Below are 71,523 nucleotides of genomic sequence, written 5' to 3' on the forward strand. Positions count from 1 at the left end.
CATCAGCATGTCTGTCAACTAGCTCACGTGATGCGTGTGCTTTAGCCATGAACTGCAGTCTTGTCTGAAGGAAGCACAGACTGTTTATGAAAACCCGCGTACACATGCACCCTTTCTTGCTACTAAACTCACCTCACCCATAGCGGTTATGTTTTCACATGCATAAAGGGGTGCGCATGCTGGTGTTCAACTACTAGTTAATCATAAATTTCACAATGTGAGCTCAAACGGCAAGATTGTTCATATTTTGTTTCATTTTCATTCTGCCTGATAGAACAAAACAATTAACCTACATGAATGGTAAAGCGCTGAAAGATGAGTTGATATTTTTTTTTTTTTCACCATATTCATCGTGCTGTTTTGTCTTTTGTTTATAGCCAATGCTCTACCTCTGTGTCATATGCAATGTGGCCATTGCTGGTCTCTTCTTGCTCATAGATTCCCTCATGCAAACCCCATCATGGTGGCCGAATTGTTGTGATAAGGAATAATGGTGGTGAATTATGTTGGTGATGACTAGTGTAATTTGGCCAAATATTTTCTCACCCTGAGGTACCCTTTTCTAGCTTCATATTTTTCTTCCGTGCTTCCTCTTTGTGATTAGCATATTGCCATAAAGTTCGGGTCGGAACTTATCGCACGTTATGTTTGGGTGGTTTTTCTTGTCATTTTTCTTCAAAGATTTTACTAACTTATGGAACAACACATGATTTCCGAACATTGGTAGCATCAAAAGACTAGTAGAAGTTTTTTAGAAGTTGTCTTAGTGCTAATAGTGCGACTTTACGAGTAGTATAGTTACTACTAGTTGTAAGTAGTAGTAGTAGTAGGAGTAGTAGTAGCAGCAGCAATAGCGTTAGTACTGGTATAATGGTAGTAGAAGTGATCTAGCACTCATAGTGCTATCCAGCCTAAAACATATGTTCAAAAACTGGCTGGCCTTCAGTTGGAAAGCACTAAAGGTTGAGTTTGTGCGTGAACGGAGGAGTGTTGTGCAAAACCGAACCCGCCAATAAACGCTGCCTGCCCTGGTCGTCCCCAGCAGCAAAGCCTGGTGAAGCAGAGCAGCATGGATGACTTCCAAGACCTGGAGGGGGAATCTGGAGCCGACGAAGAGCTCAGGGACATGGAGGAGCGCCAGAGCATGTCCATGGTGAGCATGGCACTCCTGGAGTCCCTCTTTTTTTTTGTGTTCAGCACCCCTGTTTGGACCCCAATGTGAGCTCGAAATGCAGTAGCTGGTTTTTAGCCTCCCCCACGCCACACACATACACACGCTTTTTCCCTCCCCAAGCCTGAAAAAATAAAACCCGAAAACAAAGGGTCGTAACTTGCCATGTTATACCACACCATGCCTTAAGCTGTCTCTCCAAGGTCCATTTTATGAAACTGCTTTTAGGAAAATGGAAGTCACGCCGGCACCAAGAACAGTTTGTGGAGTTGATTTTGTGCTGTTTTCGCATTGGACGTACACACATTATGTACAGTCTTTGTCAAAAGTAACCAGGCTGCATAGTTTCCTTCTAGCTTGTATAGTGGAGCCCTTGTGGTTTTCCTAAAGATAAAAAGGGGTTGGAAGGTAAGAAGGCCCCCAGTCCTTACCTTTAACGACCATTTCAGCTTCAGGGAATCTGTAAGGGCTCCACTGTGCGAGCTGGAAGCAAACCATGCAGCCTGGTTACTTTTGACAAAGACTGTACATCTTCATGCTTTCGAAACAGGACGAACTCCTCTGCGAAGCATGTGGAAGAATGCTTATAGTAACCACAGTCTCTTTGCATGTGCAAAAACTAATAAACGAAGAAAAAGACCACTTCACATTATTTTACGTCCAACACAATACCTTTCATCCTAGCTTACTTTTAGTAAATAAATGCAATTGTAGACCATTAATATGTCTTCAGGTCTTAAGAGGAGGGAAAGGTTCCAAAGAATTTGTAATTTTTTCTAAAGCTGTCGGCCATTTCCAGCCCAGTGTTTTACACATGATAGCCGTAGCCGCTTATGTGCCACAAAACCCAACAAACTCAAGCTCATTTCTCTCCCCAAGGCCGCCGCGATGGCTCAGTAGTTACAGTGCTCGGCTACTGACCCAAAGGACACGGGTTCGATCCCGGCCGCGGCGGTTGAATTTCGATGGAGGCGGAATTCTAGAGGCCCGTGTACTGTGCAATATCAGTCCACGTTAAAGAACCCCAGGTGGTCGAAATTTCCAGAGCCCTTCACTACGGCGTCTCTTGTCTCTTGTAGCCTGAGTCGCTTTGGGATGTTAAACCCCCATAACCCTTTCAGGCGCTTTGTACACAATTTTGTAAGCGGCAAACTTACAGCTTTTTCTGAGATACTGGAGCACTGAACAGTGATTTCATTATTTCAGCCAAATTGAGTGCCCTTCTTGTTGCAAATAAGTTGCTTTTTTGTACCTTGCAGCAAATGCAGTAAATAATATTTCACATAATGGTGAGCTAGGTAGCACTTTGTCCGCCATTTTTGTGCAGACTAATTTTGCCGCGAGTGAAAACATCAATTGCTTTTTGCTCAATTTCGAGCGTAATGTGAATCTTCGAAACAAAAAGTTATTCCATGATCTCTAGGTTGTTTACCTGACACACGAGAACATTTCGATGTTATTATTTCTGACAAATCTGACACTTTGTACGGGATCCTGATCCGTACATAACACTACTTACGGCACGCCGAACACGACATCGACACGATGACTCTCTAACGCCATACAGCACCAGAACTGTTTTTAAATATTCTTTTTTTCCTCGCACAATAAGAGATTGGAACAACTTACCTCTCCCTCTTCTAACCAGCATTGATCCAATTGAAACCTTGAATTGCTCTTAAATGTTTTTAATGTCTGCTTTTTGGTTGCCCAAACTGATCGTGTTTTTGCCTTGCTGCAAGTTTGACATTTCATTTTTAGATATTTCATTAATTGGCTTACTTCTGTTTGTTTATTTTTGACTTTCCCAAATGAAGAGCTCGGTTTGCATTTCGTGTAGTCCTTGTTTTCCTCATATTCTATTGCCCAAAGAACAAGTGTTTTGAAATTATTATTTGCTATCTTCGTTCTGTACACTGATGCCATTTGTATGTCCCTCCTGCTTGGGCCGTAAAGGCCTGCAGTATTGAATAAATAAATAAAATTCTTCACATCGTTGTAAAAGCTTACCTGCTGGTCTTTCATGTTCGAAAACTAACTTATTCCCTTTCTTGAGGCCTGAATATACTACTTAGGTGAAAAAATAATTGATTTCAGTCAAACCGAAAAATGGTGTCTGATAGGGATAAACTAACCCAAGCTCGTTTCTCTCCCCAAGGACACCTCGGCACCTGGCTTGCCCGAGGACCCTGAAGCCGCCGCAGCCGCTCTCCGGCCGTCCACCCCTGCGCCGGGACCCACGGAAGGCAGAGGCGGGGAGCCACAGCCATCCGATTTGACTGACGCTCCCCGGGAACCGCCTTTGTCGCGGGACGAGACCGGTGGCTTCAGTTTGGTGCTCTCTGAGGCCAATGCGGCCCTGGGGCTGCCCTGGGTGCCCAAAGTGCGCCCCAAGGACATCAAGGAGTTCCTGGACGCGACGCGCCTCAAGTTTGTCGGCTACCAGCTGCCCAATGACCAGACCTCCTTGGCTGGCCTGCCAGAACCCATCCATGAGGGGTTGCGTGTGCTGAAGCAGGTACGACACTGCCAAGTGCATAACATGTGCGTGCGTGTTTTTACAGCCAGAAGTTCACCTGCGGCTTTCCCGGAATTAGTCTCATGGAAGATGTCTGTGCTAAAAATAGAAATAGTCCGTGCTTCTGCGCAGCACAGGGGCCGGCAGCACAGAATGCATCCACTAGTGCATTCTTTTCATTCAAAGAAGTAAGCACAAACGCAGGTTAATGACATCCTAGTCGAAATCAAGAGGAAGAAGTGGGCTTGGGCAGGGCATGTAATGCGAAGGCAGGATAACCGCTGGTCCTTAAGGGTAACGGAGTGGATTCCAAGAGAAGGCAAGCGTAGCAGGGGGCGGAAGAAAGTTAGGTGGGTGGATGAGATTAAGAAGTTTGCGGGGGTACGGTGGCCGCAACTGGCGAAGGAGAGGGTTAATTGGAGAGACATGGGAGAGGCCTTTGCCCTGCAGTGGGCGTGATCAGGCTGATGATGATGATGATGACTTTTCAGGAGGCACTAATGAAACTTTCGTTTCTGTACTGCCTGCAGGATACTCCTCCAGGTGTATAGATATGCTAGCTGGCGGCCCTCCTGTCTTTGACATATATATAATTTGTATGTGTTTACTTATAAATGTGACTTATCAACTTGCCGGTGCTATATCAAAGTGGATTAGGTAGCGAAGACCATATGTATTTCTGTTTCTCTGTTTTGTTTCTAACAGCACATGTACACATCACTGGCTGAGGTGCAGATGAAAAAGGAAGAAGACATTGCAAAGCACCCACTGTCAATGGTGAGCTGAGAATCTAGCTGTTGCACCATCCAAGAGACACGAAGATGCGGTCATCTTTTTCTAGCGGATTTCTTTCCGTTTTTCAGAAGGAGCACGAGATTCCAGCCACGCCAACCGAAATTCTGTACCAGGCCATGCTGCCCAGCATGCCACAATACATGGTGAGTTTGAAGACTGATGTGGAGTTCCAAATTGTGATCATACAGTTGTAAAATGGTAGATTCTAATCCACACATATTTAAATGTGGTTAACAATTTGATTGTGTTTAAAAAGAAGCCGATGCGGTTATGGCGCTTGGCTGCTGACCCGAATGACGCGGGTTCGATCCCGGCTGCGGCGGTTGAATTTCTTTGGAGGAGAAATTCTAGAGGTCCGTGTACTGTGCGATGTCAGTGCACATTAACCCTTTGAGGATCGAATTATTTTGAAGAAAACTTTCCCAGGTGGTCAAATTACTTTATTGCGGATCTTTAATCTACAAAATGTATATAATCGAGAATAAATAGTAAAAAAAAATTAGGAACAGTACTTTGGTGACAGCATCACTCACAACTGGAAAATGTTCAATAGAATAGAATAGCAACGGTGATAAGCAAGCTAAGAGCAGCACCAATAAAGATAGAAATCAACTTTCGCCGCCTCTGCAAAACAGCACCCACAAAGATAAAACACGTTTCGCGCGACTCCGTTGCGATCCCGCGGCAGAATCGAAACCGCGTAGGCGCGTTGCCGCAGAGGGCGAGAATACCTCGCGAGCAACGGTGATAAGCAAGCTAAGAGCAGCGCCAATAAAGAGAGAAATCAACTTCGGCAGCCCCTGCAAGATGGTGCTGACAAAAAGAAAACTCAAATTTCGCGCGACTCTGTTGCGATCATGCGGCGAAACCAAAACTACAAAAGGGGTGTTGCCGCAGTCTGTGCCGCCACGCTAAAGCTAGACATACGTTCTGCTTATCTCCGTAAGAAGGCAGCACAAAATTCAAACACTTCTTGTAAGTCCTAAGACGTGGCAGCACCCCCCAGTGAGCACGCATTGTTCTTTTGGCGCAAAATTTCAAACGGAAGATCAAAAGTGTACCCGTACGGCAAAGACCTTGCGGGACAGAAAACCGCCGCCATACATATACGGCAAAAACCTTCAAAGGGTTAAAGAACACCAGGTGGTTGAAATTTCCGGAGCCCTTCACTACAGCGTCCCTCATAGCCTGAGTCACTTTGGTTAAGCCCCCATAAACCTAAATACTGTTTATTTCTGAGTTCTCTTCTTGTCCCAGTGAGAGTATAATGAAGGTTTATGGTACTGGGATAGTGGATTGTAGTTAATGCAAATTTCAGTGCTCATTCTGTATTTCACTGCAATGCTTTTGCAGGCGGGGCATTTTTTTATTCCCAGTTTCTTGTGACACGCTTAAAAAGAGAGAAGTGCAGAGGTCGCCCAGCATTGATGTGCCATTGTTGCTTGTCCAGATTGCGCTGCTGAAGATTCTGCTGGCCGCTGCACCCACTTCCAAGGCCAAGACTGAATCCGTGAACATCATGGCTGACGTACTACCCGAGGAAATGCCGTGAGGATTGTCCTGTTCTCTTGGCACCCTGAGTGCTTTGGGGGCATTTGCTCGGTCATCTGCCCGGGATAAAGATGTTTGCAAGCTGCTTGGCACCCTTAACCCCTTTCGGGCACTATTTGTCATTTCGGTTCAAAGCAAATATTTTTCCTCCTAAATATAGTATATCCAGGCCTTAAGGAAGTCCATTCGTTGTCTTTCCAGTTAAATACACCAGTGGTCATTTATTTCTTACACCCATGTACAAAATTATTTAGAAACTGTCGGGGTAGTTAGAAACCGTAATAATTAAAGGTCATGATTTGCGAAAGTGAAAACCCAGGAATCGGAGAAATCATTTCCTTTTTGGACACTAGAAATTAAAAAAGAAAAAAAAAGGAATTGACATTAGTAGCCATGGCAAAGATCCTTCTACTAGAAAATGGCAAAGAACATACTGCCAGGTATGCTGTTTTGAAAAAGCAGGATTATTTGCTGTGTTCGCTAGTTTGCATTAAAAAAAAGCACCCTGTATGCCATATCAAAGATGCTAAATTCACTTGAAACAAAGGAATCGGTGCTAGGTAGATCATATTCTCAGAAAAAGCTGAGAGTTCGCAGTGTGCACTATCGTGTACAAAGCTCCTTAAAGGGCTGAGGGTTGAACCCATACCAGGAGCTTGAAACAAGTTCACCGATGTCTACTAAGTGGTAAGGCAGTTACAGAACAGCCCCGTGATGACTGATTAGGTTCATTGCTGAACTAAAGATAAGGTAAAGATAGCTTACTCTGGTCTCGTTGAGCTGGAATGTGCAGGTATTAATGAGGAAATATGTATAATTTGGCCAGAATGAAGAAGATGATGTCTACTGCTCAATGCTTTGTCATAGGCCATTTGATTCATAACGACACAGAAGACAAAGTGGGCAAAAGGAACACGGATAGACAGAAGATAATAGAAGCAAGCAAAGCTTATCGGATCAAAAATGTTGCCAAAATTTTTAATGATGCATCCGGCATCATCACCAGCCAATTGTGGTCAGGGACATTTTCAACAATTTCTTGGCAAGAAAGCCTTTCATACCTTAAGCCTATCTGCTGTCTGTAATAGTAAAGTCGAGCGCTCATTTTTAAAGGGATGCTGAAAGGTTTCCCAAAAAAATTGAGTGAAGAGATGCACTCTACAGTTTTCCACCCTCGGAATTCGAATTTCTCATCGAAATTAGGCAAAGGAAAGCGCAAACCCATTTTATTTTGGCGAAAAGTGCCGCAGCAGCCTCGGGCCAGCTCGCGCGCCTCGTTGCCGCCTGTGATTGGCTGGGCGCCTCGTGACGTGAACACTGGCGTTGGCTCGGTGAGCCCGGCTCGGTCGCCGCCGATGTAGTACATGAAGCGCGGCGCGCGGTGTTCCGGTTGTTGGTTTGATGCTTATATCACGATGGAACACATCGAAGATTACCAGGAGGATCTTGGCGTCATCCCCTACATGTACGAACCAATCGCAAAGAGCAAACCGCTCCAAGGAAGCAACGATGCTGGCGCAAGCGGTGCTTTTGGCTTGAACGAAAGCGAAGTGTCAGCATCTCCACGTGTCGGAAATGTCCATTGGCAAGCACACTTTTCTAGCCAAACTTCATTCAGAGATACAATAAATTAATTTTGAAGCGAGCAAATGTAGTATAGCACTGCTCCACGAAATTTTCCTAATGCAATGTAAGCGGGATGCGATCGTCGGCATTGTTGTCTTGCCGCTTGTCGGTGCTGCCGCAAATCTGCTTGTAATCCACACAGACCATTGACAAGCGCAAGAAGTTATCAGTCTCTTTTTGCACGCAAATTTTATGCTGGCATCGCTTCATGGTCGCTGCGTGCCGGCTCGGTTCATAACACACGCGAAAGACAGAAGTTCGCGGCGCTTTGCGGCAGAACTCGTCGAGGTGAGAAACGTGCGCCTTCCGTTCTGCGGGCCAAGATGGGATCTGGCAGTAAATTGAAATCCTTGTTTAGGCGAGTTGCTTCATACTGCAAGCCCTTGTAGGAATATCTCCATCCGTTTGCGGCCGCCTTTATCGTGCTGTTCTCAGTGATTTTTTTCACTAACTCGATGGCCTCGTGCTGCAACCGAGCAGGCCGAATCGCAAGGCTGGCTGTAGCACACGTGGCGCACAATTATATAATATTATTATTAAAGTATGAAGTCATGCTGCACTCGGCAATTTTTTACGACTACATGTGTTGTTATAAACGTATTCCTGGCAAAACACTTTACTGGTATTGGCTGCATTAGAACTTGAACAGACTTGTCAGCCTTGTCATCACTTTTAGAAAAGTTCGATGCAGGGTCCTCAGCAGCGTCTGCCAGTGGCATTCGACTTGTTGCACAGTCCTGACTTGTATTGCTGTTTGGTGTGCATTCTTCACTGCCTGGTGGTGTGCAGCCTCCAGGTGTGATGTCATTTTCCATGCACTCTTCATTTGCACTATCGTCTGGTGCGCAGTCTTGATCTTGCAGCAGTTCGGCAAGAAACTGAAAGGCATAAGCCACATGATGTTATTGTTCCAAACAGAACAAAAGTGTGCTTCAGTATGAGTAAAATCTGCTGGTTTATTTCATAAACCATTTTGTTGATTGGCGAGCTCCGTGCGAAGTGAGATCATTTATTATATACCAGGTGTTCCTTTAGAAGGTCCAAAATTTATTTTAAAAAATGGGTAACTAACCTTGTATTAATTTTATCCCTGGGGCTATATTGGGGGATATGGCAGACACCAGTAATAGGCAGAAGGCTTCCATTAGCTCACTAAACTGCATGTCTTCATTAAATTTTTATTTTCATATTATGTTGTATTTGCAGATTTGGAGCACCTCCTGCAAATACTATAGCCAAGCAAAAAAGATCTCTTTAAAAACCCTGACAGGCAACTTCAAGCGCTAACACAGAACCAGCGGCCGCGTCCGACGTAGATCGCTCAAAAAAAAAGTGTACGCTTTGGGGCCGGACTGCAAGTGCCATGACTGCGCACATTGGGCGCTGACGAGGCTGCTATCAGCCAGGCCCCAGGCGAAACCAAATTGAAAACGAAACGCCGCGCGCCCGTATACCAGAAACATCTGCAAACAGTTTTCTCGGCGCTCCGACCACGAAGAAAAATGTGCCGCGTACTACTCCCTATGTTCTCGCCACTGAGGGCTACGCATGAATCCTAGAATATCTGAGCTCCAACATAATTGAGTAAAGAGTCTGCATATAACGTCTTTTCACGTGCTCGCTTACCGAACGAAGTTCTCTGCTCACGCGCGACGCGCAGTCTCCGGTTGTGAGGCGCACTTCGCGTCGCTCCACCTCTTGCAGTATTAGTAGCAGTTTAACGATTTTTATTCAGCCAAAAAATTTAGGGCCGAGCTCTGATATGAGTAATGCTGTACGAGATGCATGATGCATGCCTGCAAGCATAACAGCTAAGCACTTATTTTGTAAGCTGCAGTTTGCTGCCGTCCTGACATTCTCATTCCAGCGCCGTCCATCTCACTACTACCGAAAGTCTTGCATCCACGAAATTATGCGCCATACACTACACAGAACACCGGATCGCGCAGTCAAATTCTCATAGAGTTAATACACAAATTCTTACCTCGAGCTTCCTCCTTTTCGCGAAAGCTGGCCTCGGTGGCGGTGACGAGCTCCTGTGCGCGAAGACAGACCGTATTGCGCCGGGTTTCAGTCGAGCTGACTTTGTCGACAGGCCCAATGAACGTATTATCGACACGCTATGGTTATAGTCTTCATCACGAAAGTGGTCAGAGCATAGCACTGTAGTTTTTGAGGGCTTGAAATCCCTTCGCTTCACAGCAGCGACCCACCTCGCGGAAAGTTTCTTATTTTGCGGGAAATTATGAAAGACCACATCGTCGCGGCCGCTGGTGTTAGTGCAGCCGAAGGCTGCGCAGAACGCCGGCATGATGGTCCACCGCTTCACTCGATGCTGCCCACGTTTCTGTACGTCACCACAAACATAAAAAAGCACAAATACAGGAACACACGGCAGATCAAAGCAGCTTACGATGGCACGCACGCAGAAACAAGCACGGTCGCGGAGGCTGCGAGGCGACGGAACACCAATGTTTACGTCACCACCCCACGGTTTCCGGTTTCGGCTCGCATCGTCAGGGTCATCAGCAGAGCTCGGCGGACAGCGGGGGGCGGAGCTACCGCGCAATTTTAAACGGCGATTACGTCGCTCCTAAGTGATTAATCTGCAAAAAAATTTCACCCGCATGATTTTTAAGGTTCCCACATCCATACGTGAGCATCTTAATGAATTCGAAAATCTCTTCAGCTTCCCTTTAAGAGCGTTAGCTCTTACTCATCACATTTTGAGATTTCATGGGGTCTGCTACCACCCTGAGATCACAGCGCCATCTGTGGCAGCAACCAGAAAACAGCACATCTCGCACTGAGACTTGTAGCGCCATCTACAATAGCATTGTAGAAACAACCACCTGCCGCGTGCGAATGATGACGTCATGGTCCAATATGGTGGATAGAGGTGGAACTATGTGAGTATAACCAAACAGCTAACGCTCGTTACTTCGTCTTCCAGATATTGGTGACCTTCTTTTTGTTTTGTTTTTTTTTAACTAAGTTTTGGTCATTTGATGTTTGCCGTCAGCGTGACTGTGCTACAGTCGATGAAGCTGGGCATCGACGTGAACCGTCACAAGGAGATCATCATCAAGGCCATCTCAGCCGTGCTGCTACTCCTGCTCAAGCACTTCAAGATCAACCACGTGCTCCAGTTTGAGTACATGGGCCAGCAGCTCATGTTCGCCAACTGCATTCCCCTGGTGCTGAAATTCTTCAACCAGAACATCAACTCCTACATTGCGGCAAAGAACACGTGAGTGAGAGCCCGTTCTCGCTAACTTCTGAGCTGCTTAGCTTATTCTTAGGCATTGTGAAGTGCTGGCCGCAAACACACAGATCATCTGGGCACTTTTCCAGTTGCAGCCAGCCAGTTATTGCCAGGAATTTAACTAGCTGCCTGTGTGTTTTTAAGGCGGAAGCCTTTAATGTCTCATCGTTGTAAGCTGCAGTTGTCGACATAAAATGTTACGCTTTTCAATGGGTGGAAACGGTCGTGACGTCACAGTGCGCGAATTTCAAACGGGGCCAATTGCACTTTGGCTAGTAACCATACAACCAATTGAAGGGATCGTATAGCGATGCTCCAAGTAAGTGGGACTGGGCTTAGTTAATTGCTTAATTACCAAATTATCCTAATTAGCTTGACTAGTCAGGCCATATAAATAAATAAAAGCGATTAAGAAATTGGTCGAGCTCAGGAATCGAACCCCGGTCTTCGGCGTGAGAGACGAGCATGCTATCCACTCCGCCATGCCAGCTCGATGGTTTGGAATGAACAAAGGCGCGTCTAGTGAATATGGTGTCTTCACTCACTCTGATCCTCCTCCATTCCCTTCCAGAGAGGTTTAGGTGTCCAATTGAAAGACAGATACATCTCCTTTCCTCAAAAACCAATTTACCGATGAGCGAGGGGTAGAACCAAATGGGCGATGGTGTTCTATGGACTCCTTGGCAGCGTTGCAGTTGCAAGAAGCAACTGCAACAAGCTGTCGCATTCCACTCTTAGGGGGAAGCTTAACATCTTAACCACACATCAGTGACCACACTTTAGGTCAAAAAAGTGCCCCCTGAATTTTGACGGGTGTCCACCGAGATATGTGAGACAGTTACTGCGTAATTTCCTTTCCTCAAATACAATTTTCATTTTCTTCATTACCGCTCCTCTTTATCTATCTTCTTTCACTCCCACCTCCCTTCCTCTATGGTGGGGTTCAGGTGTCCAGAATTACTGCGCCATTTCCTTTCCTCAAAAAGCGAACAGCGCTACAACGCGCTGTCGCGTTCCACTCCTAAAGGCGAAGCTTAAGCGTCATTAATTAGCAGTTATTTAGTATTCAGGCATTAATCAGTAATTAACAATTAATTAGTGATTTGCCATCACTTAGTAATTAGTACTCAATTATATGTGACGCCACCAGCGCCACAGAAACAGCGAAGGTGGTGCGGAAAACGCTTCTGCCTCTACCCACTTTAGACAGTCAAAGTGCCCCCTGAATTTTTGCATACATTCATGTGTGTTGCAATTGCAGAGCTTCAGAGAAATTAGCAGGAGCCTTTATGTGTAGGTGCAGCTTAGTTTGATACAGCAGGGAGGACCTAACTATTATTTAACCACTGATTGTGCCCTGGTTATGAGGTCTGTTCATGGACATTAACCGCAGTAATCAAAGAAAAGTTCTATTTGGGGCAGAGCAAAAGCGGTTCCTGTTTACCTGTGTGTTCTCAAGTTTGGAAGCAGAGACGGTTCAGCACCGGTTGATCTCTGCTTCCCGACTGCTCTTCCTTTAAACAGGATATCCGTGATCGACTTTGCGGCATGTGTAATCGGGGAGCAGCCAGAGCTGACAGCAGAGACTCTGGTTCGTATGCACCCTTTGCTATCTCGCCTGGTACAAACCTAATAGTATCACAAGTTACATATGAGAGAAAGTGATATCATGCTGTGACATCACATTTCTTACACATCATAGCACTGCTAACCATGAGGAGCATGGTATACGGGTGTCCCGGGTTGGAGTAGCCAACATTTTACAAAAGACGGATCATTTGACGCTAGTGGAATCAATTGAGAGCTGTTTCTGAAGCAGAAAGGTCAGAAGGTAGCTAGGTAATTAGTTTTAACTAGTGAACCAAGGAGATTTTAAAAAATACTACAGACTAGGCCTAGTGTCTCCCAGCAACACTCAGTTGGTTTCACTGCTGCAGGACGCTCTATCTGTTGGAAAACCTTGGTTACCTTAGGCTCGGACACCCTGTATATGCGACGTGCTTTTCAGATGTTGTAAAGCAACGTTTTTTCATATGATACTGGCAGAATCACAAAGGCATGGCTCCTGTTGAGCACTTATTCAGATGTTTGTAGACATTGTGTAGACATTGCGAAGGACCCTCTGTTTTGAGCTGTATTCAGTGGCAGAAGCTACATTTGCAGTTAGTTTTGGTGGTGTGGTAACCTTGAAGACGTACTTTATTATCGCGAAGAGTGGAAATCTCCACTCGACCCGAGCAAGCATTCTAGAATTGATGAATTTACGGCATGAGCTGCGATTTCAAGTGCGAGCCGGAGCACTCAACTCGAGGCTTATTTTGCAAGACGCACAAAGATGGTTGTGTGAAAGATTTTTAAAGCCCGTGCCTCATTTATCAGCGCTTACCTGCTTGGCCGGTTTTCTGCAGGAGATTGGCGAGCAGCAGCCGTATTGTTGGCGTAATGTCTTCTCCTGCATCAACCTGCTGCGAGTGCTCAACAAGCTGACCAAGTGGAAGCACTCGCGGATCATGGTCAGTCACCAGACGCATCTCTTGGGCATCGCTTACTTTCATTGCCTTGCACATTGAATTTCATCGCATAGGTGGCCCCAAGCTTTAAGTTAGAGGGACACCAAATAAAACTACAACTAATTTTTGTTCTTAGAAAAAAATCAATTGTAAGGCTGTGTTTGTCTCTATGCTGTTGTTTGTTTATCATCAAGAGACACATTTATTGCTAGAAAATCTAATTTTAAAATATTCTCTGGACGATTACGATACTCAGTGATGCGAAATTTGAGCGCGGCAGTTCAAGTGTTGGGACCGTGGGCGATCGGAGACGCAACACACAGTGCCGAATGGCGGCGGTGCTTGTCTTCGGCTTTAGCCAAGCCCACATGAATCCACAATTTGCCGCCACCGCCGCTAAGCGTGTGCTCGGGTGGCACTTTTCGCAGTAGCCACTGCAGAAGGAGCAGTGTGACACTGCTCTCACCCGCTGGTCTCCCCTCCTCCGCTTTCCTCCTTGCTCTACCGCTGTACCCTCCTCTTTCGCTTTCTTCCTCGTGCTCTCTCTATCTCTTACTTTCAACCTTCACTTTGCTCTTTGTTCTCTCTGCTATATGTTACATTGTTTCATGTGTTACATAATGTAACACATGCAAGCACAGAGCGAACCTTACTTCTTTGTCGGTGCTTCATTCTGTCTCGTGTCACTTCTCGTGTCACTGTCTCGTGTCACTTCTTATCATTTTGCATTGCACAAACCACCAACGCATATTTCAGCAACACTGCTGAAGTAGGCGCTGCAGTCAGTTTCCACTCTGTTCAAACGCGACCCCCCGAATCCTGTTGGTTGCCACTGCTGCTGCGCAGATGCTGGTGGTGTTCAAGTCGGCGCCCATCCTGAAGCGGGCGCTGAAGGTGCGCCACGCCACGCTGCAGCTGTACGTGCTCAAGCTGCTCAAGATGCAGACCAAGTACCTGGGCCGCCAGTGGCGCAAGTCCAACATGAAGACCATGTCGGCCATCTACCAGAAGGTCAGGCACCGCCTCAACGACGACTGGGCTTATGGAAATGACCTCGACGCGCGCCCATGGGACTTCCAGGCCGAGGAGTTCTCGCTGCAGGCGAGCATCAACAGCTTCCACAGCCGCCGATACGACAAGCCTTCCGCCTCCTCCGCTTCCCAGCAGCAGCAGCAGCAGGACCTCATCGCCGACTTCCAGCCGGTGGACAACAGCTTCCTCTCGGTGCTGGGGCGAGAGGTGGAGCTCAGCCCGGAGTTCAAGCTCCACTACCAGCAGTGGCTGCAGGGCGACGTGTTCCGCACCAACGTCGACTGGGACCTGCTGCTCTGCCCGGGATACCTCTGATCCCCCCCCCCCCCTCTCCTTGGATGCCGCCTCATTAGTCATTCCCCCCCGTTGAGAGCCAAAGCATGCCCGCTGGCACCGTCCGTTGCTGTACTACTAATGCGAACTTAAGTGTCCCCCGCAATTCGGAATATGTCGTCATATTTTATAGAGAACCGCATTTTTGGGGCAAACCGAAATGTAGGTTAAGTGTAGGTGGTGAAACGAAAACTTGGATGTTTTTCGATGTATATGTGCGTGCCCCGTGGTTCAGTAGTCCGCAGTCCGAAAAATGACAGAAACAGAGGGGTGCTTAAGCTTGCATTAAGGCAGCGGTTTTTAAAGGAGCGCCGTTTTGTTTGATCGCTGCTTCGATACGTCAGTGTGATTCACGACTGCATCTGACAATGCAGCCTGATCTAAAACAAATGCACGATGTGAACATTGTCTGAAATATTATTACTGTTTCTGAAATATCACTGCTGCAAGCACAGCAGTCCTTCACAGATTTGTTTAGTGATGCTTTGCCTCGACTATTGTGAAAGATCTCAGCTTTTTTGTGTTACCGTACCAGTGCTGGTTGCGACTGCCTGTAGTGTATGGTTGTAGCAAAAGCTAGGGGTTATTAATTTGGACACGGAGCTAACGAGGGAGTGGTTGTAGGCTGTAGTGTCTCTCAAAGTGCAGGCACTAGAGGGAAAAGTGGTGCCGTGGCTGTTCTTTCATCATGGAGAGATGCAGGAATGCTGGGAAATGGACACGTTGCATCTGGCTTGTCTAGTGTGTTGCAGAAAATGTGGGTTCAGTGGTAACAACAAGACTTTTCTCTAGGCAAACCTCCAGGAAATGCTTTTATAATTGCCACACCCGCCTAGTACCAAAAATTCGCTGGCACTGAATTGGTTAACAAAGTGGTAAATGCTCTATTAGAAACAATCCAATCTGTGCATAGTGGAGAACATTGCAGGTACTTAGAGTGAAAGGGAGGAATTTTCAGCAGAACCCGCATTTTTAGCCGAACACCAGCCAAGCTAAATCTTTAAGCAACTAGCATAGACCGCGGCACCGCTCTTCCCTCGAGGCAACAATGATTGGCTGTACTGGCAGTAATGCAGTGGATGATAAAGTGACCAGGATAGAGGTTAGTAGTCAAGAGTGCTTCCCGGTTCATTCAGCCTCCCGACGGACAGAAGAATGCAGCCCGCACTGGTGCATGTTTATTATGTGTGACCTTTTATTTTTTTTTATTCAGTGACAAAGGGTAGCCCTGCATATGTTTGCACAAGTTCAAAACTGTCCAACAGAGGTGTACTGTGAGCCTTGTCAGTGCTTGGAGACAAAGATGAGACGGAAGAAATGACATCACCACTGTGCAGTGCTGGTGTCCTTCCTTCCGTCTCGTCTTCGTTCCTAAGCGCTGTTAACACCATATTGTCTAATACCCCTGTCAAGCGGGCAAGTTAAGTGCACTTACGGAGAGTGTACTTCGCTGTAAGTACACTTTGCCACATCTAAACGACGCAAGTGGAGTGTCACTCGCGGAAGAGTGCACTCCGCTAGGAGTGCGTTCACGGACCACACTTTGCCGGCTGAGTGTGTAGCCTCGACGCCAGCGGTTCCAATGGTCCAAAATTTATAATGCATAAAAAGTACTTACTTTATTTTACGTGTTATAACTGTTTTCAGAAAAAAGTTTGTTGGTTATAGCTACAAGCGAAACAACAAAACAAGTAAACGTGATCAGATGCAACATCGCTGCCCGCCAGCATCTTGTTTGTTGTCGAAATTCTGGATGGTCTTGGCTTTTCTGCTATTTTCATTTTTTTTTTTCATCGTTAAAAACTGTTGAGCCTCGTTTTATTTGCGCTATCACGTTAAGCAATCAAATATTATGAGTCTTTTTCCTTTTCCATCGGCCTGTTCAGAAATTCCGCTCATTTTCTGTCGCAACTATTTTTTTATTATGAGTGCACTTTGCTTTCCCATTTAGCACCGCATAGCCCAAAGTGTCACTTGGGATGCCAAAGCGCACTCCCAGTAAGTGCACTTAACTTGCCTGCTTGACAGGGGTATAACTCGGGCAATTTTTGTGTTCCTACTAGGGCCTGATTAATAGAGATCTGTGCCAAAGTTGATCCAGCCTGTTCTAAAATTGACAACCCTCGAGTCAAACTTGCCCGCAGCAGAGTTTGCAGTAAGCATTGTTAGTGCACTTATCTGGCGATACTGGCTCATCACTTTGTTAGAAAAGTTGTCCGAAAACTGTTTTTGCGAGCACGGAGTGCACGTGCGAAATGTTCGCTTTTTCATTTGTCACGAAATAGATGCTGTGCATGCGTTGTCACTGGGTCAGCGTTTGTCTACTGCACTGTGCGCTTTGCTCTCCTAGAAAATCTGGCAAGCAACTCATGCGAGCGCCTGTTTGCACCGCAAAATCAGAAACCACAGCCGTTCCGCATATTTAGGCTTAGAGCACAGCCTTTGAGAGGCAGTAGACATAACTGTGCCAGACCATTGCTGTTTGGGTGCTGAATCTGAATCCGCTTTAACGGTGGCAAATTGGTCTTGCTGGACGAAGTTCCTCCGTGTAAAGACACTGCTGGTGGCTGCTTGTGTTGTTTGCAGCTAGTACTTGGGTTGCTTACGTGTCTGGCAGAAACCCATGCCTGCCGTAGACGGTCCCCAAAGCCCTATACACACACACATCGCCCGACAACGCAAGCCTCTCCCCTTCAGCCAGGTGGAGACGAGTACCACAGAGAAAAAAGAAAAGATACCATGGGATGTCGAGAACAACTTCCATAAGCACACGGTGCGGGGGTCGTGCTTTCAACGCACTTTTTTTTTTAGCTCGGAGCAAGATATTATGGGTGGGAGTGAAGAACTCCCCTTTAGCACAGCTGCAAGCAGGCAGCCAGTTGTCACACAACCGAAGCCCCAATTGTGGGTGCATGAACTACTGGCGACACCTGTTGGTGGAGAGTACAAGCTTTTACGGGCAAAATGTGCCCTCATCAGTGCACCTTCATGTGATCCGAAATGCAAATTACTTTTGCAGTGAAAAAATCAACCGTTTTTGGCAAGTGCATGGTTCTCTTTGCATCCTGCAGATGTCGCCAGTATGCAAATTGCTTGTTCAAGGCAGTTGTTCGCACTAAAAGAATACTAGAGGACAATCGTTCAACCAAGAACTGATGGGAAGTACATGGAACTGCTAGTCTGGTAAGTACACCGATCATGGATGTGAGTGCCCTTGGATCTGCATACTATCAGCTTTTTAGGGCCAGTTTATTTCAACATCTATGTAATTGCTGATAATTAAGAAATTTGCCTTCTGCGTGCACTTTTTCATGTTTGCAAAGGTAGAAAGAGGAATTTTGACATGAATCTGCATGGGCGGGGATATATGTTGACTGATGGATTGCTGCCACTGCTGATGAAACATTTGCCTCGACTAAGCAAGGCATCAGTACAATTCATTTGGGAGATGTTTCACTCATCAGCAGTGGCAGCAATCCATCAGTCAACATATATCACCGCCCATGCAGATTCATGTCAAAATTCCTCTTTCTACCTTTGCAAACATGAAAAAGTGCACGCAGAAGGCAAATTTCTTAATTATCAGCAATTACATAGATGTTGAAATAAACTGGCCCTAAAAAGCTGATAGTATGCAGATCCAAGGGCACTCACATCCATGATCTGTGTACTTCCCAGACTAGCAGTTCCTGCAATTTGCAGTGCCAGATTCCGTCTAATGTTCTTTGTGTGTGAAACTAGATTGAGGCACTCATGACAGTTCTGTGCCAGGGTGGAATTTCCATTTTCAACATTTCAATGCATGCTTCAAAGCCAGTGACATTTAAACTTGCAGTAGGGGAGATGAGGAATGCAGTAGTTCGCTACCACAGATATCTTGAGTAATTTATTCGGTCATTTCCACATTTGCCTGTGCTCCGCACCGATTTTTTCTGTACATAGATTTGTCGTGTGTGAACTGAATGTAAAGAATGCAACAAGTACTGTTGTCTCAAGAGTCAATAAACGGTGCTGACACGATCAAAATGGCTTTGTACATTTGTATGTCTTTTTCCCAAGAAACGAAAGCGAGGCAGTCTTCACCAAAAAGTATGCTTTAATAATAATAGTTACAGGAGGCCTACCATACACACACATGACCGAGAGAACAATGCACTATAAGCTGTCTTGCTTCCCCGTATAAAAAACGCGCCGCGATCACAAAATGCTCGGCACTGGTATACAGAAAAAGGGAGAGGTGAGAAGAACAGCAACAAACGATGTCAAAAAAACAAAAACACGGACGTAGCATTTTTCATTTTTTAATATGTACAAGGGTGGAAAAGATCGCGACGAGACATCTCGTAGTTATAAAGATGGGCTCATCGTCGTCGCACCTTGCCACCTACTGTTCCAGTTAGAAATGCCTAGGAAAAAAAAAAAATCTGGAGGAGGAGGATTAACTCGCGAGCAGCAGCCTTTAAGAAGAAAAAAACTTTAAGGCCGCACGCCAGGTAGTGCTATATGGTAGTAACCAACCCAGACCTGCGATCAGCTCTCGACATAAGCCTGCGAAAGAATCCGCAACGACACACGGTACACCGACAACGTTTGCAAAGCTCTTCACGATTTTTTTCCGCTCATCATTCCGGAAACGCTTTACGCAAGCATGAACAACACACACACACCACAGATTGAAAAGAACAAAAAGAAATTACAACAGAAAGTAGAAGAAAAAAACTCAGTACAACAGACACAATCACTTCGCTCACAAGTGCATGTCAAAAATGTGCCCGGCGTTTTTTGTGTTTGTGTATATGCCCGTGCACCATAGAGTTTCTTACTATTACCTAGAGGGAAAGCTGGCAGCCCGTCTATGGGAGTTTGCATGGCGACCCCTCGAGACCACTTCAGCCACCATGGGCGCTCAAAGCATCATGGGGCGGTGAGCTACTTGTTGCGGAACTGCAACTTTTGGCCAAAAAATAATAGAAAAATAAAGCTCTTTGATAACTACAAACGTCCTAACATTCAATATCTTGTCCAATGATTGCAACAAACGATCAGAAAAGCATTTAAGTGCAAAGTTTGCCCAAAATAAGACGACTCGCTCTCCTATTGGCCAAGCATTGAACACTATAAAAGCTGATATTTCGTAATTAACAGGCACATTTTTAAAAGTAAATATGTTTTAAAAAAAATGTTGTTGCTTGGATACTTCAAGAAGTTTTTTAATGGCATTTCGGAAAAGTGAAACCTTTTGTTGGCGTCGTGTGTCTATGCGTTTTCACTACTATGGTTTTTGCACACTGCGTTCGCGTGAAAGTCGTCTCCGCACACACGAACAGCGTTTTCGGAATGAAACATCTCAGTAGTGCCACTCCGTATTCCCGATAAACTACGACTGTGCCGCAACAAGTAGCTCACCGCCCCATGATGCTTTGGGCGTCCATGGTGGCTAAAGGGCAGCGCCACCAGCTTTCCCTCTAGGTAACAGTAAGAAACTCTGTGCCGTGCACAGAGAAAAAGTGAGAAGTTCGGTGATGCCAAGAAGCCAGAGCACATCCGCGCAGCTTTCACATCACTAGTGACAAACCTGCACCTTTGCGAGAAACTCAACAAATTACTTTTAAATTTCCAATTGCTGCTCAGCTGTCATCCATCGGATCAGCAAAAGATTAAGTAGACGCATCCTTGATAAAAGTTATAGTACAGAAATTCAGAAGCACTATATTGACGTTGAGCCTGCAAAACAAACCATTTTTCACTACAAGCGCGTACAGCCAGAAAGTTGGCAAAGGAGCACCTTTTCCTCCGACACACAATGCACGTCATTTTCAGGGACACTTTTTCAAATTGCCTCTATTGACTTGTTACACAACACACTCATCACAGAAGCGAAACAAGAAGCGAAGAAAAATCTGGTCCTGTTTTTGTGTCAGGCAAAGCTCGCTCTGCAAGCAACGTACAGGGTGACTAAGGGACGCACGAGGAGACAGATGACGGGAGGTCAAAACTACCGAAAAACACAAGCATCCGCAAGTTTGTGTTGCATTTCAAAAGGCCCGAAACAAACAAGTACTTCGCATGTGAAACAACTCTAAAGGACACAGCAAATAGTTCAGCACTGCCTTTGTTCTTTTGTTTAGAAACTGGCTGGACTTGGGGTCAGGCAGACTTTTCTGCTTTTAGCTCAGACTGCTCTTTCAGAAAGGGGACATACATTTTGAGGCACATTAGAGAACAACAGCCAGTAAAACACAATGTGTACACAGCTTCAGTTATCAGCAATGGTCGGTGTCTCAGCTCAGTTTAGTGGAAGAACAACCATGAAACAAATTTCATACTTAACCACAATGTCTGTTTTCAGCTCCTGATGACTTAAAAAAAAAAAAGTACGAACAAAATACGTACACACACACGATATGCCAGACTCTAAGGTCCCCTCCTCAAAGACTTTTCACCAATCAAGAGAATTTGACAACAAGAAAGAGCGTTGCCTACGACAAAGGCAGTTAAGGAGGTCACAGAGACATTACCAAAGACAAAAGAAAACAAAGGTAATTCAAAGGACCTTATCTCCAGGCACTTAGTCTAGAGGCTGCATGCATCGACAAACACGGCAAAGTTCAGTCTCGTGACTCTTGGCTAAAACTTTACATTTACAAACGAGTCCACGCAGTGACAAAAAAAAACGGGCTTCTAACTTGCAAAGCACAATTGTCAGTCGGTGTCAGTGTTCGCATGCCCGAAACAGCAACAATTCACACACAAAGTTACCGGCCGGGCATGAGGTTCAAATCCTTTCCATCGCGCAAACATTGAACTGCGACACCCCACATTTACTTCAGACTGAGCACCCCTCTGTTTTCACACCCATGATTATCAGAAAAGTAGAGGGGGGGGGCTTCGGCTTGAAGCAAATTTATAACATTGCCAACTTTTGTTCGGAAAAAAAAAAAAACAGGCCTTGTTGATCTGGCATAAGAAGGCGCTTAATTAGGGGGAAAAAACACCAGTCCATTTGAATTCCAAAACCATCTCTCTTGGCACCCCACACACATATTTTAACGTCCCAATGTCAAACCGACCATCCTCGTGCAGTTCTGTCTCCCACTTGATAGTAAGACACCCGTGGCATGGACGAGAGACATCGCACTTATCTCAAACCAAAAGTGAAGAACAACTTAACACTGCACTTGCAGCCATCCAGACAGAAATCGGGTGGTCACCCACTGAACTCACGCGTGCCACCCTCGTCAACACAGCCCCACACAAACACCAAACCCGCTGGTCTCTTGTTATACACGGCAGTGCCATTCATCGGGGTGCAGTTACGTCCCGGCGTGCCATCTTTTTACCTCTTACCTGCAGGTGCGATGCAGTCACGAAATGCCCTCGTACAAAAGCGACACAAACTTGGAAGTGTTTTTTTTCCACAAAGCAACGAAGCGGTAGCAGCGGCAGCACACAGGTGGCAGCACTTTCCATCGACATTAGGAGCTCGAAACGATTCGAGGAAACCACAGCCCTGGCGAGGAGTGGTAGGCTGCGCGTCCGTCGTCATTGCAGGTGGGGAGGTGCTTCTTGCCGCCATGCTTGGTCCACGTCTTCACGACATGCATGCTCATAGTAGAGTGCGGTGTATGCCCACCAGGTGGCGATGGGGGCGGGGAGTGAGGGGGGCGGATGATGTGGCAGGGAGAAGAGGAAAGGGAACGAGAGAGAGAGAGACAGGCAGCACGCACAAAGCGGCGGCAGCGGTGAAGACACTGCAGCGAGAGAAGCTCCTCCAGCCCCCTTTCTGGCTTCTCACCGGGAACGGGGAAAAAAAAAATTAAACAGGTTACGACTCTAAAGCAGAATGCACTTTGGCTTCTTCGGCCTTTTGACCTGCAAGAAAGAGAGAGAAGAGGCGAAAACAAATGGTCAGGCGCTGAAGTGCACTACACAGCACAGTCTTAACAGAGCTTACAGTAGTTCCATCTTGATCTACTCTATAAACGCGTGTAAGGGCCGCACCCGTGTATGGGCCGCACCCTGCTTTGCCAAAGGAAATGTTTTAAAAAATACATCTGTGTAAGGGCCGCACCCGAACTTTCCATGACCCAGGCGAGAACAGCCTTCCGCAATCAGCTTGGGCAGCGAGCAACAGTGTGCTTGATCGCAGAGCGCTTTATCGCGGAGTGCTTTATCGCGGAGGGCACGCACGCGCACAGGAGTTTCCATGTGTCGTTCATGGATGGCGCCCGAGGCCGCAGTCATCACCATCGTCAACTTTTTTCTCCGCCGCGACCTCCCGCTATCCACATCGACATCAGTATCGCCAGCTCCTGCCTTTTCTGCCGTTCCTTGGTTGCGCCACGTGTTCACCGTAGTAGTTGTGGCAGTTGTGGCTTTCACATGCTGCCGCCGAGCGTTGCAGTTTAGCACAATGGGCAAGCACCATAAAAGCTACACAGCTGGGAGTTAGCTCTCGCACACGGCAAGCGTGCAGCGGGCAGGAAATTCGATGTGGCCGAGGAGTGTGCCCGATGATGGTGTAACCAAAAGGATGATTGAGAAACACAAGCTACAAAAAACGCGCTGTCCGAGGCAAGCTGTGTGCGAGTTTCGCGAACTGGAAAAAGAGCTGCTCTGCTACGTGATGGAAGTGCGGAACAACGGCTACACGTTGACAGCGGACATGCTGCGCGGCTTCTTTTGGCATGAGCGTGCACCAGAGCACAGCACCAGCTCAGAGTCAAAGTACGAGTGACGACTAAACGTAGCATAAATGATTCCTTAAAACAGCGCAAAAGACGAGGACACAGAAAGAAAAGACACACACAGCGCTGACTTACAACTAAATTTATTCGTAAAATATACACGTATATATGTCTTTTCTTTCTGTGTCCTTGTCTTTTGCGCTGTTTTAAAGAATCATGGTTCACCCACTAGCCTGCACGTCTGCCCTTGCAGAATAAATGTCGCTCATTCTCCGATTGGTGTGTTTTTACTTAAAAAATTTTTTTTTTTCATACATCACGTGTATGGGCCACACCCTGAAAATTGGCCCTCGAATCTGGAAAAACAAGTGCGGCCCCTACATGCGTTTATACGGTAGGAGCCAAATATATGATTTATTAATGCACCTGCAGGGCAGCCCTCGTTGCAGTCTCGAACACCTCCCGCACGCCGTCCTTGGTCTTGGCGGAGCACTCCAGGTAGCCGTAGGCATTGATCTTCTCCGCCATGGTGCGCCCTTCCTCGGGGGCCACGGGCTTCTGCTTCATCTTGGCCAGCTCCCGCAGGGTGTGCGGGTCATTGCGCAGGTCCTGCACCACAGCAGGCGTACAGACAGGAAGGCGCACAGACATCAAACTTCTGCTTATCTGTCTATGCATGGACCATCCCGTGGTATTCCACTGAGACAGCTTAATACTTTGTAACCGAACTTCTTCGTGATGCTGTTTCAGTTTCAACAGATCAACAATGGCTGTGACATGCAAGAAGCACTTATTCTAACTACAATATAAACACTGACAGGTAGTTTTAATTACAGGTAGTTTTAATTGACTACAGCGCTCAAGCCAACCTGCTTCAAGAGCTGGATTGACAATAACCGATGCATTAGCAATTAATTTTTTTTTCACGCCTCGTACGACCTAAATACTTCTCACATATCTCAGCCATTGTTTGGTTATAAAAGCGGAAAAGGATCAAGAAGAAATTAAATTATAAATTATTCAACAGCCATGAGCATATACCACCAAGTGATTCATGTATTCTAATGTCTTATGAATCATTACACTGAAAAAAAGACATGCTACTAAAATTAGGTGCATGCTGTGTAGCAGGCTGCTGAGGAGGTCCTGCTGCACATCCCCCCAGCATGCACACAAATGTTAAGGGACTAAGAGGGATGGAGTCACGCACAGTAAGCCGAGCTTGTAAATGAGCCCTTGCACTCAGCTTCAAATGCACATTTGAATGCCAGTGAGCCGTAAACAAGTCTGAGCAAACCATGACATCACACAGCCATCCTGCACTCGAAAGAGCAGGTTCAGCACGGCCCCTAGGCACAAGGTGGTGTACCTCGTATGTGCTGCCCTCGGTGCATTTGAAAACGCAGCCCAACTGTCCATCCACTGGTAACGCAATTCCCAACTGCGGCGAACTTCTCAGATGCCTGCCCCCGACACGTGGCGTGCAAAGAGCAGCCCCTCACCTTTTTGTTCCCCACCAGGATGATGGGCACATTGGGGCAGAAGTGGCGCACCTCGGGCGTCCACTTCTCGGGGATGTTCTCCAGCGAGTCGGGCGAGTCGATGCTGAAGCACATCAGGATCACGTCCGTGTCCGGGTAGGACAGCGGCCGCAACCGGTCGTAGTCCTCCTGCCCTGCTGTGTCCCACAGTGCCAGTTCCACCTAGAAACCAAAGCGGCCGGCCGGTCAGATACTGTAGTGCAAAATGTGCTGCCGCATTTTAAAGGGACGAGGAAAACTCCATCCAATGGTTGTTCTCGGTAAATACTGATTCTCTAGCTTTTTTGTTGGGAATGTTCGGCGTTTTTCCCAGCAGCAAAGAAGCCATTTATGGCCGAGTAAATCTAATCTTGAAATTTCCCCGCCACTCGATTCAAACTCGTCACATTCACACCAATACGGTGTCGGCGCGTACGCAGCTTACTTGCAAAATCAGCCGGTGACGATGAATGGTTTCTTCACTGTTAAAATAAAATGCCATAATCTGTTGATGCAGGCCAACTTCAACTTGCCCTCAGTGTCTAAATCTTGCCGCCTGTGCTCAATGCTGCCCCATCACTTGTTTTGACACAATTACCAGACCACACATGTGATCAGTTTGTTTTGGTTTATAGGGGTTTTAACGTCACAAAGCAACTCAGGCTACGAGGGGCGCCGTAGTGGAGGGCTCCGGAAATTTCGGCCACCTGGGGTTCTTTAACGTGCACTGACATCGCACAGTACACGGGCCTCTAGAATTTCGCCTCCATAGAAATTCGACCGCCACGGCCAGGATCGAACCCGCATCTTTCAGGGCAGTAGCCGAGTGCTATAACCCCCGAGCCACTGCAGCAGCCCACAAATGTAACCATAAAGGAACATCAAGAGGGAAACAATACGGGGATCAATAGGTTGATTACCCTCCTGGGACCCTACCAGTGTTCTTTATATGCAAAATAAGATGACTACATTGCTGCAAGAACTGATTCCTCAAGAAAATACCCTTAATTTTGTACCACAAGCAACAAAAAAATCGTTTTTCTAACAGAGGCTTTCACTGAATCAGAGAAAGATTCACTGCGCCGAGTAAAAATTACACCGCTCACAATGGCGACCAGTTGAGCTTCATGTAGCAATATACTGACAGATGGTGGCAACACAACGTTCAAGCTGAGGCATCAAACCTTTCATGTCCCCCCCCCCCAACAAGCATTCTACGGCCTCTCAAGAAATGGTGGTACATGGTGACCGAAAGAATGTTGCAGAAAGAAATGATGAGTCAGCTGTGAAAGGCACGAGCCCATCTAACTGGCCACAGGTACCCGAATTCACCCACAGCATCGTTGCACCTCTTTCACAGTAACTTTCAGGCTTATCTAAACTCTTTTTGATGATATAGAACAAAAGAATGTAAAATGTGGATTTAACGTTCGAAAGCAATATATCGATATCGAAGCCATACTGCAAGGCTCCGGGACAATTTTTACAATCTGGTGCTCTTTCAATCTGGTGCTCTTTAGCAAGCACTGACATCCCACAGCACACTGATGCCTTTTGACTTTCGCCTCCGTCGAAACGCAGCCACCGCGGTCATGTTTGAAACCGGGTACTCAGGCCCAGTAGATGAGCGCCCTAGCCACTGAGCCACCACGGCGGACTGTTCTTGATAAAAATGACATGTATTTTTGCTATCACAGGACACTCAATCTCACCTGCCTTAGTATTCCCCTTTGGTACTCGTGAAATGTGCCATATATCTCAAAAGAACAGCAAGGCATGAAAACTGCTGCGAGTTGGGCTGGTTGGCACACCGCCCAATAAGTGGTAAACAGCTTGCAAAGTATGTTGAAAACGCACATTCTTGTCGAAAATAACGGCACCCCCAATGCAACAACCAGCTTTCATTTCATACCACAACAAACAGTCCGCTGTGGTCAACAAGACTTCAGCCCTTGATGATCAAGGTGGGCAAACAACCATGTGTCATTGTCGTTAAAATTGCTTTCTTCAGCGTTCACACGTGCTCTATATCTGTACACATTCCAGGAGGCATGTGTGCTAAATTTCTGTGATCAGCCAGGCCTCACGTGAGTTATTCCCTAGGACACACCTTAACATGCCCTCTCCAAACAAAACTTGACTTGGTTTACGCTTGGTTCACATAACAGCACTGGCAAAGACTTGATCACCACTGAGCTGGTAGTGAATGACTTTGCGATACTACTAAAGCCACTCTTGGCTGCGAAACAGGCCCAACACAAACAGTCAGACCAGGAAAAGTGGAACAGAATTGGACATGTGCTAAACAGTGAACTTCTTCCCAAGCAGCAGCCAACTACATATGTATTACAACTTTTGCACAACTAACTACATTTCTCTCTATGAAAATTCAGTTAGAAACAATCTTAGATGCACTAATAGTTTGAGTTTACTTGACACATTTTTTTTCCATCCTGTAACCATTCCCCTCCAAAATGTACGCAATGGACAAAGGGTAAAATAAATTATGCAGCACAAAGCAAGGAAAGTGAAAGCAGCAGGTTTAGAATTCCAGCAGCCTGCCTGTGAATTGAATACAGTGAAATATGAATTTCACGAAAAGATTAATATTGTTTCAAATTATTTCTGGGTTTCTAATACCTAAGCTATGCTGCACGCTAATAATGGCAGGCACTAGTGGACGGTTCCGGGTTAATTTCGACCAGACATAGTCCTCTTCATCGCAAATTTAAATGCCATAATGCGAGTGGGTTTGCAAACCCTCAACACCATTACACAGCCATTGTGGGTATAATTGAAGAATAAACTAAGACACTGGCTACTTATCAAATTCAGCAAAAAAATATGCAATCAAATGACAGATCAAATTTCCACCACACACCTATCCATTGAAATTCCAACTTACAGGAAATGTCTAGACCCCACGCCCCGACAAGCCCCACAATCAACACAGTCTCAACTGATGACCTGAGTTGTGCCTCAGAGACCAGACTACAAGGTTGGATGTTAATGGGTCACACAGAGGCTGCTTGACAATGCCTATAAATGTGTATGTACAATTTGCTTCAGTTTTGTACCAGTACTGCCTTGTTGTACTAAACTGTTCAGTCATGTTCAAGTGAGCATTTCTTCAGCCACCATGACAATCGCAATACAAACACACAGCTAACAGACCAATACTGCGCAATGCCTAAGAAGTACTCAATCTATGACCAGCAGGCTGACAAAGAACGAATCTTCCATGCCACAGTCTCTGAGGTATCCACTTGTGGTGGAAATGCTCTTCTTTCCAACAATACAGCTGATTCCTTTTGGATTTTCGGCAACTAAAAAACACTTTATCAGTGCTTAAAGGTCCGGTCTTTAGCCACCAGTATAACAAATAGCAGTCTTTTAAATAAACTAGGAAAAACTACTAACAAATGTTATTTCTGAACTAAACAAGTGAAAATAAGTAGCACACCAAATGGTTGGGCACATTCCTGGAAATGACTCTTTTTCTAGTTCACTAAATAATCAAAAGCTAACCACTGGAAGATGTAACTGTAACCCACAATATCACGTCCAGCACTTCAGGGCTTCATTCACTCTGACTTTTCAATAGTTGCCAAACAAAAATCAAATCTTTTTAAAAATGACCACCTGAAGAGACTTTCTGTCAACAACAATGCTATCTTTGTGACAACGCTGAGAAATTGATCCGGCAAACAATTCTTGCAAACTTCAGGTGAACATCAAATCTTGAATGTCTTGTAAAGAACTCCTATGTCAGGCATAACTTAGCAGTACGAATAGAATTAAATTTCATAAGGAGCTCACAAATGTGGACAAAAGCGCAAACGCAAAAGAAAAACGTTAAGACAAGGAATACATGGAACATGCAAGTCTTACAGTTTGACACCTGCAAAATTGGCATCACTTCAAAGAATGCAAATGAATGGAACGGACGCGCGATACACAACAGAATGAAAGCTTGAATTCGGTATCGTAGCTTCTTGTGTCAAAGTAAACAGCACAGAGAGCGGTTGGTGAGGGTTGCATAACTATCAGCCAAGTGCACAGTAGACCAGTCTTAGCACCCAGAAAAATACATGACACAAAAAAAAAAATAAAGAAAAACTCGGAATCCTCGCAGTGAATTGTCACTCACCTGTTTGCCGTCGACCTCGATGTCGGCGACATAGTTTTCAAAGACAGTAGGCACGTAGACCTCAGGAAACTGATCTTTGCTGAAAACTATAAGCAGGCACGTCTTCCCGCAAGCACCGTCCCCGACTATTACTAGTTTTTTCCGGATTGCAGCCATCTGTGGTCGCTCTGCGAAATCAAACAGATAAAAAGAACAGAACAAAATGAGGCGCCTCAAATCACAAGCGGCGCCTGACGAAGCAACAACAGGACACAGCGGTCAACTTCCGACAACGGAGCGGAATTCGCCATGACTAACATGCCACGGCGCTCGCCAGTTCCTTCTCCCATTTCTACTCGACAAAGTCTTTTTTTGCTCACTAACTACTGAAATCGAGAGAAAATTCGCCAAAATACGGATCCCATCTAACGAAAACCCGCGCAGGGCATCCGAGACCTTCCGCCACGAAGCTACCGCAATCGTTTACCTAACCGTTCCTCGGAAATCGAGACGTTCCGTCGGCATACCCCGCTTCACTGACAAGGTCAGCAAAACGTGCAGCGATGACTGCCTGCTCACGCCAAACACAAGTACACGCCTATAAACGCGTACGGTTGCTGCAGCGGTATGCAACGAGGATGTGTATGGTGATATACAGCAACAGGGCAATCGGAGCGCTCGAGTGCGAGAAACGAGCAGAAAACGGCAAAAGCTTGCCGAGCGCTACATTTTGTTTACTTTCGGCTACGTCCGCGGAGGAACGACAGCACAGCTACCAGTTGCTGCAAACTGACTAAGTACTCACCGACAAAGATCCCCGCAGATTCGGCTTTAGAAACGGACAACGCAGGTTTAGTTACGAGAACGCAAAGAACGCCGGTACTCAAGAGCGCTAGGCCTAAGCCCACAATCGGCCATGCAATGCACCCGGGGACAGGATTCCTGCCGCGTTAAGGAGATAGCGACGCTATGCCAAGCACTCCCAGCGGATTAACCAGCCTATCTAATGTGACAACAATACCTACACAAGCGTGACAGAAACACTACTTACATTACTATAAAACGGAGGAGTTTTGACGGCTGTCGCACAGCACAACGGACCACACCTCGCTAGGTAGAGCGGCACCTCTTGGGAAAGGGGAAAAGGCGGGGGAAGGGGAAAGTGAGGGCATTCGTGTGGAATGTGGCGCTTGACGTAATGGGCCGATCAACAAGTGAGCGCCTATCTTCGCTGTTAAAATAAAATAATAGCTTCCTTGGAAGCATAAATATGGTTCGGGTCACTGAATTAACTTCCGGCCGAAGTGAACCTATCGGGATTCTAGCTCAAGCGAGGCTGTCAGTTGAGCGGATCAGTGAAGGAGGCGTTGGCGAGCCGTGGTTCACACAGGAACTGGAAATTAAATGCTCAAGCGCGCGAAAGGAAAATACTAAACTATGACCGGAGAGGTTATTGTCTGCAGACCAAACAGAGATTATGCCCGGCAATGAAAATTCAACTTGAAATCGCGAAACAACGAAATTAACGTGCAGGAAAAATAAGGATTGGGATATGCTATCCAGACAGAGCTCTGGTTCCAGCTAACATGGGCAAAGAGTTAAAAAAAAAGAAAGCGTTATTCGGAACTGGCAGCATGTTAATGTTTTTGGGGTCCGTTTATGTAAAGTAGTGAGCAGTGGCCAGTACATTTTTCTTTCTGCCGACTCAATTAATTGACATTAATTAAATTTTTAAATACGGCATTTAAAGGCTCAGGTGCGAACTGGAGAGTTGTCGAGCGCTAAGTGAATCGGTCCGACATAGGTGCTTCCCATGAGATAGCCTTAGCGCAGCCCCCCCCCCCCCCCCTTTCCCCCCTTTTTTTTTTCGGGAAAAACTGAAGCCCGCGAGATTCAAAAATGCCACGGCACAGCGTGTTCCGCGAGTCCGAATTGGTCAGAATCCATGGTCCGATTACAGCGCTCTCTCAACCACGATCTGATAGAGACATCTGACTCTGCACTGTCCACGACAGGGCTTCGCGTTGGCGTTGGTTTCGAGATAACCTCCGCCAAGACCTGTTGTGGGCATCAAGGAGCGAAACAGGGCGCCCCTTTCAGGTCGTGGATGAGAGCGCAGTAATCGTAGCGCATTTAAAGCCATATTTAAAAAAGTTCGTTAATGTCTAACAACAATTAACTTAGCGCTTAAGCTATATGTAAAAACATTGTCTTAAGAACTAAATAGTCAGAAAGAAAAGGTACTGACCGGTATTTTACGTAACTCCTAGATTACCTTCATTCCAATTTCGGAAGAACGTTTTCTTTTTGTCCATCTTAACTGGGGCAGCATATATACCGCAAATACCGAAGAGCTCATTCTAAAGACAAACCATAGACAAACACTCGGAACATTCCGAGCACCGTCCAATGTTCCGCATGACTAAGTGCGTGCCCCTCACTTAAAGCTACAAACGTACAGGAGGTGATCTTTAAGCAAGAGAGGGAAATAACCGTACAACTGGCAGCCAAACTGAAAATAACGCAACACTTTGATCAAGCTCCTATAGTTGGTTTGTACATAGTTTCGGAAAATCATAAAGTTGAGGAGTTCAAGAATTGTATGTCCCGCACAGTTTCAACTTCGATTTTTCTTTTTTTTTTCGCATGGATAATTGACCTTTTACACTTTTAGTGAACCTCGTGGCTGTCACAGCTGATGTCATTTCGACGCAACCGATCCTCCGAATGTTGCAGTCTGTCTGGAATCTGTTCCGGACACACCCCCTTCTCCTCAGCACGTCCGAATCTTCGCAATGCTTTGGTGGCTGATGCTATTAGCATATTACCCGAAACGATTACATGCAAACGCACAGGACGAAACCTGAGGATCATAATTCAGGTTCAAGTGCTAAAAAACAAGAGTAAAAGAAGGTACAGTTGAGCCTCGTTATAACGAAGTTGAAGGAGCCCGGCGACAACTTTGTTTTAGCTCGTGTTGAGCAAACTTCCAAGAGAATCGTCACTCCGGCCGATTGTGTTACCGTGTGAGCGCATTTGCTGAATATCGGCCTCCTTTAGCAAGCCATTTTATTTCTTTTTTATATATATAGTCGCAAATATGTTATATATGTTATAGTTCGCGCCGCCGCGGTGGCTCAGTGGTTATGGTCCTCGGCTGCTGACCCGAAAGACGCGGGTTCGATCCCGGCCGCGGCGGTTGAATTTCTTTGGAGGAGAAATTATAGAGTCCCGTGTACTGTGCGATGTCAGTGCACGTTAAAGAACCCCAGGTGGTCGAAATTTCCGGAGCCCTCCACTACGGCGTCTCTCGCTTTGGGACGTTAAACCCCATAAACCAAACCAACCAACCTATTTAGTCGCAAAAATTAGGCCGTGAACATCATGCAGACATCACAGATGTGACTCAAAGCAAATAGGTTCAGATACGCCGTGAAAGAGACATCGGAGTATCATAATTGTAGATTTTTTTTATTTATTCGAGATGTTTGCCATTAGGCATAATGTAAAAGGGAAAGAAAGTTGTAAGAAGGAGTGTAAACAAGCCTCGCTTAAAAAGTGGCAAAAGTTCACGATAAAGTGATTATCATAATTGTAGTTGGAGGCGCCGTAATTCGAGTGCAAGACAGGTTGTCGGCAGCTTTTTGTAGGGAATATTTAGCTTCCCTCCGAGATTTCACGCAAAAAAAAAGAAAGAATGTCAGTCGATTTGGGTATTTAGGTCAAATATGGACATATGGGCTAGCATGACATGTTTCGGTGCTTGCACAGGTGGTTGTTGGTGTGTGTTTTTTCATGTAAAAGTGAAAGCATGACAACACTTGCCATAGCACCTGCCTTGCGCCACTGGGCCACTATGCCCACCGGCTACACGTTGACAAGTAAGCCATCCGGTGAGCAGTGGCGCAGTGGCACAGGGCGAGTGCTATGGCAGGAGTTGCCATCGGAGCGACTTGGGTTGGGTTGCGACCCAGGTTGCTCTTCGCGAGCAGCTTCTCACGGTTAACTCGGCTGCCGCCTGACACGGTGGGCAGGTGAGCAGCCCGCCACCAAACTGGCTTCATAACGACAGACACACAACGCCAAAATGCAAGGAATGGCAACTAGCACACTAAAAAAAAACTGACCAGCGTCTTTAAGCAATCAACACCTATAAAAGTGTAAAGCAGTCGGAGAAGGGTGCAACTCCACCCTTTTTGCACCCTTTTGGGAGGGTAAGCGTGTGAGCAGTGCGGCTGCGATGAAACGATCGGGCACCTCCTATGTGACTGCCCTCGTTTTGAGCGAGAGCGCGGTTTCCTGACTGCTACTCTCTACCGCTTGGACTCGCGTCCTCTAACAGAGTCCAAGGTTCTGGGGCCTTGGACACAACCTTCCACACAAAGGAAAGCGGTGAAAGCACTCCTAAGATTCTTGAAGGACTCGAGGTTGTATTCCCGTCCATAATCTTTAAGTTTTTAGTGCGCGCCCTCTGTCCCCGTGACATATGGTCGCTGGACACTTGGAAAACTCATTTCATTGCTGCTCTTTTTCTTTTTTTTCCCGTTTGTTCCCCTCCCCAGGTGTAGGGTAGCCTACTGGGCATCACCTGGTTAACCTCCCTGTCTTTCCGTCCATTTCTCTCTCTCTCTCTCTCTTGGGAGGGGACAAGGAAGAGAATTGTAACCACGGATATGACCCCTTAAGGCGCAAATTTTTTTACAGTGCGGAGAGCTCGGGATAATTTCGACCATGTGAGTTCCTTTAATGTGCACTGACGTCGCACGGTACACGGGCCTGTAGCATTTCGCCTGCATCCAAATGAGACCGCCGCGGCGGGGATCGAACCCGCGTCTTTCGAGTCAGCAGCCGAGCACCATAACCGCTGAGCCACCGCGACGCCTGAATTGCCACACCCCTTTGTTTTACGAAGGCGCCCCTTAATTCGTACCGAACTTTCTCTTTTTTTTGCACAAGACAGAGAATTTTTGTCATATTTGCAATGACTGTGGGATTTATATAAACGTTGCTAGTCCTACGCGACACATCACACAGATCAAAAAAATTAAAAATGACTAACCCTCCTCCACTACACTCTCTCTCCCCCCCATCCCCCCACAGAATTTAGACATCCCCCTTATATTAATCCCTGGGGAAACCCCTACATGCAATCTTCCCAGCCTGGTAGACGCGCACAGTGTCAGCAGCATTTCCTACCACACAGTATTTTTTATCCCACTTTGGAAGTCCTTGTACGATATCCTACTGCATTTTCTTCGCTGTATATCACCAATACGGAGCGACGAGCGTCTACCCCTTGTTCTCGATGCAGTCTCCTCGACGACCCAGCCGACTGCGTTCGCAAATGAACGCACTCTGTAGCCTCCACGAAGTGCAGCACAATTAGAGTCTGCGTTTCTGGCATAAGGACACAAGAGATTTGCCCGAAACTGCGCAGCTGAGGCAACAGCGAAGTACAGGCGCGGACAAAAGCAAACGGAGCACGCAACTGTTTTCGAATATTTTTCACGCGACAACTAATTGAAATTTACAGCAGTGGTACGGGCATGCTGGTAGAGGAGGTTGGTGGACTGTCTTGTAGGCAAATAGCGCTTCTTCATTACCGATGGAGAAAGCGTGATTGCACTTCGAATGCAATGACGTGCTCCGTTTACTTATGGCCGCGCCTGTACATGGCTTGGACACTTGACGGGAACTGCATGTGCGAAAATTGCGCCTCCAAGAATCTCCAAGGAGGTCCGCTAATATCTGGCTTTCAAAACAAAGCAGTATTATACTGAGTGTGGCTCCGACCTTATGACGCGGTCCGTACTTGACGGCGGGCAATACCACCTAGACGAAGATGTCCATGCCAGGGTAGCTATAGAGCTCCAGAAGTCGCAGTGAGAATGTCCCTGGGCAGATGTTCAGTTTGTTAATTACTCCTGGTCAAGAAGCTACAATGCCAAGCTATAATCTAGGGTTCTGCCTTTTCTTCGAGGCCAGTCTGCTATGTATGTCCCCTGATGTCCCAAAGCCTAAAGCGGCTCGTAGTGAAGGACTTCGGATCAATTTACACCCCCTGGGGCCGAATTCTATCAGCTGTCCATTTTGCATTGTTCACTTGGCCCTCTGTCATTGGTCACTCCAATATACCCGCGGCTTTCAGTCTTCTGTGGGAGCGACCCAGCCATTGGGTGGTTGTCGACCTTGGCTGCATATAGAAGCAAATGGCAGCCAATGGTGACGCCCGGTCGCCAGTCACCCAATGGTTGGGTCGCTCCCACAGAAGATTGAAAGCCGCGGGTATATTGGAGTGAGCAATGACAGAGGGCCAAGTGAACAATGCAAAATGGTCAGCTGATAGAATTCGGGTGCTCTTTTGACGAGCACTCGCATCGCAGAGCACACGGGCGATTTTGCGTTTCGCCTCCACCGAAATGTGGCCGCAGCGGCCAGAATTCGACCGCGCGAGCTTGGTCTCAGCAGCCGAACGCTATACCGTAAGCTATCGCAGCGGTTTAAAAATATTGAATTGTTTATTTGCCACCTTGTAGGGGGAAGAAGGCACTGTTGGGGGAACAGCTAGTGGAAAAGTCTCTCCTTAAGAGTCTACTATTCCTTATTTCGACACAGAGGCAGCACCACATATGCATACATGCATGCATGAACAGATATATTTATATGCATATATCACTGTACATATACATCACTCATGTTACTCACTTGCATATTCCTTAAATCGTTTATGAAACAGATGTAAAAACATATAACACAGCGAGATAATATTACACTGAAATCGTATACATCAGCCGGAGTTACCTGTATGATGATTTAAAAAGATCAATGCGGATCGAGCTACAATAATTTAAAAGTGCTGATATTGTGTACTTAAGGCACTGTTTCCCATAGTTTGAGTGCGGCGTCGGAACTAACCAGTCCTAGCTCAAAGTGTCTTGATATAATGCTCAACAGCTGGGAGAGATTACGTAGATTGCTAATACGAGGTCTGTTAGAAAACTATCCGACTTTATTTTTTTTTTACGAACACCTGATGGATTTGAAACAAGCACGCTTGCACCAGCCTACCTTGAACCTTCGTGCGCATGCACAAATTTTTTCTCGCCTGCCGATAGCGTCAGTCACTGGCACGCAGCGTTTGAGTGAGGCAGTGCGCAGTGCTCTCGTCGGTTTTTTATTGCAAGGAAAATGGCGGAGCGACAAGGGCAGCGCTACTGCATCAAATTTTACCAGAAACTTGGCGACAACCAAGTGAAACCATTCGGAATATTCAGACGGCTTTCGGTGTCAATGCTATGAGCAGCACATAGATTAAGCAGTGGTACAATTGGTTTAAAGACGGCCGCACATCGGTGCACAAAGAGCCACGCTCTGGTCGGCCATCAACATGCCGAAATGACCAGGTCATTGCCGAAGTGAACGCTGCGATGACGCGGGACCATCGTGTGACTATCCGAGAAATTGTGGAAGAGGTGGACATCACCAATTTTACTGAACATTCCATTATCACCGAAAATTTGGCCATGGAGAAAGATGCGGCGAAATTCCCGCCGAAGCTGCTCACGGTGGAGCAAAAGCAGCTTCGTGTTGAAGTCTCACAGGGTATGCTGGATTCCACAAACAGTGACCCCGACTTCACCAACACCATAATCGCTGGTGACGAGTTTTTGGTGGACAGGTACGACTCGGAAACCAAATCCCAGTCGTCACAATGGCGGCATTCCACGTCACCAAGGCCAAAGAAGGCCCGCCAAGTGCGCAGCAATGTCAGAGTGATGCTGACTGCTTTCTTTGACTCCCTCTGTTTTGCACACCACGCGTACGCACCCCACAAAGTAAACATTGACCAAAAGAATACTACAGGGATGTCCTCCGTCGCCTGCGTGGTGCTGTGCGGCCAAGAGGCCGAAGTTGAGGTTGTTGAGACGCAAGGTAGCAGATCCCACCGCTGCCACCAGTTGTTGCGGCTCGAGGTAGCGTGGCCAGTTGTTGCGTCTCCAAGGGGGTTCGTCCGGGATGAAGGAAACTTCGAAGTTGGTTAGGTTGGAGATTACAAAAACAAGCAGATTTAATGACAAGAAACTGAGACACTTATTTACATAAATTTACAAAGAGAAGAGCAAGGAATCAAAAGTTAGGAGTTCATAGCGTCGAGCGTCTGGATGAGCCTGTTACCCAAGGCTCAGAGCCACTGGATGAACCTATTACCGAAGGTCCAGAGCCACACTGGATGAACCTATTACCGAAGGTCCAGAGCGTTCGTGCCCACTTTGGTCGCAGGTTATATAGCCCAAGACTCCGCCCCTGCACCAGGCGACATTCCATCGCGACACAAAAGATCGGCACCAGCACCACCATCGAAGACCTGTTGAGCCTCCTCACTAGGCGGTAACTCATCGTGGAACAAAAGATCGGCACCACACGTCACTGCCAACGAAGACACCTGCTTAGAGCCCGCACGTGGGAACTGGCGAGTCCGCATTCCTAAGTCCGCATTCCTATAGCATTGTGTCGTGTTGACGTCACAGCCGCAGCTGCGCAGGCTTCCTCTGATTCGTTCCGGGTTTTTTTTTTCAAGACGAGGGACACCCTTTCTTCTCCTGTCGTCGGTTGCTTCTCGAAGGGGAGGTCGTTTTCGCCGAGCCGAGTGTGGGAAGAGCCTCATTGGCCACTTCCCAGAAAGTCGCCCTTTTCTGTGAGGTCATCGTGGGGTCAAGTTGAAGTCAAACGACCCGTCAAAATTGCCGCTACGTTGAATCTCCCTTCGTTTCATCTCAGGTCTCAAATGGGTCGTAACAGCTACCTCCCCCGCCAGACGAGTCTCGGCGAGTAGCAGTCATCGCTGCTGCACGAAGAGACGACTTGCAGAAGCGTGCCAGAAGTATGCCAGAAGCCCTCTGCCGCTCGCAACGTGGTCTTCTATTACGCCGGCCAAATTCTTTGAGGCGTCTCTGAAACTTCAACCACATGCGCAAGCAAGCACTCAACTTCCCTCCGAGCAAACCAGTTCCAAAAGAGGGTGCTATAATCCGGTTAGTATAGCCGTTGTGAATAGCCCACACTGAAAACTCCCAGGACCCACGCAAGCTGAGAAAAACCGAACCTGCTACTGTACACCCTCATTTTCAAAACCGCACGAAAAAAACTATTAGTATCAATTTTGGTTCATGGAGAGCATTCCGGACTGCTTAAAAAGAACAGCTAAGAAGTCCGCGTCCCTTACTGCATTTACTTAAACAAAAGTAAACAGCTCCAAAAGCTGCATAACTGAGTGAAAATCCTGTAGTCCACTAACACCACTCAGCTTTACCACTAAAAATGGGAACTCGTTTGCCTTCACCCCTGTCGAATTTTTTTTCAGTAAGTCAATGCACAAAAAAAAGAGGCAAACACTTATTCCCCGAATTGGACATTCTTTAGCCGCGCCCTGCGAGGTCGTGGTCGGATGGCCGGTCTACAAGCAGGTGCTTCAAGAAAACTGCGAAGTTGATTATTTCCGCCTCCGCGCGGCCTACTATGGAAAGGGCGCCTTCTCCATTCTTTTGTCCCGGCTTGTCGCATCCCCCTCCGACTCACGCGCTCTCTGCGGCGCCCCTTTGTGTGGCTGTCGAGCCCTATTCTTCGTAACATGTAGCATGCGTCACGTGTCCAACGACTGCGCCGTCTGTCCCTCTTTCGGCCCACCAGGGCAGTCACCTGGGCTTTCATCGGGCCCATCCGCCTTCGGGAAAATTTCACTGATTTTCCTTTTCGGTCATTAGCTTTCGTGGTGCCGTCCCTTGTTGATCTGCCGGCCCTTGCATCAGCATGAACACCTGCCCTGGCACTTCTCAATCGCTTGTCGCGTTCGAGATGTTTGTTCAATGGACAATGGTGCCTTCGGCCTGCAAGGGCAGTCACCTTGGCTTTCCTCGGGCCCAGCCGCCTTCGGGAAAATGACACTGTTGGTTTTCCCTTTTCTTTCACAGTTCTGGCGGTGCTGTCCCGAGTTAATTTGCCGGCCCTCGCATCAGCATTAACACCTGCCCTAGCATTCCTCATTCGCTTGTCGCGTTCGCGATGTTTCTTGTGTAGCGACGCTACTTGCGCTTTATTCTGAGTGCCAGGCGACGGACTAACTGACGAATCGTCCACTCCTGTGGTTTCGTCTGAGCACCCAAGCTCATTTCCCTGCTGTCTTTCTATCGGGGCAGCATCAAACCCATTCAGGGCAACAGAAACAATCTCGTCTGTACGGCACTTTTCCGGGAACGTTGCGCTCTTCCCTGGCGCTTCACGGCTGCCGTCGGGCGATTCCCGTTCACTCTTTGTGTCGCTTAGTACAGCCTCAACTTTCTGACCGCTAGTGCTCGCCAGCTGCACCAGCGGTGTCCCTTGTCTGGTTCTGTCATCGCGTGCACACCGAACCTCACTGCATTCTTTCTGGCGCGGGACCTCAGTCTTATCTGCCAACGCGCTATCTGTCTCAGGCTTAACAGTAAGCGCGTCACACCTTTCGTTTTCCTCGCGAAGCTTTCGCCTTTCTTGTTCTTTATCCACATGGAGGCTTTTCTGCGGAATAGTTTCACACCTCTCGCCTGCCTCCTTGTTGAGAAGAGGTACCACTTGCTTGGGACAACCGCCCGACCTCTTGCTCAACTCCATTTCTAACTTACTGAGCTCAGTCCTTAGCTTCAGTAGTTTTGCTTCCCTCTCACGTTCGCGCTGACGCCATTTTTCCTCTCTCTCTCGCTCTTCCTTTTTTTGTTCGATGAGACTCCACTCTTCAATGAGCTCCTCATCATCTGCCCCCAAATCAGTAATGGCCTGAATTATCATGGGTTTTCGTGCCAAACCCCTTGTCTCAATCCCCAATTCCTCACACAACAGCAACAGGTCCGACTCCTGCAGTTTCTGTAGGTCCATGATAGTTCTGAGTCTGAGCTATTTCCAAAACAACTATGCAAAAATACCAAACCTGTAAGATTTAAGCACAGGTGTCTACCAGTTCTAAATTTTAACCCTCTCTTAGAACCTGGTCCACATCAAAGGAAAAGCCAAGCACTCACCCACACACGTGATCACGACCCAAGACAGCTGCACTCTCGCTGGCCGACCGTTGGTGTCGCTTGTGGCTTCAGATTCCCATCGCTGATCCACAGTCGTTGGGTCTTCGTATCTCACCAGTCTCTTCGGATCCCAAGGCTTCGGATCCCAGGCTTCGGATCTCAGTTGGGTCTTCGTATCTCACCGCTGTTCACCAGTTGTTGCGACGCAAGGTAGCAGATCCCACCGCTGCCACCAGTTGTTGCGACGCAAGGTAGCAGATCCCACCGCTGCCACCAGTTGTTGAGACGCAAGGTAGCAGATCCCACCGCTGCCACCAGTTGTTGCGGCTCGAGGTAGCGTGGCCAGTTGTTGCGTCTCCAAGGGGGTTCGTCCGGGATGAAGGAAACTTCGAAGTTGGTTAGGTTGGAGATTACAAAAACAAGCAGATTTAATGACAAGAAACTGAGACACTTATTTACATAAATTTACAAAGAGAAGAGCAAGGAATCAAAAGTTAGGAGTTCATAGCGTCGAGCGTCTGGATGAGCCTGTTACCCAAGGCTCAGAGCCACTGGATGAACCTATTACCGAAGGTCCAGAGCCACACTGGATGAACCTATTACCGAAGGTCCAGAGCGTTCGTGCCCACTTTGGTCGCAGGTTATATAGCCCAAGACTCCGCCCCTGCACCAGGCGACATTCCATCGCGACACAAAAGATCGGCACCAGCACCACCATCGAAGACCTGTTGAGCCTCCTCACTAGGCGGTAACTCATCGTGGAACAAAAGATCGGCACCACACGTCACTGCCAACGAAGACACCTGCTTAGAGCCCGCACGTGGGAACTGGCGAGTCCGCATTCCTAAGTCCGCATTCCTATAGCATTGTGTCGTGTTGACGTCACAGCCGCAGCTGCGCAGGCTTCCTCTGATTCGTTCCGGGTTTTTTTTTCAAGACGAGGGACACCCTTTCTTCTCCTGTCGTCGGTTGCTTCTCGAAGGGGAGGTCGTTTTCGCCGAGCCGAGTGTGGGAAGAGCCTCATTGGCCACTTCCCAGAAAGTCGCCCTTTTCTGTGAGGTCATCGTGGGGTCAAGTTGAAGTCAAACGACCCGTCAAAATTGCCGCTACGTTGAATCTCCCTTCGTTTCATCTCAGGTCTCAAATGGGTCGTAACAAGGTCAATAGGAAATTGGCGCATCCATCATGACAATGCTCCTGCACATTCCTCGCACTAAATTCACACTTTTTTCGCGAAAAACCAGACTGCTGTAGTTCAACAGACTCCTTACTCTCCTGATATGGCCTCCTGTGACTTCTGGCTGTTTCCCAAATTAAGAGGCCATTGAAAGGAGCGCGATTTCAGACAAGAGAGGACATTATGGCTGCAACGACAGCTGAGCTAAACTCCATTCCGAAAGGGGCCTTTTCGGAATACTTCCAACAAAGGCAGCACCACAGGAAGAAGTATGTGGAGTCCCAAGGAGACTACTTTGAAGGTGATTAGGTTTCCAACGCTCCAGTTATGCCAGTTTTTTTTTCTTCGGCAAAAGGTCGGATACTTTTCTAACAAACCTCGTATTTCTATGGATTTCCAGTTTGTATACACGTGACTCAACCGATATCTGTAGAGATTGTTAGCTGGAATTACGCCAGAGTTCTTTAAAGACAGTTGTTGTCGATGCTGTGTAAGAGGTGTTATATGTGTATGTGTGTATTAAAATAAGCAATGAGTTTATCGGGTGCAATCTGATATAAAGGAAGTTATTAAGGGAGTGAAGATGTTCTCAGAGCCCGCATCTTCAAGCCCCTAAGTTTTCGATGCCGTTACGATGCAGTCTGATGGCAAGTATTCTCTGACATCTTTTGCAGCCTGTCCAAGTAAAACTCCCACGTGGTCATGACGTCATCAAGTATGCCACTGCTTGCATGCGTGAGTCAGTCGAGTTTATTCCGCATTCCTCTATTATTGGTGTGTAGTGTGTGGAAAAACCATGGAGAGGGGAAGGAAGGAGGGAACAAATTCACAAGGAGAGGAGAAGGATTCTGGAGAAAACTATAATCGGATGGCGGTGACTGTTTGCCTCGGTGAAGGTCGTATTTGAGGGAACGGGACCAATAGTCTTATTCTTCACAGAAGGCATAGGCAGCATAGTCGACCTATTATCTTGATGCTAGCATGTTTTCTTTTCTAATTGAAATACCACTCGTCTTAACACGCAAAGAATGTAAAGTGTAATTAACAAGGCACACACAAGCAATTTTCTCGTATAGTGCACTTAGCTGTCGGATCACAAGCGTTTTGAAGAACAAGATTCTCAGAAACCGCGTATGGATATCAGTGATTCATCATGCATGCCTTTACAGACATCATAAAAACACGGAATGTTTATCGTCGTTTTATGCGTATTTCTGACGTTTCGCTTTTAGTAATAATTTGGCCGCGCTAGTTTTTTTTTTTTTCTGTCAGCAACTACGTCACGACAGAGCAATCTTAAAGCTCATATACTTTTGGACTTGGTTCTATCGTTGAAACAATCCGGTGTTGCCAGGCCAAAGTACGAGCGTATGTTGTGTCCTCCACAAACCGGCGCACCCCTATACACAGGAAAGTGGAGTTCCCTGGTGCATAACTCGCATACGTTCTTTGCGGTACGCCGTTGAGCTCCGCACCGGAAACGGCACTAGCATATGTAAACGTGCGCGATTGAACGAACGCCAGAACACATCTATAAAAAAAGTAGTCATTCGTATCGCGCGACTCATGTGAGAACAATAAAATGAGGCCATAAAATATGGACAGATTAACGTAAACGCAGCAGAGGGTGCGCAACAAATAGAGAGGTGGGGTACAGTGTGATTCACTCATGCAGACCACGCCCCCCCCCCCCCCCCCCCCTCCCTCCTTTGCCCTTAAATCCGCTTGTTTCATTTTATTTATTGAAGCCTTAAGGGCCCGTGGGCATTACATAAGGCGGGGGAACCATGTGTAACAACATATTGATACCAGCTCAACAAGGTTTGGTTTGGTTTACTGGAGTTTAACGTCCCAAAGCAACTCAGGCTATGGGGGACGCCGTAGTGAAGGCCTCCGGAAATTTCGACCACCTGGGGTTCTTTAACGTGCACTGACATCGCACAGCACACGGGCCTAGAATTTTGCCTCCATCGAAATTCGGCCGCCGCGGCCGGGATCGAACCCGCGTCTTTCGGGCCAGTAGTAGAGCGCCGTAACCACTGAGCCACCGCGGCGGGCAAAAGAAAGAAAGTAAAGGAAGGAAACAAATAAAAAAATCATGAAAAGAGACAGTAACGCAGGATCAGATTATTTGGTAAGGCTGAATACATCACGTAAGACACAAGTGACTCGCTAGTTTGGTGCGAAAAATTGCTCGATCTGCGCACGAAGCAATATCAGTCAGGGCATTCCATCGGGCTATTGCATCTGGAAAGAATGAATAAATCATCGCTGACGCGCGGACTTTCATGAGAGGTATGGGATGACTGTGGTTTAGGCATGCGGATATTCTTGATGGCGGCTGTAGCAAAGGTTGCCTGTTAATAGGGCATAGGGTTATAAGGTCGCCCTCATTTCGGAAGTGATGGAAAGGATGGCTTTTGAGCTTCGTTGGAGAAACGCTGTTACGCTCCTGGATCATAGTATTGTTGCCAAGTCCATATTTGTACGCCACTATACTTATCAATCTTCCTGCGTCATACACGGAGTTAACCGTGACATCTTTGTTTAACAATAACTGTGGCCGGTGCTAGCCTTCCTGCGTCATACACAGAGTTAACCGTCACATCTTTGTTTAACAATAATTGTGGCCGCTGCTAGCCTGGTTTTTGCATAACTGGAGACCAGATAAAGAATATAAAGCAATAAGTCTCGACGCTATTTCTTCAAGGAAAAAAGAAATGGAACTGATTAGAAAAATGCGATTTTCTTACCTTCTGTTGGAGCCGAGATGCACTGCCTGAAGGACTTCATCTTTCCCTGTGATCTTGCACAGCGGCTCCTCTTCTGCACGACAAAAGGGTCCGAAGCAGACAATTATCGCAGCGCTGTTACCACGCAACCTTTTCCGCAATTCGCGCAGGAGGGCATCGAACACGGCGACACGGTAACAATCGACAGTGACCAAAGTCGAGGCCGCGCTCTGTTCCGCGGTAGCGAAAATGTCAGTGCAGTCCAGCGCCCTCAAAGCAGCTGCGCTGTTTAAGACACGGGAAAGCAGAACCAAGACAAAGGGGTCCCCTCTCTGGCCTTTAACGACCTCCGTCGCCCACGACAGGCGACTTGTGAAAGAAGGTGATCTGTCACGGAGACGGGAGGACGCGCGGAAACTAACTCCACGACGGGTCGACACCACGCCCTTCCAGCGACGAGCGTCCGCGGGCGAGCGATTCTCACCTACCGCCGTCCACAGCGGAACCGGAATCGAAGTTTAGCAAACAGATGCGTCACTCCAACCTCTCGGATTACCGCGCACACCGAGCGAGGTGGTTGCACGCGCGTTCAACGTATAGCATCGACGTATACGCATTCGCCGCGGTGAGAGAGGTCTGTGCTCTCTATAGTACAGACCGAAGGTCGCAAACCACTGACACAACACGTACCTTCCAGCGGAAGTCACCTCACACTGATCATATCCTCTCTGGCGTCGCCAAGAAGGTCCGTAGTTATTCCAAATTCCGAGGTCTTGCAGCGACCAGAAGGTCCAAGACGGCTGGCGCTTGCAAGTACAGCCCTGCAAACGTTCCGGCGCAAGACGTCAAGTCAATGGCGCTCAGATGTGGCTACAATCTCCGATGATCCGAGATTTGCAGGATGTAGTCACGAACATAGCGTCCGCGCTCCACCTTACAAGGTCCTCTAGAATTCAGTCCTGGAACAGGCGATGTCCGTTACCGTTACCAGCAGCACGTCCCGGTAATGTTCTCTGCAGTCGAACGTCTGCCACCAATTAAACACAGATGCCCGAGCCGCGCATATGGGTCGCGACAGGGGCGCCGGTCGACTTCCAGGCAATCCCACGCGGTCTCAGCTGTTCAAAGCCGCTCCACTGAGAGGACACCCCACCGCATAGGTCTCCTTCACTCCCGCTCGGTCGAACCAACGTCTTCACCCTGCGTAAGAGACGCGATGAAGAGCGCGTACCGCCTCTGCCCTCAAACGCGCCGCGAATGACGCACCACGGGATGCTTGCTCGCTGACCTCTTCGACTCGGCGGCGCGCCGAAGCATACGAGCCCGCGGCGAGGCGAGGCGGCCGCGTCGGCAGCAGGCCAGCCCCAAGCACACACACGCTCGCTCGCTGCGTAGCCGAGAGCTGCTTGAAATCGTCGCACGTAGTACAACTTGTACCTCCGCCACAGGGACCGGCAGCGCGTTCCACCCTCGCGCCGCGCTCGCACGTAGCAGGAGCAGCAGTCGTCGTCTTCGTCGCCTTCGTGTGTAGTCGTCCCCGTAGCGGCCTTTGTACACAGGCGTTTCCTCCGAGGCTGTGCTTCTCCACGCGTCCTCGCGCACCTATAGCGAAACAGCGGCAACGAGTATATGCAAGCGTGTATGGTACGTGTGTCTACAGCGCCTCTGCAGGAGGCAAGTCGTCGCCCAAGGGATAAGCAGCCGCACGTTTTTGTTTCTTCTTCTTACGCTTCTTTTTTCATTCCTTTTCCTTCCTCCAGGTCGCCTAGCAGCCGCCTCCTGCGTATATTACCGTCATTACGTAGTCTATTTCGGATCTGCGCCGTGAACCGAGAGAGTGGGGGAGAGGGAAAAGGGATGATGGTACATGCTCTTAAATTTTCTTCTTTTTTTTTCTGTTGAGCCTCCTGTGTGTGCCGCGTTGTTTCTTGGGGCTAGGCGGAAACAATGAGACTCGGTGCTTGAGAGGAGGAGAAGCTGGGGGAAAGATACACGTGTGCGAAGCCGGCCCTCGCCTGCTTCTGTGTTACACACGTGTCTGTGTGTCACACACACTCCCGAAGCTGCGCGGACGTCGGGCAGTATGTAAACAGCTGGCTGCGGGTCAGAGCTGTCTGCGTCGCACGATGCCGTTGTGTATATATATATATATATATATATATATATATATATATATATATATATATATATATATATATATATATATATATATATATATATATATAAGGAAAGGGGAATGAGGGGCTCGTTATAAATATAAGAGAAGCCAACAGCCACACGGCGGCATGTGGTTGTTTTTTCTTCTGCTTTTCTAATCAATTAGCTTTAAGCGATAACATATTCAGTAATATTGTAAATTGATCAACACCACGAAATAAATAAATTGGGGATTCCGTCTAGGCATGGGATTCTTGTAGATGGGCGCGTAACTGACTGTCCAATATTGCTTTTTGTATAGCAGGTGGTTCTACAGTGGTGTGAACTGTGTTGCGTTTCAATGCTCTCTTGTATTGTATGCTCAAAGAAGCTTGTTCATTCATGGTTATATGTGCATTTCTTTGTCTCTTCACTTTCCCTCCCTGTAATGACCCTCAAATGAGGGTTGACAGTATTCATAAATAAATAAATAAATAAATAAATTAAAAATCCCCTGTGCCCCTTGGTTTCTGTGGCTGTTGCCCGAATATATTCAGTAATTAGCTAAAATTCATTAATTAACTATTTATTGCCTGATGTAAGCATGCATATTTATATTGAGAACTTGGAGGCATTTGCTTTTCAGGGCTATTCCATTTTGTATGATTTTAGCAACGCTTCTGTGCCCTGAGATACGCACGTCTTCGTTCCAGTTCGTCTAATCACGCGTGCGAGACCACGACTCTCGTCCTGAAGCACCTCCCTCGTGTGATGCAGCTGCTCTGTATGGCACTCAGCCTTGCAAGAGTGTACAGTGAGCGGCAACGCGGATGGCTTTTGCACTCTCGGCAGCATTTTCCTTCTTAGAGCGCGAAACCGATGAATCACTGTTCGGTAGGCGAGAAAGGAGCGCCACTTCTTTGCTTCTGCAGATGGAGGAAAGACGCGATGCCGCTCCGCTTTAGATTTGGCAGGCAGTCAAACTCAGCCATACCATATTGGCCTTTTTTTTTGTTACTATCGAAGGCCTTGACCTATTAGAATTATTTCAGTGTGCAGCCCACACCGAGGCAATACATGCCAGAGGGCACTACCTCCAATCATGGGCGTCCGGAGGGGGGGGCAAGGGGGGGCGGCTGCACCCCCCTGGAAAAACACTCCCTCGAACCGTGAGTGATGGCCGCACGCCAGGGGCCGTGGTGGGCTCAGCCAAAAGGGTAAAAGCAGCTCCGCTTCCACGCTTTGGGTCACATCTGCGAAATGCCGCGTCCGGGCACGCGTCTTTATGCCGTTTTCAAACCACGCCATCGTTAGCTCTGTTGAAGGCCGACCTGTTGCAGACATACAGCGGCACCGGCGAGCATGTGTTTCAAGCCGTCTTGAAATGGGTGCCTGTTTCTTTGATCTCTAGACAGATAGCGACACAGAGGCAGACAGTGCACAGTGCATCTTGTTTTCGCCTTCGTTATGCCGGCCACCGATGAATTCTTCAGGAGGGAAAGACAAATCAGCCGTGTCCACCCCCGCTTTGTCGGGCTGCTCATGGGCAAGCGGGCGATCAGTTGGCGCCGCCGCCGCTCGCTGTGCCTCCGATCCACGGGAGAGCGCAGTGCGGTAGAAGCGCCGCTATCAGAATCTTCGGCAAAGGAGATTAGCATCTTTTGTTCACGGCGACGCAGTCTCCAGAGGCGCCCCCACACCAGCGTCCCTTGCGTCTTCTCCGAAAACCAGCGCCTTTGGTCAACGCAGCCCGATGGCGCCTGCCTGGCTCGCCTGTCACCTCTGGCTGGGCCTCAAATGACAACAGCGCCCGTGTACTGTGCGAGGTCAGTGCCCGGTAAAGAGACCCAGGTGGTCGACATTATCCGGAGCTCTGTACTACTCCGTTCCTCATAACCTGAGTCGTTTTGGGGCTCTGAACCCCATAAAAACACACAAAACAAATTTTCCTACCGGAGTGGCGAGTGTCCCTTCCCCTTGGAAGTCGCACGGAAGTAAGCCCTTGCACGTGTGCGCGCCTCTGTATTTGTGCTTCGGTGTTTTTAGTGGCCGTTTGTCAACGAAGCTGAGAACAACCAAGACAGTGGACGAGAAAACTACGAGCGGCGAGCAGTGTGCGTGCGGTTGCTCGACTGTGCGGATGCGCGAGGAAGATGGAGCGAGGTGTATGAAGCTGCGAGCGTGCATTTATCTTGTAAATAAGTTTTCGTTGTATGTATAGACATCTTTTGTTTTCAACGTGCGCGTTCAACCGTTTTTCCAATCAATGTGTGTGACGAGTGTGCACCGAGAGCGTGTAATGAAGCACAGAAATGAATTTATCACCCGTGTAATCACGCAATTCGCCCAGAAAAATCCGTGGAGTCTACAGTTGCTGTTCAAGGAAGACTGACTGGGTGACTGTAGTTGCGTGTTTGTGACCATATTGTGCTGTGTGCTGGTCATCAATCCGGGTGAGTCGAGAACCCGTATGCAGCAATACTGAGCACTCTTCTCCACGAAGTGACAGTATATTTTTGGATTTTTTATTAATTTTAATTGTTTCTTCGTTGATAAACTGCAATGTATCTCTCCTAGCCACACTTTAATTTGCTGTTTGTAATTTTTATTTCATGTGTGTATTTCACTTATTTTTTATTTATATATAAATAAATAAATTCATACCGCAAATAGTGCCTTTTTGCTACGAACATGCCCCCCCCCCCCCTCCGGCGCCAACAACCAATGGCCCCCCCCCCCCTGCAAAAAATTCTGCGGACGCCCTTGCCTCCAATTATTAGCTCAAGTTTCCGGGTCGTCGGGCACATTTTGCATGCTCTTTGAATGGGAAAGCATAGAATGACGAACTGGTATTTTCTATTGCACCAGTTTTTTCTCAAGTAAAACAGCGTTTGCAAGCGCTCATCAGAGAACAAAAGTATTTAACGTATTTATCAACCTGAAGCTTCACTTCCGACATTATAGTGGCGGAGCGGGAACAAAAAGCACATGAAAAGAGTACCAGTTCAAGCTTTACGTATAAACATTTCATAAATAGTATAGCGCAAATGTCGTCAGATTCCATGAGTTGGAATGCCTGTTACCGTTATTTTCAATGAGAAGTTTTGGAGAAGCTTCCACGGTTAAAAATGTTCGAAATGCCTGCCGTCCACGGCAACACAGCACATAAGCCGCTCTCGTATCGAGTTAACAACTCTACACAGTACTTCTCGGTCGATGCTCGTATACAGGCCGAATCAATTCGGTTCTTCATATCGTTGATATCAGCGGGCTCCACGGCGTACACTTTATTTCTCACATAGCCCGACAGAAAGAAGTCTAATAGAGTGAGATCAGGAGATCTGAGAGGCCGAAACATCTCTCCTTCTCGGCCAATTCGCTGCGAGGAAAATTTCTATTCAACCAATTCTTTGCAGTAGAAGAGAAATGTGGCGGGGCTCCGTCGTGCTGGAACCACAGTTGCCGTATAGTTCCCCAAGAGAGTGGCTGGAGGTGAATACGACTCCAGCAAGAATGTCGCATGCATACTTTTTTTCCATTTAGGTTGTCTTCGAGAGAGAGAGAGAGAGAAAAAACTTTACTTACACAGGAATTCGGGGCACGCACCAGGGTCCCCGCACGACCCCTCTGCACTCAAGTGTTTATGTTCCGAAGGTCCATAACACTGGCAGAGTATGGCCCAATAAGCCTGTCCCCGAGTATGCCACACCAAACATTTATCCCCTCAGAGGATTTGGTGGTACTGCTCCCGCAGCCAGTGGGGATTTTCTTGGGACCAGTAGTGAGCATTATGAATGTTCGCAGTTCCAGTTCTGCAAAACCTAGCCTCGTCAGTCCGCATCACTTTTTCTAGGAAATGCTCATCTTGGTCAAGTTTATAAGACCCAGTTACCAAAATGTACTCCTTTCTGAAAATCAGCGTCACTTAAGCCCTGGGGAAGGCTGACATGGTAAGGATGATAGTTTTGTGCTTTTTGAGGACATTAGCACTGTTGTAACACTTTTCCCGCATCGTTCGGAAACTCCCTGACACCTGCATTTGGCAGTGTACTCACATAGAAAAGGACATTAATATCGAAGTCCTCATTGATAATGTTCTTCTTTCGCTGTCTTTTTTGGTGAACTGAGCCTGTTTTACAAAAACGTCTGAAAATACTGTAGAACATCGGCTTAGTTAAAACTTGCCGATTCGGGTGGCGAGACGCGTATAGGCTCATCGCCAATGAGGCGTTCCCATTCATCTCTGCCATCGATAGCACAATACCGACCTTTTCTGCTGTCGAGTACCTTGACGCAGCAATTTTCCAACGAAGACGACTCGAACGCAGACTCTCGTTCTTTCAATGGCACGGCAGTAGCAGATGCAGTCGTCCGCAAAGGCCGCACAAAACTAAAAAACTTGAAATTACCACCACTGCAGGTTATAAAACGAGGCCCGTCGCTTTCACCCCTTTTGTGAAAATGCAGATGTTCGTCCCATATATCACAAAAAAAAAAAAACGCATTCCGCGCATCACCTTACAGTCGTTCTTCGATTTTCCAGCAGTTCATCAGATGAAGACAATGAAGGGCCCTCAAATCAGACAGGTGTGCCGAATATCCTCGCTGCCACGGTACTGTCTAACAGCAGGTGGCACCAAACCTACGGACTGCCATCAGTACCTCCACTTTAATAGTAGCCACAAAAAACATTGCAAGACGAGCATTCCTTACAGTCAGGCAGTCCGCTTCAAAAGAATATGCTCCGAAGCCTCACACTTTAACCGCAACTTTGGAAATCTTCGACAAGAGCTTACCAAACAAAAATATCCGCCAAAGATGATTAATGATACCATTAAACGAGCAGATGAACTTGACCATAGGGCCCTTATTTGCAGACCTAAAGAACCTGTGCCACAACCCCGAACTAACCTTGTGCTAACTTACTCAGCATCAGTGCCAAATGTAACACGCATTCTGAAAAAGCATCACAATATCTTAATGCAGAGAGAACGGTTGAAGAATATCTTTCAAGAACCACCGAGAGCAGTCTACCGGCTTGCTAAAAACTTACGTGACCTCTTAACTTCTTCCAGAATAACCACTCAGTTTTTAACTTCTGTTCGCCTTGCGAAAAATCCCGGTGTGCAGTTTGTTCCCAAATGACCACGTCACAAGTAGCTGTCAGCACCGCTTCTGATTACAAGGTAAAGATAAAAGGCAATTAATTACACATGCGACACCGAAAATGTAGTCTATATGCTTGAATGTTCTTTCTGCCGGCTTAGTACATTGGGCAAACTGCGACATCATCTCTCTTGTGTTTTAATAACCACAAAGCTCATAGCACCAGCCTTCCTAATTTGCCATTATCCAAGCATGTAAGCATTCAGTGTCACTCATTTGATAAACTAAAGGCTACAGTTTTGGAATCAGGATATAGATCACACCACGACCAAGAAGTCAGGGAATCGTTCCTAATTCATAAATATAAAGCTGCCTCGTCAGGCATTAATGAAACCGTAGGAAAATTAACCTGCCTGTCGTAATTCGTCCCGTTCGACGACCTTGCAAATATCAATGGGGTCGTGACTGGTGTCCTATTTTTAAACAACGTAAACGTTCAAACATGTGATAGGCGCATTTTTATTTGTATTGTGATGACGAAGAAGTGCCCGCGCGGCAGCGGGACTGCTCTCGGCGAGCGCGCGCTTCCTGTTGGTGCTGTTGGAAGGACTGACTGCCGGTGGGCGCCGTTCAGCGCTTTGTGCTCTGTGCCGTGCTGTGCTTTGTGTTCTGTGCCCGAAAAACCCATTACAAGTGGTGGAGGTGGACTCTGATCCCGTCCTGGAGCTGAGAAACGGCACCGAAAAACCCATTACAGTATTGGTTAATTTCCCAGTAATATCATTTTTTTTCGCTACTGCGCATCATTCTCGTACTCGCTTTTTTTTTTGCCTTCTATATAACGACCGCGTGCTCTGTACCGCATTGTGCTATGTTTGCATTTCGCCTCATGCATTTAATTCGGCTTCACTGATTACTTTTTTAAGCGCCCCTGACCTGGAATCACGATATGTAATCACATCTTGTTTACGCCATTGCAGTTTCATGTTGCTGCTTCGCCACGCGCCTTTTGCCATGCCTTTTGCCATGCCTTTTGCCATGCCATGTTGATATCGCCAACCCATATACTATATATGACGCTGTTAAGCATCCGCGCTTTTTTCTGACGAAGGCTGGTCCCGCGGCCGAAACGTCATTAAATTGTTCTAAGCTACAATCTCCTTCGTTAATTTTTTTGCGTATATTTCTAACCGAGCCCAAGCAAGTTTTCTAAACACGCACACACAAACACACACATTATATATATATATATATATATATATATATATATATATATATATATATATATATATATATATATATATATATATATATATATATATATATATAAGAAGAAGTGCCCGCGCGGCAGCGGGACTGCTCTCGGCGAGCGCGCGCTTCCTGTTGGTGCTGTTGGAAGGACTGACTGCCGGTGGACGCCGTTCAGCGCGTTGTGCTCTGTGCCGTGCTGTGCTTTGTGTTCTGTGCCCGAAAAACCAATTACAAGTGGTAGAGGTGGACTCTGATCCCGTCCTGGAGCTGAGAAACGGCACCGAAAAACCCATTACAGTATTGGTTAATTTCCCAGTAATATCATTTTTTTTTCGCTACTGCGCATCATTCTCGTACTCGTTAAGAGGTAGAGCACCGGACGCGTAATTCGGAGGTCGTGGGTTCGGATCCAACCGGCGGCATGTGGTTGTTTTTTCTTCTGCTTTTCTAATCAGTTAGCTTTAAGCGATGACATATTCTAAATTGATCAACACCACAAAAATAAATAAATAAATTTAAAAAAAAGAAATTCCCCTGTGCCCCTTGGTTTCTGTGGCTGTTGGCTTCTTTCATATTTACAACGAGCCCCTCATTCCCCTTCCTATATATATATATATATATATATATATATATATATATATATATATATATATATATATATATATATATATATATATATATATATCAGTTAATCAGTTAGCTTTAAGCGATGACATATTCTAAATTGATCAACACCACAAAAATAAATAAATTAATTTAAAAAAAAGAAATTCCCCTGCGCCCCTTGGTTTCTGTGGCTGTTGGCTTCTTTCATATTTACAACGAGCCCCTCATTCCCCTTCCTTGTTTGCTTAATTGCTTATCGAGGGCCTCGATTCTGGCAGCCTTGATGCCATAGGAAGCATAAGAGGGATCTCACACAGCTTCCACCCTCTCCGTTCGATGACGTTCTACGTCACACCTGCGGTAACTCAGGACGTTCTACGTCCGCCGCTTATGAACGTGGGTGGCGCTGATGAACACTCTCAAGGTTAGGTTACTTGTAAACATAAATACCCCCGAAAGCAGAAGGTTTGACAGCCGTCGCCGTAGCTCAGAGGTAGAGCACCGGACGCGTAATTCGGAGGTCGTGGGTTCGGATCCCACCGGCGGCATGTGGTTGTTTTTTCTTCTGCTTTTCTAATCAGTTAGCTTTAAGCGATGACATATTCTAAATTGATCAACACCACAAAAATAAATTAATTAATTTAAAAAAAAAGAAATTCCCCTGTGCCCCTTGGTTTCTGTGGCTGTTGGCTTCTTTCATATATATATATATATATATATATATATATATATATATATATATACACATACATATATATATGAGTGTGTGCGTGCGTGCGTGTGTGTGTGTGTGTGTGTGTGTGTGTGTGTGTGTGTGTGTGTGTGCGTGCGCGTGCGTAGACATGCACACACCTCGTTACAACGATACGGTTTACAACAAAATAATGGACATAACGAACGAATCAGGATTCCCCTCGAAAGCTCGTTCAACAAGAGCCATGAGGAAATATTCGCCGGGCTATAGTTGAGTGTCTGTAAGCCTCAAGGCTGAGCAACAACGACGGTCCATTCCTCGCATCACTTCTTCGAACGTAAAGGTAGAAAAAACGCCGGATTAAGTGGGTGTGCTTGTTCCCAACTCTAATTAAGGCATGCGATCGCAAAGAGAGCGCTTGCAAAAAGGTGTAAAACGGGCGCGCCGTATAACCACGCCAGGAAAAGCACAGTCGTACGCGAGCGAGCGCACGTGAACGTTGCCCGTACGTCTAAAGAGGCCAGATTCCAAGCGAAAGCTGTAGGTTATTTTAAAAAGCCTTCCACGTTCTTACTCGACATAAAGAGAAACCGAACATTGCGCCTTCTTATCACTAAATTCTTGTAATCGTCAATGGGCGCGCTTTCGGAAGAGTCAAATCGAACTTGCTGAAGCAGAGAAGTTCTCGCAACGGCTTTTCAGGTGTTCACGAAAGCGCTTTCTGAACACGAACATGACGGCTGTATAGCCTTCATTTGCCGCCATGAAACCATCACAAAAATGGTCTCGCTAAACACGCAGTCCCTTGAGTGTAGATATCCGCTGCATTCCAATTTCCAGAATACCATAGTAGCCAGGAATGAACTTTGACATTGCCATAATTTTGTACGCAGATGTCGTTCACTACAAACGTCCCTGTAATAAGTTCGCGGGCGACACCATGAACAGTATGGACACCATGCAGACTATAGCGAGCTGTGGGTGGCCCATAAAAATTTTGACTCACGTAAACACGACTGGAGGGGCGAATTTATTAACAATTTTTGAAAAAGGGTAGTTGCAGTGGAGCACCCACATCCAGAATGCCAGCCGCGGTGGCTCAGTGGTTATGGTGCTCGGCTGCTGACCCTTAAGACGCGGGTTCGATCCCGGCCGCGGCGGTTGAATTTCTTTGGAGGAGAAATTCTAGAGGCCCGTGTACTGTGCGATGTCAGTGCACGTTAAAGAACCCCAGGTGGTCGAAATTTCCGGAGCCCTCCACTACGGCGTCTCTCATAGCCTTAGTCGCTTTGGGACGTTAAACCCCATAAACCAACCAAACCTAAACAAAATGATTCTTGGAAAAGATTGGGGAGGGGTGTTAAATATGCTTCTGGATATGCGTATATATCGCAAGCTGAAGAATATATGTATTTCCTTCTATTCTATATTTCTTAAAATCCACCTGTATTTTTTTCTCTCGAATCACGTACAGCCTACCCTACCAGTGCCTCAACAAAAATGAAATACAACAAGCGGATGCCCTGCTACGCAAAGCGTATAAGACAGCGCTCCGACTACCACGCAACACGTCTACAGAAAAACTCATGGCCCTGGGATTACACAACACCTTTGAGGAGCTACGAGAGGCGCAGCTTGAGTCGCAAAAACTCAGGCTGTTGCAAACAACGACAGGAAGAGCGCTCCTGCAGAGGCTCGGATACCGCGAGCAGATGCGAGAAATGTCGAGGACGGCAACGATCCCCGACGAGCTTCGCAAGACCCTCAAGGTAGCGCCGATACCAAAAAACATGGATCCCAACCTCCATCGAGGCAGAAGAGAAGCGAGAGCCGAATTCATCGAGAAAACATACGCTCCTCAAGCCACGACCGTGTATACAGACGCGTCTTGGAGAGGAGGAGATACCAAAATCGCTGTAGCGGCGGTGGTCGATTCGTCTTTACGCGAAATGACCAGCGCGTCTCTCCTAGGCTGCACAGCTGCAGAGTCCGAGGAAGTAGCCGTTGCTCTAGCGGTGGCGGAGGGCTATAGAACCGGGCGGTCACTAACAATACTTACGGACTCTCAAACAGCCTGCCGAAATTACATGAATGGCAGGATAGGTCGTCACGCGCTCCGTATACTCCTCGCAGCGAGTGACAGAATTAAAAACCGGGAAGAACAAAACGACAAGATCCGACACAAAATTGTGTGGGTACCGGGGCACACGGGGGTGGCAAGGAACCGAGAGGCCGACAGGATAGCCCGAGGATACATTACTTTCCGAGCTTCCGACGAGACCGCGGAACTCGCGCCAGCACCAAGGGAATACTCGGCCATACTACAAAACTATAGAGGCAGAAGAATGCGATATCCCCCACCGCACAAATCTCTCAGCAGAGAGGAAGCTGTCACTTGGAGACAATTACAAACAGGCTCTTTCCCAAACCTACATATATTAAACAAAATGCACCCTACGATATACACGAACAAATGTCCTTGGTGCGACGAAAAACCTACACTATACCACATCACATGGGCCTGCCAAAACATAGACGTGGTCCCCAAAATACAAAACCCGAGTGCGGAGCAGTGGGAGACTCTGCTGTCCAGCGACCGCTGCGAAGACCAACAAGGTCTGGTACAGCGAGCTCAACGGGCGGCAGTGGCCAGCGGAGCCCTGGACTGAGGGCAACCGACCACTGATTAGAGGCGGACGGCTTCGACAGAGAAGGCTCCTGGGGGTAGAACCAAGACGTCTCTGAAGACGCCCCCAAACCGCAGGAAAAACCATTAGTGTAAATAAAGTTTTCCCTTCCCTTCCGTTCTCTCTGCTGCCGTTATGAAATATCTGCATTGTCCATTGTGGGTCGTCCGGCCTGCCGTATTTTGTCATAACCTGTCTGGATGGATGGAAAACTTTATTAAGCAAGCGAGTTTGGACCGTGCAAGGTCTCAGGGCCACCGCACAGCCCTCACATTACGCGCATGTGTCCAGGCAACGTAGGGCCATGGCACTGGCACCCCGGTTCACACAGCGAAGTTGCGCGTCCGGGTCCTGCGACGCAAGGAGGGCCTCCCATTCCTCCCATGTACCGATGGCGGGCTGTCCCTGCGGGGGAGGGTCGGCAGGGCAGCCGAAGAGGATGTGGTCCAGGGTGGCGTGCGAGTCTCCGCAGAGAGTGCACTCTGGGGAAACATGGCGGAATTAGGATAGACACTGAGGGGTATCATTTTCAGCCATTTCATCAGTAGAGAATAACTTCGACACTGGCTGTTTCTATCGGGGTCCGCTTTCGGCGGTTAATTAATTCAGCATTGCGACTTCGTAGCGACGGCGATTTCACGTTGGTGTGGGCGCTTTCGGCGGTTAATTAATTCAGCATTGCGACATCGTAGCGACGGCGATTTCACATAGGTGTGAGGCGAGATGGCTACAGGAAAGATTCAGGTGATGAAGTTAAATCCGCGAAAGCTCCTAACCCGCTTGACGACTGGCGACCCAAAAGCGTCGAAAACAAACGCGAAAGACGCGCTGTAAGTACACACTCCTCCATTTGACTCACAAAGTCGCGAAACACGCTTTGAACCGAACAAAAAAAAATAGAAACGAAAAAGGGGCAAAGCAAGGCAAACTTCCGTGGATGCACGACTGTGCGTACCACGCTCCTTCCGTCACCGCGTTGGCGTTGACGCAAAAAACCCACTCGCCTCCGCACAAGGCGTCCGCGCCAACATCGAGGCAGCAGCGACCGCGCAAAGCAGATGCCGTCTCGAAGATACCGCGCAGCTGAGCGACCGTGGGCGGCACAAACTCTCTGCTGGCATTTAAAACAGAAAACGCCGAGGAAACGAATATACAAGCAGAACCGACAAATGAACAAGAAAAGGGGGCTTATTGTGGACTCGTGTTCCTACACACACACACGCAGCACCGTGTATACCTCTCTGGGAGGCCCAGAGACAACAAAAGAATGCTCCTTCTTAGTGGTGGGTCACGAGGTCTCCGCACACACTTTTCGCGCGGAAAGCGGGTCAGCCGCGCCAGGAGTCCGCGGCGCCTGTTGTCTCAAACAGGTGGGAAGAATCTCTGCTGCTGCTGCTGCTGCTGCTGCTGCTGCTGCTGCTGCTGCTGCTGCTGCTGCTGCTGCTGCTGCTGCTGCTGCACGAGGCGCGGTCGAGCTCGACACGGCCGCGGGGTCAACGCTGCCAAGACCTCTTTGTAGTCTCGCGCTGACGCCGTGTGCTACTGCATGTCTCGAAGACGGTTCGACGACAGCTGTCTGCTTAGCTGTGAGCTGGACAAGCAAACGTAGTGTGTGGAACAAACACCCACTCTGAAAGCATGTAGTAGCGACATACAGAGCCCGCATTGAAAAATTTGTCCGAAAAATTGGCAGTGGCTTAGCTCTGCTATGCCAGGATATACGTAGCGTGCGGTGAGGGCGAGGTGTCCACATCTCGGTAGCCACCTGAACCAGAGGGAAGGCGCATAACTGCCCTCTTGGAACAGTACACCTCAGCCGTGCTTTAAGCTAAGTGGCGGTAGTGACAACTGTGCGCCGCATGCGTTAGCACTGACAACGGTGTGCCAGAAACGCGGTGGTGGTGGTGGTGAAAAACATTTATGGGCAATTAAATTTTTTACAGAAAGGTGATTGGGGTAGGACCCTATTGGCCCTTTCCCCTCACAATACTAAGTGGAGCCCCTATTCCGGGGCCCCATTGGCAAGCAACGCCGCCCGCGTCCGTTGAACCAAGGCCTTTTGGCTCTTTAGATCTTGACAGCCGAGCAGGGCCGCCTCCCAGTCCTCTCTGGTGGGGTTCGGGTTGGGAGGGATAGATGGGTTAGATTGACACGCCCAAACCATGTGGAAGGTGTCAGACACCTCCCCACAGAACTGGCACGTGCCATCAAAGGATGTATTGAAATGTTTAAGCACCGCCGGGCACAGTATACAGTGTTAGTGAGAATTTTGATGAGGAGGCGCTCGTCAGCGCGATCCAGACCCTTACAAGGGGCCGGGTAGCGCCGGTGCTCCTCCTTGTAGTAATCGGTGATTTGTTTGAATGTAATGGCCAGATTGTCTGATTGGGAGCACCCTTCCAAGGACAGGGAGATAGCCCGGGGAGAGAGTGCGCGGGCGGCCTGATCGGCCTGTTCGTTTCCCTGGAGTCCCTGGTGACCGGGGGCCCAAATCAGGTTGCGTGGAGTTGGATCTTCAGATCGACAGCTATATTCCAGTATGCGCCAGGCAAGCGGGGGAGCCCAGCCCAATTCGTAGTTCCGACAGGCCCCTCGCGAGTCGGTGATGATGTGTTTTGACTTGGGATTCGTGAGAGCCAGAGCAATGGCAATATCCTCCGCGTGTGTTGCGCTGTAGGCTTTGAAAGCGAGTCCGTTAACTGTGTTTGTGTTGTGTACGACTGCGGCCGTGTACCACCCCCCGTGGTGTGGGCCGGCAACGTCCACGTAATACACATGTTCTTGGTTACCATAGTATCGCGCCAACGCTTCCGCGCGCGCCTGGCGACGACCGCTATGGTCTTCTCTGGACATGTTGCGGGGAAGGGGTCGGACCCGGAGGGCTCGTCTCCAGGGTTCTGGCACTCTCTCCCTTTCCTCAATATGGTAGTCATGTTTGATGTGTAGCCGGTCCAAGAGTCGGCGACCGGACGTGGTCTGTGCAAGACACGTGTATTGGTTGACTAAGTGGGCTTCTCGAAGCTCCCGGAATGTGTTCACCACGCCCAAGGCCAGAAGTCTCTGGTTGGACGTGGTGACCGGGAGATCGAGAGCCCGCTTGATGACTTTCCGCAGGATGACCTCCAGTTGGTCATCATCGTGTTTGCGCAGGTGCAAGTAGGGAGTTGAGTAGAGGATTCTACTCGTTACGAAAGCATGGGCAAGCCGCAGTGCATCCTTGCTTCGTAATCCGCCCCGCTTGTTAGAGACCCGGCGGACCATTCGGCCCACCTGGTCTCCCACCGTGCGAAGTTTGGCTAGGGTGGTGTCGACTCTGCGTTGGTGGTGTATGAAGAGGCCAAGGACGCGGATCTCCTTGGCCTCCCGGATCGGTCCCGAGGGGAGACTGATGCGAAGCGGTGTTGTGTCCCGAGGGGAGGGACGTAAGTGCACAAATTCTGATTTAGCTGGGGCGCACTGCAGTCCGCAGTAGGCCGCGTAGTCGTCGACTAGGGTCGCCGCTGCTTGCAGGCAGGACTCCATGTGGCCCAGGTTAGCTTGCGGAGGAACGCCGGTGGCAGGCAGCGCGAGCGGTCGCACGCCACGTCGGCTCTACCAATGATCGCTGTTATTTGCGGTCCTCAACTCTTTCCCGTAGAAAGCTTGGCACCATCGTCTCCGGCAACCTAAGCGGCATCCGTGGACACCACATTTGCCAAGGTGCGCTGAATTTTGTTCCATTTTCAGTGCTTTGAAGACCTCGCCCCATCTCTGCGGCGCTAAGCCTGACGGTGGCAAGGCCTGCGCCGGCAGCGTTCGGGGTTTCCTCTGGGATTCCTCGGCAATGGCGGTCCAAGGCCAAGTCACCGGATACGATCCCACCTCCATAGGGATCGTTAACATGGAAACCGTTCAACATGAAGAGCCTCTTCCCAGCGAGGAGGAATACCTCCAAGACATGGTCCGCGTATGGCGCGGACGCAGGAAGACTAAGGCCTCCAGGGACGCCAACACGGACGCCGGCCAGCAACGGGTGGCGGGACGCTCTGCCCATGTGCAGGGCGAGAACGCTCAACATGCAGCTGTGCAACAAGCAAAACAGCCCCGGTGGCGGCCGCAACACACGCCCCGCATCGGGAAAGACGAAATCATTGTGGTGCTTAAGCCACGAGAAACCATCGACCTGAAGGCCACCTTAGGTCCCGGACAAGCCGGCGCTGCCGTTCGCAGCATCCTCGGGGACGCCGCAAGTGTGGGGCTTGCAGTGTGGCCCGTGTGGGAGCAAAATGTGCTCGTGTGCACACTGAAATCAGTGGAAGCTGCGGAGAAGCTGCTCCGGGACGTCATGCTGCCGGTCGGAGGCCGCACGCTGCTATTCCGGGGCCACCCTAAGCTCTCCGGCGAATTCTGCAAGGGCGTCATCACCGTCTCCCCGGACGAGACATCTGAGACTGTCAAGAAAAAACTCAGTGAGGACCCCGACGTACTATCCGTGCGCAAACTGGGCAAAACGCAGGTTGCTGTGGTCACCTTTGTGGGGACAAGGGTGCCGCGGACCGTGCTTTATAGTTGCGAGCGTCTCCCCGTCCGCTTCTATAAGAAAACGATCCCTGCCTGCCCTCGCTGTGGCACGGTGGGGCATCGGGCCGACGCCTGCCCGCGGCCGCAGCCTGGACGCTGTGAACGCTGCGGGGCTCAGGTTGCTGCTGCTCCTGACGGTGGCCCAGCTGAACATCAATGCTCCCCGTGCTGCCTCATCTGCGGAGGCAGCCATCCCACCGGAGCGCCTGGCTGCGCGGGCAAGTACCGCAAGGTCGTCAAGCCGGGACGCCCACACACCCCAAAGCAGAAGCAGACGCCGGGACCCAAAAAGGCCCAGACGCCCACGGCCGGACCCAAGCAGGCCCCGGGGCCCAAGCCCGAACCCAAGAAGGCCCAGTCCGGGCCGCCAAAATTTGTGAAGTCCAGGAACCCGACGAGGCCACCGGTCCTGAAAGCCGAGGATTTCCCACCTCTGGTACCGCGCCAAAATCAGGTGAGCAGTTGGAGTGGGTTAGTCTCTGGGCCCACCCCCCCTCCCTCCCCCACCGAATCCGCCCTACAGCGGCAGGTAGAGGAGCTCAGGCGCCAAAATCAAATTCTCGCCCGTAAAATTCAAGAATTAGAAGCTAAGCAGGCCGGGCAGTCCGAGCCCATGCAGAACGCTGAGCCCGAGGATAGTGATGACGGATCCTCAGTGTAATCTTGCCTAACTAGCGTCTCGCGGCAAACCGCGGACACGGTGGTCGATTCGGCCCCCGCGGACGCCGGCAGCTTCGAGGCCCTGGAGCGTAAAGCCGAGCAGTTGGAGGAGCGGGTGGCAGCGCTCCCGAACCAAATTATGATTGCGGTCCGCGAGTCCTTTCAGGACATGTTCAGTTCCGCATTTGCTACAATGCTTCCCGACATTGCGGCCCAGGTGACTGACTCTGTCCTTAAGGCGGTGCAGCCCTGGGTCAGCTCCCAAATAAAAAATTATCTCTCCTGCGACTCCCCGCAGCTAAAACGTAAAATAGCTCCTCGACAGGCAGCGGAAGAAAGCGGTTCCGGGCCGATAGCCGCGGCGTTGATGCAACCCCTACCTGGGGCTGCGCCGGCCTCCGAACCGAGTGGCTACCCAGCACTGTAAAATAAAAACATCAATATGGCTGGCAAACCTTCTCAGAAAGCTAAAAAATTAGATCAATTCGAAATCATTCAATGGAACTGCAGGGGTTTCAGAGCCTGCAAAAAACGGTCACATCTCCAGCTCTACCTGCAGTCCCTTGGTGACATGCCGGCGCTTCTTGCTTTGCAAGAGCCCGGCAATGATGCTAAATTCTCTGGGTATAGCTCGTTTCAGGGGGGCCCCTCGACCTGCATCCTGGTGCATAAAGCATACACCGCGATTCAGGTCGATCTTGATCTGGAGACTGAGCAAGAATACACCATGGTGAGGGTTCTGCCTCTCAAGCGCCGCGACCCGTCAATACATGTGCTTAATGTGTATTGCCCCCCGCATAAGCCGCGTGTTACTTTCAGCGAAATTTTCTATCGTGCTCTCAAGTCGGCTGACAATGAACCCCTGGTGATCATTGGGGATTTCAACGCACCCAGTCTACATTGGGGCTATCACTTCGAGAAATCCAGGGGACGCAAGCTGGCGGAGCTCATCTCCACCCTTCGTCTTACGTTGCTCACGGATCCGTCTTGCCCCACACGTGTGGGCAACTCGGTCACCCGTGACACGTGTCCTGACTTATCTCTGGTTAGGAACACTACAAACGCCACATGGGAGAACCTGGGGGATACCCTGGGCAGCGACCACTGCCTTCTCCGCATCACGCTTTTGGCGAAGGCAGCCCGTAAAAAATGGGGCCAGGCGAAAATAACCAATTGGCACCAATTTCGAATTCAGGACGTCCCTCCGGTACTATTCTCTGACGGCTATGCGGAGTGGGCAACACAGGTCACCAACATACAGAAACAACACACGCAAACACTTCACACCACCGACGAGATCCCCGCAGTGGACAATCACCTCCTGCATCTGTGGGAGGCGCGCCGGAGCTTAACAAAACGATGGACGAAACACAAGACGAATCGCAAGCTTAGAGCTCGTATTGCACAACTTACGGAGCAGGCTGCGGCATATGCCGCCCAGCTCACAGACACCAATTGGATAGAACGCTGCAACTCGGCCGCGCGTCAGATGAGCTCGAAGGGGACTTGGCGTCTCTTGCGCAGCCTCTATCTCCCCAAACCCTTCTCAAACGAAAGGGGAGACGCAAAAAACAGCTCCGGCGGGCTCTGCACGGGTACCAAGGTACGACGGCGCAACTTGCGGACACTTTGTGCGACAGGTATCTCTGCCGCACAAACGACCCGGTTGGGCCCGAGTACACGTACTCCGGCAAGCCAAATCAGGATTTAGACGCCCCTTTTGAGTTGCATGACCTTAAGGCGGCCCTGGCTAAAATGCGCCGAGGTGGGGCACCGGGTCGGGATCGCATAACAGTGAAACTGTTGGCGAACCTCTCCGACTGTGCATATCTCCATTTGCTACAATACATAAATCAGATCTGGGATGGGTGTCCGCTCCCACTCGAATGGAAAACATCCCTTGTAACGTTCATCCCCAAAGCAGGTAAAGCCGTGACTACGGACAACTTGAGACCCATCTCATTAACCTCGTGTGTGGGAAAGCTCATGGAGACGATGGTTCGGGATCGCCTCTCTCCATACATGGAGGGTAAGGGCCTCTTTGCAGACACTATGTTCGGGTTCCGCCCGCACATGTCTGCACAGGATGTCCTACTCCAACTACACAGGGACATAATACGACCCACAGCCATGCAACAAAACGACAAGGCCATTCTCGCCCTCGATCTTAAGGGGGCGTTTGACAATGTTAAACATGCCACCATACTCTCTAACTTGAACACCACTAACTGCGGGGCGAAGGTCTTCGCCTATGTCAGAGACTTCCTCTCTGCGCGTCAGGCACTCCTCCGTATCGAGGACGAGGAGTACGGCCCGTACTCTATGGGTACACGAGGTACACCACAGGGGGCGGTGTTATCACCGCTCCTTTTCAACATCGCCATGATGCACCTGCCCGGCCGACTGGCTCAAGTAGATGGCATAAAACACGCACTCTACGCAGACGACATTACAATCTGGACCACCGAGGGGAGCCTTGGGGAGATAGAGGACCGCCTTCAGCAGGCCGCCACCATAGTCGAAGCATATGCTGCCGACTGTGGTCTCCAATGTGCTCCCGCCAAATCAGAGCTTCTACACGTCAGGACAAACCACAAGGACAACACGTCTCTACACATATCTCTGTCAGGCGGTCCCATCAGAGAAGTGGCGGAGCTCCGGATCCTGGGTCTGTTCATCAATAACAAACTTAGGCCGGACTCTACTATAGCGAAACTCAAGAGCATAGGTGAACAGGTAGGGCGCATGATCCGCCGTGTTTCCAACAAGCGGGGTGGTCTGCGGGGCAGGGACGCGCTACGGCTCGCCTATGCCTTCGTGACCAGCCGGATCCTCTACGCCGTGCCGTACCTACGCACCACCAAACAACAAGACGAGCGCATTGACGCCATCATCAGGAAGGCAACAAAGCGAGCACTGGACCTTCCGGTGGCTACCTCCAACGCCAAACTGAAGGCGTTGGGAGTGGTAAACTCCTATCAGGAGTTGCGGGAGGCCCACCTCGTGAACCAATATACGCGGCTATCGCAGACGGTGCCTGGGCGCCGCCTGCTAAACCGCTTACACATCCAACACACATGCATACCAGAGGGGACGGAGAACATCCCGGTGCTGTGGCGCCACATGCTCTTGGTCGCTCCGCTCCCGCGTAACATGGACATGGCTTCACATGAAGGCAGACGACAAGCGCGGGTTCGCACGCTTGAGAGGCAATATGGGTATAAAGAGGGCGTCTATTACGTGGACATCACAGGGCCGTCGCCCGCAGGATTCTTCACGGCTGCCGTAGTCCACCGGGGAATGAATGTCGATGGGCTATCTTTTCGGGCCCCAAATTCAACACGAGCGGAGGAAGTCGCAATAGCTCTCGCTGCCGCCGATCCAAAATCGAAAACGGTTATTACAGACTCTCGCCGGGCCTGTGAACATTATCTTGCAGGCGAAATATCACCTCCGGCCTCGCAAATTCTAAGACGCGCTCTCGCCGATCCAACTCGCACAAAAGTGATCTGGGCTCCTGGCCACCAGGGTCTACGAGGCAATGAGGCCGCTGATGCGGCCGCCCGAGCGCTCACACACCGGGCTCCTCATCCTAGCTCTCATGGCTCAGAAGCTCATAAACCGCTTCTGCGGTTCCGCGAAATCCTAATTTATTATTGCGACAGCCACCGTCTCTACCCGGCACCTGCCAAGGGGCTGAGTAAGGCGGAGGAGCGAACTCTGCGGCGCCTGCAGACAGGAACCCTTCTCTGTCCTGCAATAGCAAAACACTTCGATCCGAACACAGATGGGCGCTGCCCGCACTGTGGAGAGATCTGCGATATCTTTCACATGGTGTGGGCATGTACTCAGAATCCTCACCTTCCCCCCTCCCCCACCCCCACCCGAGAGGCATGGGAGACTGCCCTCCTCAACTGCTCCACACTGGAGTCCCAAAGGGCTCTGGTCAAGCGGGCGCGAGACGGGGCCTCGTCATGCGGTGTCCCGGACTAAGGATACCGACCATGCAGCAGGGTTATTTATTTATTTTTTTTTAACCCTCAAGCTCTCTTGATTAAAGTTTTTCACCACCACCACAGGTTAGCTTGCGTGGCCCAGATTGTAATATCATCCGCATAAACGCGGCGCTGAAGCCATAGGCCGTCGGCGTTCGTTGTGTTCATTTGCGTTGGAGTTGACAACGCTTTACACACCGATCATTTTAAGGAAAGGAAGTGCGCATAATGCCTCCCTGGGTCAGTGGACGCCTGAATCGTGCTTACAGGTACGTGGAGTGATGAGAGAGAGATGTGGGCTGCAGACATTGACAAGGTTGTGCCAGAAACGCGGCGCTGAAGCCATAGGCCGTCGGCGTTCATTGTGTTGGTTGGCTTTGGCGTTGTCAACGTTTTACACTCTGATCATTGTAAGGAAAGCAAGGCGAGCGCTCGCGGCGAGGCACGCCAGTTGTGCGTAGTGACGTCACTTGCTCCTCGCGCATGCGCAGTATGATCGTGCAAGACAGCACGCGAAACAGCGACACTGTGGGCTATGTAGCTCACGCTACAAAATTGTATTCGAGGAAAGGAAGTTCGCAGTAACTGTCTCACATATCTCGGTGGGCACCCGTCATCCGTTTGATGACGTCAGCTGCGCTCGTCGATGAGTCACCCCGGGCTGGCTGTGCGCCGTGTGACGTCACTGCTCCTCGCGCATGCGCAGCACGGCTCACCAGGAGCCACGCGAAACTGCTCAACCTCGGCCAGTGTAGCTCACGCTACAAAATTCACAGCGGTACCTAATTCCATCATCTGTCCGCCCATGTGTTGTGCGATGTCAATGCACGTTAAAGATCCCCAGGTGATCGAAATTATTCGGAGCCCTCCACAACGGCACCACTTTTCTCTTTAACCCTCTCCTTTATCCCTTACCTTACGGCGTGGTTCGGGTGTTACACCGAAATATGTGACAGTTTCTGCGTCATTTCATCCCTCAAAATCAATTTTAATTTTTTTTTACTACACAGACGAGTCATGTTTGGGCCATTGTGACGACTGAGCGGTGAACTAAACGATGCTTAAATACAGTATCGGTTTTGCAGCTTTTACAATAACAGCGCCCAAAAAACACAGCCATACCCAATCCCAACAGAGCCGAATGTGCGTCTCCGAATGACTTCCATGTTGTGATACACGGCTATCTAGGGTGTACTGGTTTCCTCTGACATATTCCGGCATTTTTGCTTGAGCGTGTCGGCGAATCCTGATCTCTGCACACGAGGAATCTTGCGCTTTGAGACTTCCGTCATTTTATCACACAAAACACTCGGTCAAACCAGATGGCGCACAAATGCACCTCTTTGAACTTCAATATTGAGTTCCGTGCATGCCATTAGAAGCGATAGTTTTTTTATTGGTTTTATTCGGGTTTGACGTCCAAAAGATGAGGGGCGCCGTAGTGAAGGGCTCCGGAAATGTCGACCACCTGGGGTTCTTTAACGTGCACGGACATCGCACAGAACACGGGCCTCTAGAATTTCGCCTCCGTCGAAATTCGGCCGCTTAACTGCCCAATCTTCTTTTTTTTATTCGAGCTGTTTGCCATTAGGCATAATGAAAAAGAGAAAGAAAGTCATAAAAAGGAGTGCAAACAAGCCGCACTTAAAAAGCGGCAAAAGTTCGCGATAAAGCGATAATCTTGAGTCCATTTGCGATAGTCGTCTGCAACGTCCCATCGCAGGCCAACCTTTCTTAGGAAGCGTCGTCTCACGGAAGCTGTAGCCGGGCAAGTCCACAGCAAGTGTTTTTCGTCACACTGGTCGGGCGCAGCACCACAATGGGGACACTTGTCAGTCACTTCGTAACGTTTGTCACGCCACCGATGACGCAGAGAAGGAGTCAGAGCCGCTCCTGCCCGAATCCGGCGCACAGGTACCTCCTCCTCCCGAGTGAGACTCCGGGGGAGAGGGTACGAACACGGAGGAATTAGAGCGCGTGTTCGCTGACGCAAAGCCTGTTTCTCGGAAACATGGGACAGGAACGGATCTGAGGGAAGAGCGGGATATCGGATGTGTCAAGGTGTGTTATTGAATCCACATGAATATTATGCGGATCCTAGGCATGCCCGCGAATCCAATGTATACGCACAGGACAGGGGTATTTTGTGCAAAGTTGGTGAATGGATCGTGTAACTTGGAATGTGCGCCGGACAGCCTTAAGCTGCTTAAAGGCGGCAAGGAAGTCGGTGTAAATGTGAACAATATCGAAAGTGGGTACGAGTGGAAGGGAAGCAATGGCATTGTGTATCGCCTGAAGCTCCAAGGCAAGGGGGCAGCAAGTATCCGCGCTATATGTAGCGCGGGAGTTAAGATGAGGATGGGAGGGACTGTAAACTGCAGTAACTCCCTGCAGTGCTGTGTGTGATGCATCGGTGTATATTATGCACCCTGAAAGAAGATGGGCGGCTGATATCGGCGTCGAAGCAGAGGGGCGATTGTCTGTGAGTTGACAGTATGACCATGGAGGAAGAGTAAACGATGAAGCTGAAGCGACATCTTGCGTGCTCTGTTTGCCTCACGCTGGTCGATAAGTTCACTCAATTAAGTTGAGCGTACTCTTGCAGAATGGGTATGGGTGTGATACGAGGAAGATAAGTTATGGCGCGCATAGCCTCCCGATTGATTGATTCAAGGATGAAATTGCGCCTGGTACACTATCCGCGGCTGAAGGATGGAGCGCACGAGCTGACGGGCAGTGTCAAAACGCGCTCCGCCAGAGCGCACAGCTATGCGTCGAATCAGACCGAGAGTAGCGAGAGCCGATTTACGGGTCGCGTTTAGCCACGGAGTCCCAGTCCCAGATGTATGAAGTAGAAGACCTAGAACACGCACACGTTCTACTTGAGGAATTCGAGAATTATCTACCATGAAGGTAAAAGGTGATGCTTTCCGTAAGCCACTTCTGTTTCCAATGCGAATGAAACAAGATTTATTACACGAGAGGGTCAGACCCAAAGGGGGTAGTCGTGATGTTAAGGCATCCAGTGCGGAGCTTACTTACACAGGCACACACACGCGCAGTTTCGCAGGCGTTACAGATCTCCAGATTGTTTATATCTGCAGCTCTTTATCGCCGTGACTGACGCCTTGGATGCCCTCGTTCGTCAGGCATACAAGGTCGCCCTCCACCTTCCCATAAATACACCTTCCGATCGACTCTTACAACTAGATCTTCACAGCACAACCCAGGAACTTGTAGGCGCACTCCGCCAAGCACAATATCTTCGACTCACAAACCGCCACTGGCCGCCATATCTTGCATTCCCTTGAAGTCTGGATACCGGCCAATGATCCAACATTACTCTCCATACCAAGACCCGTACTTCAAGAACTGCTCATTAAGCCGCTCCCCCGTGACTGCACAATCAACGCCGTAGAGCTCGTGCTAAATCACTTCACCGACATTGCGCCTCCGAGCCAGAAGCCGTATGGGTAGACGCAGCCTGCATGGGCGATGAAGCGGCCACTGCCGTGGTGGATCACATTCAGTCCCCCATCGAAACACACACTCCCCAAAGACACCTCCCTCGAAGCTGCCGAGGAAGCCGCCATTAAATTAAATTGCCCTCACCATTGTCAGCAAAAAAAGCCCGTTATGTTTTATCTGATTAAACAAAAATGAAAATAAGAATTGGTTTTTAGGAAAGCAAATGGCGCAGTAACTGTCTCACATATCTCCTTGGACACCCGAACCGCGCCGTTAGGAAGGCATAAAGGACCCGAGGGAGTGAAGGACGTAATCTATGAAAGAGGTGCCGTAGTGGAGGTCTCCAGAATAATTTCGACCACCTGGGGATCTTCAACTTGCACTGACATCGCACAGCACACGGGCGCCTCTTGCGTTTCGCCTCCATCGAAACGCGGCCACCGCGGTCGGGATCTAACCCGGGTATTCCGGCTCAGCAGCCGAGCGCCCTAACCACTGAGCCCCCGCGGCGGGTTATGATTCAAAAACTGTAATTCGAAATTTCGCACGAGGCCGAATCCCCGTCCCTCCTTTTTGCATGCTGGATCGTGGCCTCCGCGATCGAAGCGCGACGGCGCGCCGCCGGAGTAGATCGCGGCGGCCACCACTGGATTCGCCTGGCACACCCCTTCCCCGTCATGTGGAGCTGATTTGGGTGCCCGCACGCTCCTTCGTGAATCCTGGAAACGAGGCCGGCAACAACTTAGCCAGATTTTCTTTAAACCGGGCTCTGCAGGCCTGGCACCAGAGATTCACGAAGGAGCGCGCGTACACTTTTAGCGAGCTGACGCAGGCCTCCAAGGTCTCGCGTCAGGTAGTCCCTCAGCAATCGACAGGCAACCTTAGACAAATGAACAGTCCGCACTGTGACAACTGTGCCTCGATAGAAACTGTGGAACATATCTTGCTTGAGTGCCCTGCGTATGCTAACGAGCGTGCGTACTATGAACATTGCATGCAGAAGCTCTGCTCAGTGCCCCTAACAATGGACAAAGTTTTAGGTCCCTTAGCCTGCCTTAGGCAACAGAGACTTGCAATGAACTTTCTATTCACATATTTAAAAGACATTGGACATCTCGATAAGCTTTAAATTCATTTGCACGTTACCTTCATGCATTCTTCATGCAGTGAACTTCGTCAGCCCATTTGACGGACTATGCACTCCATCATTCCATAGGTTACATCAGTACTCGCCATTGCATCCTTAGTACCCATTTCATGGCCGCATTTTATCTTCGTTTTTTTTTTACCTCTTCCACACTGCTCTCCTCCTGTCTTTATCTCCCAAATTCCCCTCCCTACGCAGAGTAGCATGCCAGCGAATTTTAAACGCCGGCTAAATTCTCTGCTCTTCATTAAAGAGTCTCTCTCTCTCTCTCAGGCAACCTTTTGGCGCAACTTGAATTGCACGCACTCTCCCTTTTCCTATCACTCTTTCTCACTATCACCCACTTTTCCTCAGTTCATCCAGTACACTCCGTCCCCATCTTCTTTCTCATTGACCCTGAGCTTGCGCATGATAGCCTTAGTCGCTTATGCGCCATTAAACTCAACTCAACCCTTTCTCATTGCTCGGTGGATCCTCCTCCCGGGGCCTGACCTGGGAGGGCTGCGACACCCCGTTGCGCTCCGATGACCCGGTCGTGCAGACAGTCGCTACCGACCGGGATGCCAGAGTTATGGGCCACAGGAACATAAACGCTCGAGTGCAGTGGGGAGTCCCAGGAGCCTGCGTGCTCCAAACCACTCTGTTTGTTAATAAAGCTTCTGATGATGTTGAAAATATCAGGAGCAAGCTCGCCCCCGCCAGGAATGGATACGTGGCGACGCGATCCTCACGTACCATGATATTACTGTACACTACCGTCTCTCTTGTCTCAATTTTCCCCCGCCGCACAAGTCCCTTTCCCAGCACCACCAACGCTTGTGGCGCCACCTTCAGGCGCACACCTTTCTCACCCCCGCACGTCTTGCCCTCCTCCACCCCAGACATAATCGCCGGCCTGCCGCTTGTGTGACAGCCCAAGCGACACTTGCCCCCTGCCTCTTGGCACCTGAACAGTCCGCAGCAGTGGGAGGCTGCTTTGTCCAGCACCGAGCCGAATATCCAACATCGGCTGGTGACCTGGGCAGAGGACGTCGCAACATCGGCTGGTGACCCAAGCGACACTTGCCCCCTGCCTCTTGGCACCTGAACAGTCCGCAGCAGTGGGAGGCTGCTTTGTCC

The 71,523-nt window shown here is 48.8% G+C and overlaps 2 protein-coding genes across 8 annotated transcripts in view; one reads left to right on the forward strand and one right to left on the reverse strand.

Annotated features, from left to right (window-relative positions):
• The window catches only part of Strip (striatin interacting protein), a 23,799-nt gene extending 6,693 nt beyond the window's left edge, over window positions 1-17,106 (forward strand). For 3 of the 6 annotated variants that reach the window (XM_089552375.1, XM_089552378.1, XM_089552377.1), the window contains exons 8-16: window positions 1,043-1,153; window positions 3,330-3,689; window positions 4,395-4,466; window positions 4,553-4,627; window positions 5,935-6,032; window positions 10,684-10,911; window positions 12,397-12,517; window positions 13,335-13,439; window positions 14,283-17,106. In XM_089552375.1, the coding sequence (XP_089408501.1) occupies window positions 1,043-1,153; window positions 3,330-3,689; window positions 4,395-4,466; window positions 4,553-4,627; window positions 5,935-6,032; window positions 10,684-10,911; window positions 12,397-12,517; window positions 13,335-13,439; window positions 14,283-14,783 (1,671 nt within the window). In that variant the 3' untranslated portion in view covers window positions 14,784-17,106. The remainder of the gene's footprint in view (window positions 1-1,042; window positions 1,154-3,329; window positions 3,690-4,394; window positions 4,467-4,552; window positions 4,628-5,934; window positions 6,033-10,683; window positions 10,912-12,396; window positions 12,518-13,334; window positions 13,440-14,282) is intronic. The other 3 variants (XM_089552379.1, XM_089552376.1, XM_089552380.1) reach the window with 3 other exon arrangements.
• A 1,773-nt stretch (window positions 17,107-18,879) lies between these two features.
• On the reverse strand, window positions 18,880-45,820 carry LOC149335824 (ras-like GTP-binding protein Rho1). Of its 2 annotated transcripts, XM_089552381.1 has the most exons (6): window positions 44,785-45,820; window positions 44,116-44,188; window positions 29,159-29,325; window positions 24,991-25,191; window positions 23,915-24,097; window positions 18,880-22,673 (listed from the first exon to the last, which is right to left on the reverse strand). In XM_089552381.1, the coding sequence occupies exons 2-6, from the start codon at window positions 44,153-44,155 to the stop codon at window positions 22,635-22,637; spliced, it is 630 nt and encodes a 209-aa protein (XP_089408507.1). In that variant the 5' UTR covers window positions 44,156-44,188; window positions 44,785-45,820; the 3' UTR covers window positions 18,880-22,634. The 2 variants fall into 2 exon arrangements, with proteins under 2 accessions (XP_089408507.1, XP_089408508.1); XM_089552382.1 differs by lacking the exons at window positions 44,116-44,188; window positions 44,785-45,820 and adding an exon at window positions 30,189-30,333.
• Window positions 45,821-71,523: the final 25,703 nt, after the last annotated feature.

This window comes from Amblyomma mixtum, chromosome 7 (assembly GCF_055824585.1).
Source record: "Amblyomma mixtum isolate Tamu chromosome 7, ASM5582458v1, whole genome shotgun sequence".
NCBI classification, from domain to species: domain Eukaryota; kingdom Metazoa; phylum Arthropoda; class Arachnida; order Ixodida; family Ixodidae; genus Amblyomma; species Amblyomma mixtum.

Bases quoted from the DNA above. Each gene is read 5' to 3' on its own strand.
- LOC149335824 (XM_089552381.1), bottom strand. From the start codon at position 44,155: ATGAAGTCCTTCAGGCAGTGCATCTCGGCTCCAACAGAAG. The intron at 29,326-44,115 runs GTAAGAAAATCG...TTGATTTCGCAG, and splicing joins CATCTCGGCTCCAACAGAAG to AGCGACCACAGATGGCTGCA. The intron at 22,674-23,914 runs GTGCATTAATAA...TCTTTCTTGCAG, and splicing joins CAACGAGGGCTGCCCTGCAG to GTCAAAAGGCCGAAGAAGCC.